The following is a 72,089-nucleotide window of genomic DNA, read 5'->3' as shown; positions in this document are numbered from 1 at the left end:
AAACGCTGAAGTACACACTCATATAATGTGTCCCCTCACACCGTCAAACCATCCCGGAAGTGGGACTTTCCTTTGTAATGTGACACAGCACAGCCGTCATTCCAACCCCCTTGGTGCCGGGCACCACCTCCTCAACGTTGTTTGGTTCTGTCACGGAGCCCGCACTGTAATGTTATCCCTTGGCCATGCACAGTTAGCGGTGCCCGTCTTCTGACATCATGTAGGTGTCAGGCTGGCAGTGCCTGTGCGTCCAAGCTGCCCGAGATCCAACCTTGCAGTGTCATCTAATGTAGTCCCACTGCGGGCCAGGGATCCATGGGCATGCGCAGTGCATATCATCGCCTCTCACTCACCTCCTTCCTGCTTCTTCAGACTGTGCGGCGTCACGGCCGTGGCATGCTATTAGGGATCAGCTGACGCCGCCTAGTCTGAAGAAGCGTGAAGAAGGGGAGTGAGAGGCTAGTATATGCACTGCGCATGGCCATGGATACCAGGCCCACTGTGGGATCACATTAGACGACACTGCGAGGTGTGATTTCGGGCAGCGTGGACGCACAGGCGCAGCCAGGACGACAACAAATGATGTCAGAGGACGGGCAGCGCAAACTGTGCATGGCCAAGGGATAACATAACAGCGCAGGGTCCATGACGGAATCAAACAACGCTAAGGAGGCAGCGCACGGTGCCAAGGGGGTAGCAATGACGGCTGTGCTGTGTCACATTACAAAGGAAAGTCCCACCTCCGGGACGGTTGGACGGTGTGAGGGGACACATTACATGAGTGTGTAGTTCAGCGTTTGCAAGGAGCATAATTTCAAGAGCGACCTTTCCCTTGTGCAGTATTAGTGCTGCACATGGTGGCTCTTTCAGTAACAAACGCCTAGGGGGGGGGGGGGACAGGTCCCCTTACATTTTAGTTGTGCCAGCGTGGCGGTCGCATGACACGTTGCCGGATACACAGCTGGGGATCAGCTGACGTTACTGAACCCCAATAACAGAGGAGCGACTGTTGACTGTGCACACAGCACTTCCAGGCACCAACTGGCGGTGTTAGAGCCCAGGGACAGCAGGAGGAGCAGATTGGAGGTATTGCCGCACACACAGCTGGGGATCAGCTGACGTTACTGAACCCCAATAACAGAGGAGCGACTGTTGACTGTGCACACAGCACTTCCAGGCACCAACTGGCGGTGTTAGAGCCCAGGGACAGCAGGAGGAGCAGAGGAACAGAGTGTAGGCCGAAGCCTGATTGGAGCAAGTTGAAAGGAAACCTTTAACCCCCCCCCCCCAAGACGTTTGTAGCTGAAAGAGCCATGTTGTGCAGCACTAAGGATGCAAAAGGAAAAGGTTGCTCTTTTAATTATGCTCCTTGCAAACACCGAAGTAAACACTAAAAATGTGTCCCTTTATACCGTTAAACCGTTCCGGAGGTGCGAATTTCCTTCGTAATGGGACACAGCACAGCTGTCATTCCTATCCCCTTGATGCCGTGCGCTGCCTCCTCAGCGTTGTTTTAAGCTGCCACGGAGCCTGCGCTGTTCTGTTAGCCCTTGGCCATGCCCAATTAGCGCTGCCTGTCTTCTGACATAATTTGGTGTCAGGCTGTCAGTGCCTGTGCGTCCACGCTGCTCCAGATCCCACCTCGCAGTCTCATCTAACGTAATCCCACTGCGGGCCTTGGAACCATGGGCATGCACAGTGCATAACCTCGACTCTCACTCCCCTCCTTCCCTCTTCTTCAGACTGTGCGGTGTCACGGCCGTGGCATGCTAGGGATCAGCTGACGGCGCACAGTCTAAAGAAGGCGGAGGGAAATGAGCGAGAGCCCGAGGGGAAGATATGCACTGCGCATGCCCATGGATCCCAGGCCCGCAGTGTGACTCAATCAGAAGACACTGCGAGGCGGGATCTCGGGCACCGCGGCCGCACAGGCGCAGCCAGCCTGACACCAAATTATGTCAGAAGACAGGCAGCGCAAATAGGGCATGCCCAAGGGATAACAGAACAGCGCAGGCTCCGTGACAGCTTAAAACAACGCTGAGGAGGCAGCGCATGGCACCAAGGGGGTAGGAATGACGGCTGTGCTGCGTCACATTACGAAGGAAAGTCCCAGCTCCGGGACGGTATAACGGTATCAGTGAACACATTTTATAAGTGTTAAGTTCTGCGTGTGCAAAGAGCTAAAAAAAAAGAGCTACCTTTTCCTTGTGCAGCATTACTGCTGCACAAGATGGCTCTTTCAGTAACAAACGACGGGGGGGGGGGGGGGACAGGTTCCCTTACATTTAGGTTGTTGTGCCAGCGTGGCGGTCGCAGGACACATTGCCGGCTACACAGCTGGGGATCAGCTGACGTTACTGAAACCCAATAACACTGGGTCGTATGTTTTTACTGTGCAGCCTGCACTTCTGAGCCGCAACTGGCGGTGTTGGAGCCCAGGAATAGCAGTTCAGGTGGTAGAAAGATGAACACAGCAGGAGACCTGGATGACACCCAATTACTTAATCAGGCAGAGGAGTGGCAAATTCCTGCGAGATCCAGGCCTGGTTCATTTTCAGGAAAGTAAGCCGGTCAACGTTATCGGAGGATAGTCGCATGCGACGGTCTGTTAGTACACCACCTGCGGCACTAAAGACACGTTCCGATAAGACACTAGCCGCAGGGCAAGCCAGCACCTCCAATGCATACTGGCTTAGCTCTGGCCATGTATCCAGCTTAGAGACCCAAAACTTGAACGGGGAAGAGCCGTCTGGGAGTACAGTAAGAGGGCAAGCCATGTAGTCTGTCACCATCTGACGGAACCGTTGCCTCCTGCTGACTGGAGCCGCCGGTGATGGTGTAGACATTTGGGGCGGGCACACAAAAGTGTGCCAGAGTTGTGCCATACTGGGCTTGCCTTGGGCAGAGGCACTGCTTCTGCTCCCTCTTTGGGCAGAGCCTCCCCCACTGCCTCGACGCACTGAGCTGCTTTGTAAAGCACTAGCAGCACTCCTCTCAGTTGGACAGGAGAAGATGATGGAATTCACCAGTGTGTCGTGGTACTCCCGCAATTTACGCTCCCGGGTCAACGCAGGGATGAGGTTTTGGACGTTGTCCCGGTAGCGAGGATCGAGGAGGGTGAACACCCAATAATCAGGCATGTTGAGAATGTGGTCGATGCGGCGGTCGTTTCTCAGGCACTGCAGCATGAAATCCACCATGTGCTGCAGAGTGCCAACCGGCCCAGAAACGCTGTCCCCTGCTTGAGACATGATCTCTGCCCGCTCGTCATCACCCCACCCTCGCTGTACACACTGACCACTGGACAATTGTGTCGCTCCCTCCTCTGGACGGAGCTCTTCCTCCTCCATTGACTCCTCCTCATCCTCCTCACAAATTGGCCCCTGCGTACCCCTTTGTGAGGAACCACGTGGCGCTGACTCTCCAGAAGCTGATGGAAAAGGTGACTCCTCATCCTCCACCTCTTCCACCACATCATCCCTTAACCCTTGCAAAGTTTGCTGAAGCAGGCAGATAAGGGGGACAGTCATGCTGACTAGTGCATCATCTGCACTTGCCATCCGCGTGGAATAATCAAAAGGACGCAAAACCTGGCAGACGTCCTTCATAGTGGCCCACTCTGTGGTTGTGAAGTCTGATCGGCGCTGACTGCGACTTCTTTGCGCCTGATGCAGCTGGTACTCCATAACTGCTTGCTGCTGCTCACACAACCGCTCCAACATATGTAACGTGGAATTCCACCGGGTAGGTAGGTCACATATGATGCGGTGTTCCGGAAGGCGGAATCGGCGCTGCAGAGCAGCAATGCGGGATCTGGCCAAGCTGGAACGCCGCAAGTGAGCACACTCTAGGCGGACCTTGTGCAGCAGGGCATCAAGATCCGGATAGTCCCTCAGAAAACTCTGCACAACCAAATTGAGCACATGTGCCAGACATGGGATGTGAGTGAGGTTGCCAAGGGCCAAAGCTGCCACCAGATTTCGGCCATTGTCACACACTACCATGCCTGGCTGGAGATTCGCTGGCAGTAACCACACATCGCTCTCCTGCTTGATGGCATTCCAGAGCTCCTGCGCTGTGTGGCTTCGATGCCCCAATGAAACTAGTTTCAAGACGGCCTGCTGACGTTTGGCCACGGCTGTGCTCATGTCGGTCATAGGTAAACGTTCACGGGTCCATGTGGGGGTGGACTGTGACGGATCCTGCAGAGAGGAATCAGAGGAACTGGTGTAAGAGGAGGAGTCGATGCGTACAGACTGGATTCCTGCAATCCTTGGAGTGGGCAGGACACGTCCTGCGCCACTCGCACGATCTGTACCTGGCTCAACAACATTAACCCAATGGGCAGTGAGGGAAACATATCGCCCCTGTCCATGCTGACTGGTCCACGCATCGGTGGTGAGGTGGACCTTGCTACTGACGGCGTTCAGTAGCGCATGTTTTATGTTTGCCTCAACATGCCTGTGCAGGGCAGGGACAGCCTGCCTGCTGAAGTAAAAGCGGCTGACAGCTTCCGTGACTTGATGGCATTGGCAGTCCCACAGTACAAGGTGCCCAGTCTCCACCAGCCTGAACGAGAGCATTTCCAGGGACAACAGTTTGGCAATGCCTGCATTCAGAGCCTGTGCTCGGGGGTGGTTGGCCGAGAATGCCCGCCTTTTCTCCCATGCCTGTACTACCGATGGCTGTAGAGTAGACTGGGAGTGTGAGGATGACTGGGAAGGTGGTGCTGTGGGTGGAATTACACAAGGTCTCTGGGAGGAAGCCAAACCAGCTGTGCGTGAGCTGGAGGAAGAGGCAACACGAGCTGAAGAGGTGGTAGCTGCCGCTGTTGGTTGGCCTACATCTTCAGTGTGTTTCTGTAACTCCACCGCGTGCCTGGTCCGCACATGTTTCCACATATTTGTGGTATTGAGGTTGCTGACATTTTTCCCTCTTTTTACTTTATGATGACACAGCTTGCATTTGACAAAACAAATGTCATCTGCAACTGTGTCAAAAAAGGACCAGGCACTGCAAGTCTTGGGAGCGCCCTTTTTGGCTTTGGAAAGAGACAGGCTCCTAACGGGTGCCAAAGTGGAGGCTACAGGCTCCGCAGTCTTCCCCCTCCCTCTCCCTCTTTGGCCCGTAAGAGGAAGCTCTTCCTCTGAGCTGCTCCCACCACCTTCCTGTTCCTCACGCCACGATGGGTCAAGGACCTCATCATCTCCACTACCCTCTGCCACCAACTGCTCCTCCTGGGTAGTCTCAGCAGCACAGTACGCACGAGAAAGCGGCACCTGAGTTTCATCATCAGATGCGTACTGCGCTGTGGTCACCGGAGGCACTGGCCCACCTGCCTCTTCAGAGTCAGAGAGAAAAAGGTGTTGGGCATCACTGCACACTGCCTCTTCTTCCATTTCTCCAATGCTGCTTGGCTGGCCCCCTGTTTCCAAGCCAAGAGATTCAGAGAACAGAAGTAGAGACGGCTCCTGTCCTGGGCTCTCTGACTGCCTGGCCAATTTGGCAGGTGGTGAAGAGACAGATGGCTGCTCTCCAGTGCTCTGTGCCAGAGAGGATGTGGCACTAACTGAAGTCGATGCCGAGGCGTTAGCTGCCATCCACCCGACAACGGCTTCAATTTGGTCTTCACGCAGCAGCGGTGCACGGCGCTCTCCGACAAAGCTGCGCATGGAGGACTGTTCCCTGCTGAAACTGAGTGACGACGAGTCACCGGCGCCCGCAGCAGGCACAGAATCACCACGTCCTCTCCCTGCTCCTCTCCCTGCTCCGCGCCCACGCCCACGTGCCTTACTCCCTGCCCTCTTCATCTTGGTTGACAGATAAAGATAAGCAGAAAAGTACTAAGGCCTTAGTGTGCTTATTCCTGTAATGCTCCTCCTAACAGGTGTAAGAAACACTAATGTTGTAAATTGTGGACTAAACTTTATTATTTTTCAAATGTGGCCTACACAAGTGTAAGTTGTGTTTGGTGAACTTAACCTTTTTTTTGGTGCAGATCGGGCTACAGAGCTAGTTTAAATCACACGGAGACCGTGCAGACAGCCGTAAACGGCGCTGCAAGGCCAAGAAACCCTCCTCTAGGTTATCCTATATAGTGTTTTTCCACTATTTAGCTGGATACAAGTGGAAAGACACTAATAGGAATTTTTTTTTTCAAATTTTAAACTGGCTGCACTATTTGAAAAAAAGGAAATTGTTTTTCAAGGTATGAGGCAGTAACGCACCCTGAGCTGAATCCAACCGGCTATGGCTGCACACAGACTACAGGGCGAGCTGGGCTCACACGGAGACCGTGCAGACAGCCGTAAACGGCGCTGCAAGGCCAAAAAACCCTCCTCTAGGTTATCCTATATAGTGTTTTTCCACTATTTAGCTGGATACGAGTGGAAAGACACTAATAGGAATTTTTTTTTTCAAATTTTAAACAGGCTGCACTATTTGAAAAAAAGGAAAATTTTTCTCAAGGTATGAGCCAGTAACGAACCCTGAGCTGAATCCAACCGGCTATGGCTGCACACAGACTACAGGGCGAGCTGGGCTCACACGGAGACCGTGCAGACAGCCGTAAACGGCGCTGCAAGGCCAAAAAACCCTCCTCTAGGTTATCCTATATAGTGTTTTTCCACTATTTAGCTGGATACGAGTGGAAAGACACTAATAGGAATTTTTTTTTTCAAATTTTAAACAGGCTGCACTATTTGAAAAAAAGGAAAATTTTTCTCAAGGTATGAGCCAGTAACGAACCCTGAGCTGAATCCAACCGGCTATGGCTGCACACAGACTACAGGGCGAGCTGGGCTCACACGGAGACCGTGCAGACAGCCGTAAACGGCGCTGCAAGGCCAAAAAACCCTCCTCTAGGTTATCCTATATAGTGTTTTTCCACTATTTAGCTGGATACGAGTGGAAAGACACTAATAGGAATTTTTTTTTTCAAATTTTAAACAGGCTGCACTATTTGAAAAAAAGGAAAATTTTTCTCAAGGTATGAGCCAGTAACGAACCCTGAGCTGAATCCAACCGGCTATGGCTGCACACAGACTACAGGGCGAGCTGGGCTCACACGGAGACCGTGCAGACAGCCGTAAACGGCGCTGCAAGGCCCAAAAACCCCCCTCTAGGTTATCCTATGTAGTGTTTTTCCACAATAGAGCTGGAGACTGGTGGAAAAACACTAATAGGAAATTTGAGAAAAAATGTGCAGCAGGCTGCACTAAGAGCAAAAAAGAACAACTGTGTGAGGCAGTGTGAACCCCCCCTGAGCTGAATACAACCGGGTATATGGCTGCACACAGACTACAGAGTGAGCTGCACACACACACACACAGAGACCTTGCAGAACGCTGTTAAAACAGCGCTGCAAGGCAAGAGCAAGGTGAACAGTGAAGAACACACAGCGTTTTGCTAAATTAGCCTTTGGAAAGGAAAATAAAGCAATTAGCTAGCTCAACTGGCCCTCAGTTAGAACACAGCGTCCTGTCCCTAACTGAAATCACAGCAGAGTGAGCGCAAAATGGCGGCAGCGCTTTTTTATAGTGCAGAGTGACATCATTTCAGCAGCCAATCCAAGCCTTGCCAGTACTTACATGCCCACCATGCTAAACAGGATGTGCCCACACTTTCATTCATTCCTCATTGGCTGCTGCGTTCAATTTGAATTCTGGGAACTTCCGATTCCGGTATCCGATACGCGGGAAGTATCGGAATTCAGTATCGGAATTCCGATACCGCAAATATCGGCCGATACCCGATACTTGCGGTATCGGAATGCTCAACACTAGTTGCACAACATTATCATCTGAGTCTAATTAAGGGTCACTTCCCGGATATCTACATATCTCTGGTCAAGTGTTCCCAGAAAATGTCAAGGGCATCTTTAGTTGTCCAAGAACACCCAAAAATGTGTAGTTTAAGCCAGTATCTCAAAACCGCAGACATGAGGACTACTCCCTACATTCTTTTACCGCATTCATCATCTTATCCCAGGATGTTATTGACATTGCATCGTGTAACAACTTATTTTATGCCAATCTATTATGTAACTTGTTTTTCCCCTTTTTGGGGTATAAAAGATGGTCCCACCGTGAATAAAGGCGGATACGCTATTATCTTGGAAAGAGAACACGTGTCTGTCTCTCTGATTTAGTTCTTCCCAATTCTAGGTGCCTATGAATAGAGAACACCTGAGTAGGTTGGAAATCCCTTCTCTAACAGCCTACTTGTTTTGTTGGCCCTACTAACGGTGTCTGCCGCTCCTTGCTGTTCTCCTCCACTGAACAAACTAGTGCCGCCTGTTTACTTCTGTTACCAATTTTGAACTGCATTTAGCCTACTTACTCATTTGGGCCTACTCAGTGTCAGCCTGTCATTACAGTTGTACTCCACTGAACAAAGCAATGCCCCCTGGTTAGTCCTGTTACCAATTTTGAACTGCATTTAGCCCACTTTATTATTTGGGTCTATATCTGTTTCCTCCTCATCCTGCCCATTGCCCAGCCAGTGATAGATGAGTCTGCTGGTACATTGACCCAGAACGCTACATTCCCCGTGCACGATACACAGCCAGAATGTGACCCTGCTGAAAGTCAGGTTCCCCTTCCCGCATACCATACCACCTTACACGGGGACAAACAGGAAGGTGCAGATGAAAGTGCAGGTTCCTTCATCAGGTGTGTGGGGGGGAATACTCGTTGGCGACGTCACTGGCACAGGGCCCCTCATAGTACGCAAAAGTGTCGCTGCCGGTGGGAGGCACCCCCGCTGTGCAAACACACCGCCGTTCTTTGAGGGGCCCTGTGCCAGTGCCAATGCCAAACAGTGGGCCCCCCCTGCTTGCTCAGGATCACAGCACTTGCAAAGTTGAAATACTTACCTCGCCCTGCTCCACTGCTGTGACGTGGTCCAGATTTCCTGGGCCCACAAAATACTTGAACCAGCCCTACCCCCAACAACTTTAGCCAAATGACCCCCAATTTCCAATGCCTAACTATTATTTTAAGGGAAATTAAGATTGACAAGCTTCATTAAGAAGAATGGATGGTTTTGCCATTAAAATGGGCACTCTAGGTTTCCTGGCCCCCACTCACTGCCGACTATACTGCCCCATTGACTTGCATTGGGTTTCATGTTTCGGTTGATCCCGATTTTACGACATAATCGGCCGATTTCACTCGACCCGACTTTTGAGATAGTCGGGTTTTGCGAAACCCAACTCTACTCTGAAAAAAAAGTCAAGGTCGCTCAACCCTAGTCTCGTGTATTTCTCCTAAATTTCAAAAGCCATTTAATTATTCCCACTTCATATATTTCACATTGACATGCTTTAACACAATTGAGTGCAATCATTTTCATATTTTTATATACAAGTTGCTTTTTAGAGGACATGGGGACTTATCCTGGTACAATTGACTAGTCAGAGAGCATAGTGTTTAGATCTCTAACATTTTAGGGATAAATCCCTTATATCTTCAATCAGAATACAAGTCACTTACTACTTGTGTCTGTGAAAACTGATCACATGAGGTGGAGATTTGTACATATTGCAAAATTAGATATTTATACCAACATTATTTTGTCCTATCACTGCTGCTTCTCTCCCCATGTGTGTGTTTATGTGGTTTGAGGCACCCCTGTTTTTATACTAAAGAATAAAACGATGCAAAAAGAATTCTTTTTTTCTATAAAATAGTTTTTATCGCATAAAAGCGCAAAGACATAAAAAAAATCTAAATGAGGTATCGCTGTAGTCGTACTGACCCGAAGAATGAAACTGCTTTATCCATTTTACCAAACGCGGAACGGTATAAATGCCCCCCCCCCCCCCCCAAAGAAATACATGAATAGGTGGTTTTTGGTCATACTGCCTCACAAAAATCGGATTAAAAAGCGATCAAAAAATGTCACTTGCCCGAAAATGTTAAAAATAAAAATATCAACTCGTCCCGCAAAAAATAAGACCTCACATGACTCTGTGGACCAAAATATGGAAAAATTATAGCTCTCAAAATGTGGTAAAATAAAATATTTTTGTGCCATAAAAAGCGTATTTTAGTGTGTGACGGCTGCCAGTCATGAAAATCCACTTAAAAAAACGCTATAAAATAAAATCAAACCCCCTTCATCACCCCCTTAGTTAGGGAAAAATACAAAAAAAATGTATTTCCATTTTCCCATTAGGGTAAGGGCTAGGCTTGGGGCAAGGGTTAGGGATAGGGTTGGGTTTGGGGTTAGGACTAGGGTTAGGGCTAGGGTTGGGATTAGGGTTAGGGTGAGGGCTAGGGTTAAGGTTGAGGCTAGGGTTAGGGTTTGGATTACATTTATGGTTGGGATTAGGGTTAGGGGTGTGTCAGGGTTATGGGTTTGGTTATGGTTATGGTTGGGATCAGGGTTAGGGGTGTGTTTGGGTTAGGGTTTCAGTTCGAATTGGGGGTTTCCACTGTTAAGGCACATCAGGGCTCTCCAAACGCGACACAGCATCAGATCTCAATTCCAGCCAATTCTGCGTTGAAAAAGTAAAACGGTGCTCTTTCCCTTCCGAGCTCTCCTGTGCGCCCAAACAGGGGTTACCTCAACTTATGGGGTATCAGCGTACTCAGGGCAAATTGTACAACTACTTCTGGGGTTCAATTTCTTCTGGTACCCTTGGGAAAATAAAAAAATGTTGGCAAAGTTCATTTTTGTGAAAAAAATATTATTTTTTATTTTTGCGGCTCTACATTAACTTCTGTAAAGCACTTGGTCAAAGTGCTCACCACACATCTAGATAAGTTCCGTGTAGGGGGTCTACTTTCCAAAATGGTTTCACGTGTGGGGGGTTCTATCATATAGACCCCTCAAAATAACACCAAATGTGATGTGGTCCCTAAAAAAAAAGATGTTGTAAAAATGAGAAATTGCTGGTCAAATTTTAACCCTTATAACTCCCTAACCAAAAAAAAGTGTTTCCAAAATTGGGCTGATGTAAAGTAGACATGTGGGAAATGTTACTTATTAAGTATTTTGTGTGACATATCTCTGAATTTTTCAAAATTTTTGCCAAATTTCTACTTTTTTCACAAACGCAGGCAATAGCCAAGAAATTTTACTACTATCATAAAGTACAATATGTCACGAGAAAACAATGTCCGAATCACCAGGATCTGTTGAAGCGTTCCAGAGTTATAACCTCATAAAGGGACAGTGGTCAGAAATATAAAAATTGGCCCGGTCATTAACATGCAAACCACCCTTGGGGGTAAAGGGGTTAACATGCCGGGTGCTTCAGGTGCAGAACTATAAATTAACCAAACTTATCCAGTACCACCATCACAAATAAATCCATTGGGCACTGTAAGAATGAAGGGGAAGACAGCTGAGAATGAAGATAAAATTCTAACTATATAAATAATCCAAGCAAGATATTGAACAATTTTCTAGGTGCCATTTCAGCGCATAAACAATAATGTAAAGTATGCGGGGGAGAAGACAGATCATGATTGATACAATTCTCCTCAACATGAAAAGTTTCACATACAGGATTATTGAAAAGTTCAAGTCAGTTGCCAAGTAAGAAGCTGCCAAAAATAGAAGTTTTAATCTTTTATTTTTATCAATTAATAAAGTTCAAAATATTAAACAAAACAAATCTAATTGACTTGAATATTTGGTGACCACTCTTTGCATTTATCAGTTCTAATTCCTTGTACTTGCACACAGTTATTGAAGGAACTCAGAAGGGAGGTTTTCCAAATATCTCTTAGAGAACTAATCACCTCTTCCCCAACTGCCATACTCAAAGACCTTTACTTTCCAGGGAAAATTAAAGTAATTGAAGATGGAAAGAACTGACTGCCGAGAAGAGGGACATTGAGAGAGGAGATTATTAAACATACAAATGGCTTCTCTGGACAACATCTTCCAACAAGCAGGTGGGGGAGTGCAGTCTGCACATTATCTCCAGTCGATGTATTCTTGGTACATGGAGTCATATACCGTTGCTTCTAGCCAGGGGAAATATCCAGTCAGGGCAACAAAGAGAAGAACACCAAAAGGCCAGGTATCTATAGTAGGGCTCAAGAGTAAGTATTCTCCGTCTTTCAAGTCACACAACTCTGGACACATGTACGGGACAATATGGGACATGGACGACACATAGTATCCTGCCGGTTGGGTCAAACCAAAGTCGCTCAGCTTGATTTGATTACAGTCTTCATCCATGAGCAGCACGTTGTCCGGCTTCAGGTCTCTGTGTACCAACCCTCTACTATGCATAAAGTCTAGAGCTGAAGAGATCTGTCTTGCACACCTCTTCACAGCAGCCTCAGGAATTCCAATCTGTAGAAAAAAGAAGTATCATGATATTTAGATTTATTTGTGCAGTTCTTTATCCAAATTGAAAATACCAAACATTGAAAATGTTGCTGCTGTTGGGACAGTGGATTCCATAGTGGATAAAACTGTTGCTGTGATGGCCATGTGACATCAAACAGTACATTATGGACTCCTGTTCCATCTATAGAAAGGTTTGATGTATTCCAAAATAACCCTTTACACATTTGTTTGCTAATTGACATGGGTATCTAGATTCTCCCGACTGTTGATGTTTATTAGCCTTTGGTGTTTCATAAATTAAGCATTGTTAGATTGTAGGAAATCATATGGAGCCGCCTTTACTTACCTCACTTCGGATGACATCATGCAAGGTGCCTGCTGTTGCCAACTCTTGACTCAATACAAAGTGGTCAATTGTGCCAATAAACACTGGATACGTAGTGATAATGTGAGGGTGCTCAGACAAGGTGATTGAAAAACAAAACTCTGTCAGAAAGGATTTCAGTAGAGTTCTGTCCTTCCTCACTAATTTTGCAGCCACTGCTTTTCCTAAAAAAAGAACAAACAAAAAACGGTTTATAATAACCTCCCAGATCTCACATAGAAGCATTATATTCAAACACATAATCATCACAGGCAATAAGATATTTTTGGTGACATCAATTCCTAATCCTCAATCTCATGTCTGAGGCAGTCTGACTTTGCTAAATTGGAGCCATTTTGGATTTACAAAAGTTTAATCCTAAATGTATTTATTTCACTGACTTAATGTATATACCACAATACAACTGATGTTAGATGTTTGGCAGCCAGTTATCTCCAATGAGAAAAAAGCTATTGGGATACTGAGCTTTAACCGCTTTATCTGACAGGAGATATCAGGTGGCAAAAAGATAATCAATGGACCAGCCTATAGATATTTTGGATTGACGTTTTACGATTTAAGAATGAAGTTGGCCACACAAATGAACATTTGTCTGTATATCAGTGGCAGAGCCAGCTGAATGCTTGAAATATCAAGATCAACAGCTAATGACCTAACGCTTATTTGCCCAACACCTATTTTTTCTGACTTCTTCTTTTTCATACAATCTTTCTATAACCCAACATGGTGTCTGGGATTAATAGTTGGTTGTCCCCCATACACATACCATACTGATCAATCCCCACCAAATTTGGGAGGTTTGTATGATTTTAGTCCAATATGTATGGGAATTTTACAGATGATTCTAGAATAAGCTGGATTTTCCAATGACCTACAGATAAATATCTCTTCTGTATGGTCAGTTAAAATCAATATCACATTTTTATATAGAATTTACCAATTTATTTAACCAATTTAGGTAAATGACCATCTTTGTTTTTGCCTTGTTCACATACCTGTTGATCTTTCCTGTGCCAGTACAACTTGTCCATAAGATCCCTGGCCCAACTCCTTGATGATGTCGAAGCATTCAGAAATATTCGGAATCTCGAAGATATGGAAGGTGGCCATTGCTGCCTGGAAGTCAATACTTTTTGCTAAACAAAGTCTGTGTGACTGTATAGGAAAATATAAGGAATATGATTATTAAAACATCATGTAATGAACATATTTTTGGTTTCTGTGGACATTTATGATAATTGGGCTCCATCATCATTTAGAAACCCATAATTAAGAAAGATGTTCCCATTCAGGAAAGATGGTTGACAACACTTGTAAAAGGTATCTTTGTGGGCATATTGGTTGTCATCAATCTTTCTATGAAGACATTGTAGTATTCAAAGAGTCAAAATTAAGGATAATTCTAAACAGTTCTACAGTAATACAAAGGTGTTTATATCTAGAGAGTTTATATATTTCATCATTAAAACACAAGAATATTATAATTTGTCACGTTCAAAGTTACTAGAAAGGGGAATAATGGTTTAATGGCCATATGGCAAGAAGACCCTGAACACAATAAATAACAACAATAGATATAATATTGAAGAGTAGTCTTACCTGGGTTGGGATTTTAATGATGTTGATGATTAGCTGGTTTCTGATCCAAAAAAGCTGAGCAATGTTGCTTTCTGGTTCACTCTGAGAGGTGATTTCTCCACAAAGATGTTCTCAGGAATAATTCAACAAGACACATGAACTTCTAACTTTTATAGGGAAGTAGCTGCTTGAAATTTCCACCCTTCCTCCTCATTTGCCAATTGGATGTCAAAAACCTCCATTGATTTACAGATTAAGGTGTCTCCTAGATGTTGGACATTCATATAGACCTAATTGTTCATTATTAGACTATTAAAGGAGCTGGTTGTGCCACAATGGTATCAGGGTGGTGCCCACCATAGTAGTGTTTATGTTGCTATTGAAATGCTAATTTTCTCAGTTCTGAATGTATTCTGCCACCTACAGTCCCATCTCACCTTCCCGACCTCCTGCTGCTTTCACTAAAAGAAAAACTGGTCCCATGTTTTTATATACATATACATTTGTCATGCTCAGGTCTTGTATCCAGTGTTTATAGCCATAAACTGACTCAACATATCTTGTAGGACAGTCTTGTCCCAACTGACATTATTATTATATGGAAATAACTGAATTGTCAATTAATTGGTTTTTTTTTTTCAAGCTTTAGAACTGATTATCTACCAAGAAAATCAGCCACGCTGTCCCGTTGTTTAAAACGAGTATAAACTTCCATAGGTCAAAATGTACAATCCCTTGTTTCCACCACACAGATAACGGTCACTCATTATGGTTGAGATCGGATATTTCATTCTAGATATATATCTGGTTATTAGTGTTGAGCGATACCTTCCGATATTCAAAGGTATCGGTATCGGATGGTATCGGCCGATATCCCAAAAATATCAGATATCGCCGATACCGATACCTGATACCAATGCAAGTCAATGGGACACAAATATCGGAAGCTATCCTGGATGGTTCCCAGGGTCTGAAGGACAGGAAACTTTCCTTCAGGCCCTGGGATCCATATTCACGTAAAAGATAAAGAATAAAAAAAAAATATGGATATACTCACCCCTCGGACGAACCCTGGCTGTCACCGCTGCGAGCGTCTGCCTCCGTTCCTAAGAATGCAGTGAGTGAAGGACCTTCGATGACGTTGCAGTCAGATAACCGGTCACCTGACCGCTCATGTGACCGTGACGTCATCGAAGGTTCTAAACTCTCTGCATTCTTAGGAACCGAGACAGATGCTAGCAGCGCTGTGAGCAGGGGCTGTCCGAGGGTGAGTATATCCATATTTTTTATTTTTATTCTTTATTTTTTACATGAATATGGATCCCAGGGCCTGAAGGAGTCTCCTCTCCTCCAGACCCTGGGAACCATATGCACCGCACCCGCCAAAGATGACTGGGAACACTTCCGATTCCGATTTCCGATATCGCAAAAATATCAGAACTCGGTATCAGAATTCCGATACAGCAGATATCAGCCGATACCCGATATTTGCAGTATCGGAATGCTCAACTCTACTGGTTATAGGTTAATGAAGTGCACATGCAGTCCGCAATTGGCAGATTTTTTAATGATTTTCATTCAGGACATCTGAAAAAATCTTCTGGAAAATTAGTAGATCAAATCGGCACTGAATTGCTTATAAATGAATGAGGCAAATAAATATTTCACTTTAAAATTCTTACAAAATTTTGCAAATTAAATATTTTTTTCAAATTTGATTTGAGATTATTTCTTCTTCATTTAAACTGAATTTTTGGATCAATGCTCACAGATTTGTTAGACTCTACATCAGATTCCATGCTGACAATGTGTTGCAAAATGTGACTCTATTATCTGCTGCAGTAATACACTGCGGATGGACATTGCCTGCACAAAGACAAATTATTTTCCTGGAAACACATTCAGATATTCTGTTTTAACATAATTAAAAATTGCATGTTTTTCATCAGAACACAATATGATTTTTATTCATTTTTGGTCCTTGTCATTTTTTTCCCATTGATGAGGCATCTGTTATTCTCATGCAACAAATTATTAAAAGCTTTTTGACCAATAAATAGTAAAAGTAGACTGCACTTATATCAATCGCATGGCTATCACATGTCGTCCATTTTTTATTATAGACCCTTTCTCTTGAATTAGGCTGGCGTCACACTTGCGAGTTTTACGGACGTAAGAGAGGTGCAGAAAATACGGATTGCACACGGTACAATGCATCTCTATGGCCAAGCTTCTACCTGCCGTATTTTATGGATCCGTATTATACGGGCTTCTACGGCCATAGAAAATCGCAGCATGCTGCGTTTGTCACCGTAGTGCGCAAAAAATTCGCCAATGAAAGTCTATGGGGGCGAGAAATATACGGATTACACACGGACCAACAGTGTGACTTGCGTTAAATACGCCAGACATCTCCAGACATCGCCAGGTGCAAGGAATTGAGCCAAGCCCTTAATCATGAAACTCAGACATGCTAATTAGCTCAGAAAGCCACACAGACATCCCAGAAGTCTGGTGCTCGCCTCCACAGAGTTCCAAGCAGCATGGCATCCATCATTAACGTGGATATGCTCCTCATCCTGGTCCAAGAAAGGCCTGAACTATGGGACCAGCGGGATCCCAACTACTCTAACCGGGCCAGGAAAGAGGCAGCTTGGAGGGCCATCTGTGGGCTATTATTCCCTGATTATGGCCAACGGCCACGTGCGGAGCAGACAAGTCTATGTAAGTACACTTATTTATTCACAAGATTTAACTTTAAAAGATGCTTTCCCTACATGATTACTTGAGCAATCATTTTTATCTTTATATGTCATTTATGGCCTTTTTTGGCATTTTCTAAAGCTGAGTAACATGCCAAAGTGTTTCCGGACATAGTTCATCTTGATCTTGCCCTGCTAAATATTTTATCATCCTCATACCCCGTCCAGAGGGTTGTTGTCCCTTGTCTTATTTTTACATAATTTCGCACATTAGTCTCATTATTGCACAAGTCATTTTCCTTTCCTATCCTATCTTACCTAATGTATGTTTGCAAGAACAGGGTTCTCTCCCCTCTCTACCAGTCTGTTACTGTCAAGTTATTAACTGTGGGCGATATATAGACCTCTGCATGTAACCCCTTTATCATCTGACTCACCATGGAAATTATTGTGCTCTACCAACTATTAAAAAAAAAAATTAAAAATATGACTGACAACTGGAATAAGCTATGTTCAGAATGATATAGAACATTATTTCTGCCCATGTAATTGCAGTGGATGATGTTATGACACGATGGCGCAGCATCCGGGACCAATACCGGCGGGAAAGACAGCAGCGGGCTAGGAGTGGGTCAGCAGCCCCACTCAAGAAGCGGAAGTACATATATTATGACCGTCTTTCCTTTTTGGATGCCAGTATGGATCTTAGGCTGTAAGTAAAAACCACTCAACACATTTGTAAGGAAAATAAATCATAGTATTTTTTGTGGATTAGGGTTATGACATTGCAAATTCCATGTAAGGATGTGTTAATATAGTGCACACAATAATGTAAACAAGCATAAATTTAAAAAGTGTCCTGGAGGAGAGAGGACCCTGGCCGCCAAGCATCCCAAGATTCAACAAGGGATGGGTGAGAATGTAGTATGCGAGTTTAGAGATGTTCAGGCAGTGTTTTGTGGGATGGGTTGTTACTGCATGTTATCTGATTGTTTGAAGAGGTGGTTCTTCCTGGTTTTGGTCTAGCTTGAAATGGTATGCCACATTATGATGTGTTGTGATAGTGTTGGGTACATTTGTGGGGCTAAACAAGACAAATCTTGTATATTCTTGTGTGAATGAGATAAGAGGGGAGTAGTGAATGAGATGTGCTGATCTGAGGTTGTGTTTTTTTGGGGGTAATATTGCACACAGATGTGTAATTAAACAATGTCACAAAAATAATTACCTTTTTATTGTTTTATTAACAGAGCAGTCAAACCTCACTGAGAGGGAAACCGGATCAGAATCTGACCCCATCATAGATCCTGTAAGTGTGGAGGAAGAGGTTGCAGGACCCTCTTTGGCTTAATCAGCCTCCATCCTTGAGGACCCATCAGCATCATCATCACTGCAGGCAGCAGCAAGTGAGGAAGATGCTGCACCACCACCCTCAGCAGCACATGAATCTGAAAGGCTTGTGGAACATGGCCACAGCAGCAGCCCTACAGGCCCACTGGTGTCCTCCCCACAGGCAGCTGGGCCTTTACGGAGATCCCGGCGAAGGAGAGAGCTTGAAGCCAGAAGAAGTGATGTTGATGCTGGGGTCCTCAATTATTTGGCCAGGGCAGCCACGGATGATGGCGAGGAGGCCTTTGCCCGCAGCCTTGCCCGTTACCTTAGACCCCTTCCCCGTGAGGTGAGGCTACGTGTGAGAGGGTGTATGCAAATCCTGATTGATTTAAGCACCCCTCCAAATAACCCCTATGAGGTTTTTGAATATCTGGAGCGAAGGCAGCTTGGCCAAACCAACCTCTTGCGCCTTCAATTCCCTTAACAGGAGCCAAATCAACCAGGATTTGCTGCATCTACTCCACGTATGCCTCCACTTCAACCCATCCCATCCCAAAATCTACAAAGGCCATCAGACTACCAAATGGCAGGCTACAGCCCCCAATCACAATATTGCCACTTCCTGGGCGTAATATCTCCAACAATCTGTCAAATGTTTGTATTGTCATGCGACAGTAGAGATAAAACTTTTCAGGATGTTCCCGCAGAGCTGTATATAGCCGATGAAAATGGCCTTTAGTGAGGCGTTTAGTCAGAAGAGGATGCACCCACATTCTTCTGCTCCTCCTTCGCAGATCCACAATCACAGGGTATGGGTGCCCAAATCGACGAGACAATAGCCAGTTGAACAAAACCCGCTGCGTTGGGGTGAACTGCAGGTGGTCAGACATGGTACAAATATTACCACAACACTCAACAGTTGACAAACCACAAAATGACCATATGGGAGTGAGCCACCTGTTGTACAGGCCTTAAATAGGGTTGATGAGGGTAATTTAAATCAATTTCAGCCGCCAAAACCGTTAAATGTCCATTTTGTCAGGTTGCGTGAAAAATACGCATTACGGTGGGCATACGGATTACATACGCAACATTACATGCGCAAAATACGCGACCACACCTTGCCTACGGAGTTCTTACGGATCACCGTATTTCTAATTTTTTGAGGCGTATTACGGCCGTAAAAAAATGGACCGTATTTTCATACGCTGAGTGTGAAGCCGGCCTAAGCGAGTTTTAACCTGGAAAAATGATCAAAAGTGGAGATGCCACAACATTAATGCAAAAAATGAACATGTGAAGAGGCCCATAGCCTGTAATGGTATGTGTTCTATCAATGACAATCCCAGTCATGTGAGTGATGCCTAAGGCTACGTTCACATTTGCGTCTTATGATGCAGCGTCGTCGACACATAACGACGCATGCGTCATGCGCCCCTATCTTTAACATTGGGGACGCATGCACATGCGTTGTCATGCGTTTTGGTGAAACGCATGACGCATGCGTCATTTTACCGCACCTGGCGGGGCGCCGGCGACGCTACATGTTGCAGTTTTGTAGCATCGTAAAAACGCGTGCGTCGCACTTGCGTCGCCCGTGCGTCGTAATTGCGTTACAATCCCCCATTGAAACCAATTGACAACGCACGGGACGCAAGTGCGTGCATCATGCATGCGTTGTGTGACGCATGCGTCGTTAAATAAAATTACACAAAAAGTGTCTAGACAGTGGAAAACATCCCCCTATATATAAAGAATATTTGAATTGTTTGTCCCTTCTGCTGCAGCATACCAAAGACACCAGACGTCATCATCTGCTGTCCAGAGATGTAAGTATAGAATGATTCTGCGCATTTTCTACATGTTTTATTTTTAAATTGTTTTATTGCAAGTTGGTGCAGAACACACTGTGGTTGTGTAAAGACATTGTTGTATTTTTCTCGTTGTGATGTATGGCGTTGTATGGCGTTTCATTGTCTCCGGCCTTGTTGATTACTGTAAAGTATGGTGGTCTTTCCAGGATTGACTTTTCTTTTCTATTATTTTGGGGGCGGGGTGATTGTGTTGTGATGTACATTTCTTGCGTTATATGATGGCGTTTCATTGTCTCCGGCCATGTTGGTTTTATTGTAAAGTATGGAGGTGTATCCAGGATTGACGTTTCTTTCCTTAATTTTTTTGGGTTGTAATTTTTTTTTTCAGAAATCTATTGTGCTGTTTGGGTTGTTCCGTGCATGCGGTTGTTCCATTTTTTTTTTTTTTTTTAAATAGAAATGTTTGCTTTTTTAATCAGGTTCTCAGGAATTTCAGGGCTTCATATGTAGCCGTACTCTTTTATATTTTTTTTTTCTATTGTAACGTATGGCGGTATGGTTTGCCTTTTCTTGTGCCTTTTGGAAATCAATGTTGTCAAAATGTTGTTCAAAAAAATCTGTGTCTTTTTGGATTACTACATAGGGTCTGTTGTGAATTTGTTTTAATATCTTTAGGCTTTTGTTTACTCTGGCATTGTCGTCTCTGCCATTGTTTTTTATTTCAATGGGGCAGTGTTTGCTCAGTGCTAGTTCAGTTGGTATTGTACAATGAGTGCACTGTTCGTTGTGGTTGTAATGTAAATGTATGGATTTTTTAAAAATTTTCCTATGTTCCTCTGTATTGTGCATAGTAAAATAATTCCATTTTTTTAATTTCAGAATTTAATCTACTTACAATGGCCAGCAACTCTAGCCACACCCCACCGCTGAGGAGTCCGGTGAGTACATGATCTACTGTTGCTTATATATTCGGTGTCATTTGTAGACGTGTCACTCAACTTTTTTTAAACTATTTTCCAGGCTTCTTCAAGTGAGGAGGAACAGAGCCAGGAGGAACAGAGCCAGCAGGAGCAGCGACCACAGAGCCAAGCTGTGGTGGCAGAACGGCGAGTAAGTTTTATTTCAAACAACCTAGTATTTTTTTTTCTTTACTACCTTTTTTTTTTTTTTTTGGTTTTGCGGGAGGTGGGGGAGGTAGGGAGACCAATTTTTATTTATCTTGCAAACATTAATGTTTTCCAATTATTTCCTATTATTTCACAACGGGACCAAGATGAGGCCATAGACATTGACATCATGGTCGCATCAATCCAGGAGAGAGGCCCGTTGTGGGACAGCCGTGACCCCCGACACGCGGACCAGGTGGTGTTGCGACGTTTGTGGGCCGAGGTGGCCAAATCGCTGTGGGATGGCTTCGACAGCGCTTCACCCGAGGACAAAGATAAATTTGGTAAGTATTGCAGAAATGCAGCTCTGACCCATCATGCCAGGATACACAACCGTCTGATGTGATCTACTTTCGTGGCATCGCACACGGTTGCGTTTTCAATTTAAAAATTTTCTCTCAACCTTAATTTTTTGTTTGACTTTTCCACAGTCAAAAAATTGAAGACCAGATGGCGCTCCATGAAGGACCGTTTCAAGAGGGTCATGAAAAAGGAGGGACAGAGTCGTGGTGGTGCTGCTGCGTCAAGGACCTTTACATACAAGTTCAGCCGTATTCTGCAGTTCCTGAGACCGGTCCTTGACTGCCGAGAGTAAGTATTTTATTCCCAGACATCGGTTATTGGAAAACATGCATATTCACGCAGCATATTTCCCAGCCACGTAGTTTATTGCCCAGTACGTACTATACAGCACACAGACACATAGTAGATTGGCCAGCCACGGGCAATATTTCATAGTGGCGTAGTATATTGCCCATCCAGGTTTATCACAGATTCCAAAAAAAATGAAAAATAATAGACACGGGAGACCTTCTAGTCCACGGCAGGTTATGTTCCCAGGGTTGCTCTGATCGCAGGACCTGTGATGACGTCTCGGTCACATGACTGTGACGTCATGGCAGTTCCGACAATAAGCATAAGCCATGTCAGCCGTTACAAACGCCAACCATGGGTGAGTATAGCATGGTAATTTTGTAAAAATTAAATGTATTCTATTTTTAATATTGATGCGGCATAGGCAGTGTCAATATTAAAAATTGGTTAACATCTTAACGGCGGCAACGGTTACCGCCGGTAAGTGTTTATCGATGACAGGGGAGTAAGCGGGCGATGGCCATTCACTACGAGGGGTAAGGAGCGGCCATTTTATTCAGGCCTGTGACCCGCGCTGATTGCTCGCATCAGCCATGTCAGGCAGCTGGCCGGTTCAAACAGCGAATTACTACCGTTACGACTGACAGACGGAACTAACCCTTTACAATTATGTAAAATTATAATTTTATAGTGTGTGATGCAATGTTAACTTTTACACAGGTGGTGGCGAATGTGAAATGTTATATTTTGTATACTAATGTTTTCCTTATGTTTTCACAGAACACACAGCAGCACCCACGAGCCTGTTCGGCCCTCTGGAGCGGTCCTTCGTGAATCGCCATCTGACCCATCACAGCCATCCCACAGCGAGAGCAGGTCTGCACCACCATCTGGAGAACCGGCAGCAGGTCTATCAGATGTTCCCCTGGCCGAGGCCTCTGGCGCTCCTTCCTTCGGGTCTTCCCGACAGCGTCAGCGGGCCTCGGACAGGCAGCTACTGCCCGAATTTTTGCATTTAAGCACGGTCTTCCAGAATTGTTTCAAGGCGCTGGGCGATAGAATGGACACAGCTCTGTCCAATATCGACCGGCGTCTTCAAACAATGGAATCCGAGCTCTCGAGGCCGGCAAAACATTTTTTTAGTGCCATTGAGAAGGGCATGATGGAAAATCTTACGCTGGAACTCCAGATTTTGGTTATGCAGGCCTGCAACAATGCATACGTGACTGCTCTGCAGCAGGCTCGGGTCATGCAGTCAGCGACTACAATGCCCGGAGTACCATCGCTGGCTGGCATGGCTCCGACTCCTGCTGCAGAGCACCCACACAGAGCTTCACGTGCCGAGGGCCACCGCCGCCGCCACAAACACCGTAGAACCGAGCCGCAAAGTTCTGCTCCTGCCAGGCCTTCAAGGGCACAAAGACGGAAAGCTGAACCACACCCAGAGGGAGCGAGGAGAAAACGCAAAAAAAAACAAAACAACGGCGGCTATGGCTGCTCCAATAAGCACACCAAGTACTCGGCCGGGGTCTAGCCGGAGCAGGAGTAGTCAGAGCCAGTCCACAGTGGCAAGGACACTGGTCGTGCCTCCTCCCTCACCTCCTGCGTTGGCAATATCGCCACCATCTACCACAGGGTGGACAGACGTAGGCATACCGTCAAGTGTATTGCAATATGGTGGTTCCTCCCCCTCGTCGTCCTCCTCGTCCTCCTCCTCCACGTTCTCCTCCACCCACTCCCAAACTGGAGGATATCAATCACCCTTAATAGCTGAAGTTCCTACCCCTTAGAACCTATACCCATTTTATTCGGTCGTCCATGACAGCACTACGGAGAGAGGGGATCCGCCCTTCAGGAACAGGAAACCTACAGATACATAAGGGCGGCACCTCTCCCACGCATCAGTTGGTTTCCTGTTCCTGGAGGACAGGATTCCCTTCAGATACGACGACTTCGTTCACCTATCAAGCACCCAGGCCGGCTGTCCGACCCAGGTAGCGAGGGGGTCTCCTACCTCGGGCAGTGCGGGTCCCTGGAAGCGCCACGGTGGGTCCGGGTAGGACTCCACGACAGTGAGCGGTGCAGGCTGGAGTGACATCGGGAGGAGGTCCATCCCCAGTGGCAGCAAGGTGAGTATATCCCCCCCCAGGGCGGTTCTCCCTCCTGGGCCTTGGTCTTCCCCGCCTCTGGCCCCCGTCGGTGCAGTGCGGGGCAAGCTTTCCGGGAGCACCCTGTGTGCTCCTTTCGGTTCGGGGGGGCGGGACCGGAGCCGGGGGTCGGGCGCTGGCTTCTGCCGCGATCGCCGCTGTGCTGCGGCCGTGAGCGGCGGTAGTGTAGCGGCGGGCGGCTGGGGGTCCGGCGGAGCCGTCCCCGGCTTCCGGGAGCGTCCCTGAGCTCTCTGCCCGAAACCGGAAGTGACGCACAGGGGGGCGGGGCCTAAACCGGAAGTGAAACGCCGGCCGGTTTTTTGCTTGCAGCGCCGCTGTCCTGCATGCGGCGGGGGAGGGGCGATTGGGGGTGGGGGAGTGTCCTGCACGTGGGGGAGTTGATTCGGCCACACAGCTGCACATGTTCCGGATCCGGGGGAAGGGCTATTTATAGCCGAACAGAACGCTGCAGGGCTGCTTGTGTGCCCATCTGTAGCTATGGATGAGCCGGAAGCTGCCGTCGGTCTGCTGGAGCAGGACAGATCCTCGGAGAAGTCCCATGCAAACCCCCAGCCGAAGACCCGCGGACGCAGTAATCAGCCCAGTCGCAGATCTAGACAGAAGGATCTGGACCGACCCCCCAGTGATCCGGTACCTACCGCTACTGCCTGGGTAAGAGATCTTCGTGAATGTACCCTGATGCAGTATTTTCCTATGTTTATTTCCGTAGGGGAAAAAAAGCGCTGGTAAATCGAAAAACAAGGAGTGCGCGCTATGCGCTTGCCCTTTGCCAGACGCCTACCCTAAAAGACTTTGTCAGTCGTGTGTGCGGCAGACGGTAGGAAATAGTTGAATAGGATACGGTATAGCGGTAGCACTGGATAAATTACATAGCCTTTTCTCCGCTCCCATAGGTGGCGGAGGAGTCTCCCGATTTCACTTCAAATCTTAGGGAGATTATCAGGAAGGAGGTGAAGGATTCCCTGAAATCCCTATCCTGGGCAGAGCCTTCCAAGAGAAGAAGGGAGCCTAGCGCCTCAAATTCAGATTCGTCCGCTGGCCCAAGTAGGGACATTGATTCAGACTCCTCTGTCTCCTCAGCGTCCTCTTCGGAAGAAGAGTCTAACCGGTTCTGTTTCCCGTTGGACCAAATGGACAAACTAATTAAATCAGTTAGATCCACCATGAGGGTGGCTGACGAAAGGCCAGATCTTTCAGCACAGGACCATGTTTGGCGGTCTATACCCTAAAAAACGTAGGACTTTTCCACTCAATGACAAGGTGCAGAACCTCATCAAAAGAGAATGGAAGAAGCCAGAGAAAAAAGGCTCTTTTCCACCGGCCTTTAAATGAAGATACCCCTTTGAGGACCCCATGGTGAACACCTGGGATAAGGCGCCAAAATTAGACGCGGCGGTGTCTAAGGCATCTAAGAAATCATCTATCCCCTTTGATTACATGGCTTCCCTAAAGGATCCTCTAGATAAAAAGGCTGATTCGTTCCTTAAAGGGACATGGGAGATGTCGGCCGGTGCCTTGAGACCTGCTGTGGCTGCGACATGCGCAGCCAGATCAATGATGGTCTGGCTGGATCAGCTAGGATCTAAATTGGAAGAAGGTGTTTCCAGAGATTCCATGTTGAAATTCCTGCCAACAATCCAAAATGCTGCTGCCTTTCTCGCAGACGCTTCTGCGGATTCGGCAAGAATGGCGGCTAGAGCGGCAGGATTATCGAACGCAGCGCGCAGGGCCCTATGGCTGAAATGTTGGCCGGGTGACCTTCAATCCAGATCTCGTCTGTGCTCTATCCCATGCGAAGGGGAATACCTGTTTGGGCCAGTCCTAGATGAGTTGCTAGAAAAGGCCGGAGATGAGAAGAAGTTTCCTAATCTACCAACCACTTCTTACAGGCGCCCCTTCGCAGGAAAAAGGTTCTTTCGGAAGAGACCAGCCAGAGACCAGAGCAGATGGGACGATAAAAAGAAGAGGTACTGGGTTCATGTTTGGTGGAGGACGTCAGGAGCCACCCCGTGAAATCAAAAAACCTCCCCAATGACTAGTCGCCCCGGTGGGAGGTAGACTATCTGCCTTCTACCCGGCCTGGTCCAAGATCTCCAGTAGTGATTGGATTTTGGGGTTGATAGCTACGGGTCTGCGGCTAGAATTCTCCTCTATCCCTCAGAACTTCTTCAGAATCACCCCTCTCAGATCCTCTCCAGCGGAACAGGCGCCCTGGAAGTGGAAGTTCACGATCTGCTCAATAAAAATGTCCTATCTGAGGTTCCGGAAGGAGAACAGGGTAGTGGTTTCTACTCTCCTCTATTCCTAATAAGTAAACCAGACGGCTCCTTCAGAACAATCATTAACCTTAGAGCGCTGAATAATTTTCTGACCGTTCAACCATTTAAAATGGAAACTATTAACACCGCAATAAAGCTGCTGTTTAAAAACTGCTTTATGGTAGTATTGGATTTGAAGGACGCCTATTACCATATCCCTATTTATGCAAGTCACCAACGATACCTAAGGGTGGCGGTACGGTTGGATGGGGTAATAAAACACTTCCAGTATAGGGCCCTTCCCTTTGGGATTTCAGTCGCCCCTCGGGTATTTACCAAAGTAATGGCGGAAGTTATGGCACACCTGCATGAGTCCAACATTCTAATAATCCCCTACCTGCACGATCTCCTTATCGTAGGGAAAACGGCGGATCACTGTCTAGAACAGTTACATAAAGTGATGTCGGCTCTAGAGCGTCTGGGGTGGTTACTAAACATTAAAAAATCACGGTTACAGCCCATGACGGTGCAGCGATTTTTGGGCCTGACCCTGGATTCCCAGGTTCAGGAATGCCGTTTGCCTCAAGAAAAAATCGATCGCCTGCACCTTCAAGTGCTGAATGCCTCTAAAAACCCCACCATGTCCCTACGAAAAGCCATGTCTCTACTAGGCTCTCTCTCGTCCTGTATTCCAGCGGTCCGATGGGCTCAGTATCATACGAGGATACTTCAGGGCGAGGTGCTGTTACATCAAAAAAGGTTGGGGGGGATGTCTGGAGAGCCTGCTGACCCTATCCCAAGACGCTATTGTATCCCTCGGGTGGTGGTTGGATCAAGAGAATCTGTCCACGGGGGTCCCCTGGGAATATAATATAACTCGTATTGTCACCTCGGACGCTAGCCTTTCTGGGTGGGGGGCTCACATGGGGGATACATTGGTCCAAGGGCTTTGGGATCATGATCAGATGGAAATGTCTTCCAATCTAAAGGAGTTAATGGCTGTGGAGCAGGCGGTTAAAACACTCCTTGTCTATCTACAGGGCCACCACGTGCGGGTATTCTCGGACAATCGAGTCACCGTGGCATAAATAAATCACCAAGGCGGGACTCGTTCCAGATCCCTGATGTGTGTAGCAGATCGTCTGTTTCATCTAGCAGAGCAACATCTTCTCTCGTTGACGGCTCTACACATAAGAGGGGCAGAAAACACTACAGCGGATTTCTTAAGTCGCAACACATTAAGGCAGGGAGAGTGGTCCCTGAACGGCACCATCTTCGACCTTATCGTGGAAAGGTGGGGACAACCAGAGGTAGACCTGTTTGCCACAAAAGAAAACAGGAAAGTGGCACAATTCTGCTCTCTGAACCCCAGAGAAAATACCCTGTCAGTAGACGCCCTCCTCATAGACTGGAACTTCAGGCTAGCCTACGCCTTTCCTCCCCTGTCTCTACTTCCTCTGGTGGTGAGGAAAATCAGGAAGGACAAAGCCACAGTAGTATTAATTACCCCCCTGCTGGCCCAGAAGGACGTGGTTTCCATGCCTGAGGGCTATGTCGATGTCCGATCCATGGGTCTTGCCAGACATTCCGGATCTCCTATCCCAGGGCCCAGTCTACCATCCTCGAGCGGTTGGCCTTCATCTGACGGCGTGGATTTTGAGCGGGCGCTGCTAAAAGATAGGGGGTTCTCGCCGGCCCTCATTAACACGCTGCTGAAAAGCAGGAAAGTGATAACCACAAAAATCTGTCAGAATCTGGAAGAGATTTCTTCAGAACTCGGGGGTAATAGCTGGTCAGTCAATACCAATAGACCAGATCTTAGAGTTCTTACAAAGGGGGTTAGATATGGGGTTATCCCCAAATACTCTTAAGGTGCAGGTATCAGCCTTGGGGGCCCTCTTTGGCTGCAGCATCGCTGAGAATCACTGGATCAGCAGATTCATCAGGGCAACAAAACGGTCTAGGCCAATTGTGAAGAATAGAGTCATGCCATGGGACCTGAACCTAGTCCTCTCAGCCATGACAGAGGCCCCATTTGAGCCAATTACTTCAGCCTCTATTAAAAGTAGCCTTCCTGGTGGCCATAACATCGGCGCGTAGGATAGGTGACATACAAGCATTATCCAGGGTTCCCCCTTACATGCAGCTTAGGGATGATAGAGTGATACTGTCCCCTGATCCAGCATATCTTCCTAAGGTAGTGTCCAGTTTCCACAGAACACAGGAAATAGTTTTTCCATCTTTCCTCCCCAATCCTACTAACGATAAGGAAAGGAAGTTACACACTTTAGATGTAAGAAGATGTATCCTGGAATATCTAGCGGTAACTGATCCCTGGAAGTTAGATAATGCCCTATTCGTGTCCTATCAGGGTAGTAGGAAAGGGCATAGAGCATCGAAATCTACTCTAGCTAGATGGATCAGGGAGGCTATCTCGCTGGCATACATCTCAAAGGGCAAGCCGGTGCCTGAAGGTCTTAAAGCACATTCCACTAGAGCTATGGCGGCTTCGTGGGCGGAAAGATTGGAGGTGTCGATCGACCAGATTTGTACGGCTGCTACTTGGTCTTCTCCAAACACTTTCTATAACCATTATAGATTGAACCTGGGTGCCTCTTCTGACCTCTCTTTTGGTATAAGGGTGCTGCAAGCTGTAGTCCCTCCCTAGTTAGTTACTCTCTGTAATTCTCTCCGTAGTGCTGTCATGGACGACCGAATAAAGTCTTAGTTACTCACCGGTTAACGGTGTTTTTCGGAGTCCATGACAGCACCTGTACATACCCTCCCGTCTTCTTAAGTTCTGGGTGTACACCTCTTCCTTTATTTATATATATAATTCACGGGTAGTGAATAGTTAGTTATTGTATTATTGTTTATTATGAATGCTATTAACCTTGGTGGTCCTCTTGTGCTCTGTAAACCAACTGATGCGTGGGGAGAGGTGCCGCCCTTATGTATCTGTAGGTTTCCTGTTCCTGAAGGGCGGATCCCCTCTCTCCGTAGTGCTGTCATGGACTCCGAAAAACACCGTTAACCGGTGAGTAACTAAGACTTTTTCTTTTTGTGTCCCCATTAATAAAACTGTTATTTTGCTGAAAAAAATTGAGTTTATTGGTCTAAAATAAAGTTTGCACCAACTCACACCGTGCGCCGTATACACAAATCTTGTGTTTGTAACACCTCATATCTGCAATGTCTGACACAATTTTATCAAGTTTCTGTTGTAAATTTTTTAGGGCTGTCTATTGCCCTATGAGATGTTACAAACACAGAGGAGTAAAAAAATATCAATTTTCAAACCTACTGTAAAGGCACTGTCACACAACGATTTCATTAACGATATAGTTGCTTTTTGTCACGTAGCAACGATATCGTTTAAGAAATCGTTATGCGTGACAGCGACCATCGATCATGCCCCTGCTGGGAGATCGTAGGTCTCTGCGAATGATCAGGACCTTTTTTGTGTCACTGATCACACGCTGTCATCGTTGGATCGGCGTGTGACACCGATCCAGCGATGTCTTCGCTGGTAACCAGGGTAAATATCGGGTTACTAGCGCAGTGTTTACCCAGGGAAAAAAGTGTAAAACACAAAAAAAAATACACTACATACATTCCGGTGTCTGCCACGTCCCTCGCCATCATCTTCCCACAGTGACTGACACTGTCATTCCTGGCCGTAAAGTAAAAGCAGAGCACACCGTTGACGTCAACGCTGTGCTGTGCTTTAGGGCTGGCACAGTGCGGAAAGCTGACGGCGATGGACGTGGCAGACACAGGAATGTAAGGATGTATTTTGTATTTTTTCACATTTACAATGGTAAACAGGGGAAACATCGTGAGTGCGGCCCTGCGCTTCATAACCCAATGTTTACCCAGGTTACACGGGGACTTGGTAATTTTTGGTCGCTGTAGAGCTGTCTGTGTGACAGCTCTCCATCAACCACACGACGACTTAACGATCACGGTCAGGTCGTATCGCTGGTCGTGATCGTTGGTTAATCGTTTTGTAATGGTTCCTTAAGGTTATTGGTCAGGTGAGGTGGTAGCAATGTTCACGTGGCCAAGTGTCGCCACTATTTGACTCTGGACGTATTCCAGCATCCTGAGTTCAATAGTGTTAACTCAGTAGACTTTAGCAAACATGATCGTCTCCCTCCTTGTCAAGCCAGGTTCCATATGCAAATAGTCTGCAAGATTAAAATTGCTTGACAAGGTGGGAGCCGATCATGTTCTCTTTTAAAACTATGGAACACACGGCTATGTGAACAATTTGGTTGTTTTGTCAGAGTCAATTTGGGAACTGGTGCTCACATTACTAAATTTTGTGGTACACACATTTGGTTCTAGAACATCGGATTTCTTAAAAATTTTGTTTAATTTGTAAAAACATATGGGACCATTTTTTTTTTTTTAAACGGAAAGTCACAATAAAGAACTTTATTAAAAAACACAACACAGTAGAAAATCAGGGGACTTTACAACATATAAAGAACATTACATAGGCTGGTAAAATGTCATGGACTCAATAGTGTTTACATGACAGTGTTTAGATTTTTATAAATCACAATAAATTTAGTAAAAGCAAGATGAAATACTGTTTCCAAATTAAACCATTTGATCTTGCCATGAAACACGGCCAACATCTGAAACAAAATATGCAGCAAATCGATCCCTCATCTGAGCAATTTCCAAAGTTGCCCTCAGAGGATGATCTTGGTAATCAGGCAATGGGTTTGGTATGGGTTCATCTAGTTCCATGTTGAGTCTCTCTTTTGCAATAATATAATTGTGGAGAACCACACAAGCCTTCACCACCTCATCCACTGTCTCAATTTTCAAATTTATTGTGGATCCTAAAATCTGCCATTTGGAGACAAGGATTCCAAAGGCGCACAAAGGCGGAACTAGAGAGAGTACAAAGGAGGGCAACAAAATTAATAAAGGGGATGGGAGAACTACAATACCCAGATAGATTAGCGAAATTAGGATTATTTAGTCTAGAAAAAAGACGACTGAGGGGCGATCTAATAACCATGTATAAGTATATAAGGGGACAATACAAATATCTCGCTGAGGATCTGTTTATACCAAGGAAGGTGACGGGCACAAGGGGGCATTCTTTGCGTCTGGAGGAGAGAAGGTTTTTCCACCAACATAGAAGAGGATTCTTTACTGTTAGGGCAGTGAGAATCTGGAATTGCTTGCCTGAGGAGGTGGTGATGGCGAACTCAGTCGAGGGGTTCAAGAGAGGCCTGGATGTCTTCCTGGAGCAGAACAATATTGTATCATACAATTATTAGGTTCTGTAAAAGGACGTAGATCTGGGGATTTATTATGACGGAATATAGGCTGAACTGGATGGACAAATGTCTTTTTTCGGCCTTACTAACTATGTTACTATGTTACTATGTTACTCCACAGTTCTTCTGGCCCTGGACAGTCTATAATTAAAAATACTTTTTGTGCGGTCCAAGCCCTGACTGGAGTACGGTTTCAGTAGGTTGGCACTCATTTGAAAAGCCTCATCCCCCAACCACAACAAATGGCATGGCCGGGCCTTCGGTGTTGGGAAGAGGTCGTGGCTGGGGGAAATTAAAATTGTTCTCATATAATCTTCTGCCCATGTCAGACTCCTTAAATGTCCGTGAATCATTTGCACGGCCAAACGCTCCAATGTCCACGGCGAGAAACCTGCAGTCCGCACCTGCAATTGCCATGAGCACGGTGGAAAAGTATTTTTTGTAATTGAAAAACAGAGATCCACTTCTTGCAGGCTTTGTAATCCTAATGTGCTTCCCATCCACTGCTCCAATACAGTTAGGGAAAGAACACAGTTGTTCAAATTTTTGGGCGTTGGCCTCCCATAACGCTGTCGTTGGGATTGGTAAAAATTCCTCCCGGAGATTGTCCCACAATGCGCTGCATGTGTCGGCAATAATACCCGAAAGTGTGGAGACTCCAATCCGAAACTGGAAATGCAGTGATCTCAAGGTCTCTCCGGTAGCCAGGAAACTGACAAGAAGAAAAATAAATAAATTTAATTTCATTACATTGTTATAAAATAAAATTTCATTTTCAATTCCTCACCCACACCCCCCCAAACCAAAAAAAGGTTATTTCAAAAATGGCCAGAACATATAAAGTCCTTCAAATTGCTACATTACGTACCGTAGAGTCACCAGCAGACTTTTCTCGGGGGAAATCGATTTCCGGAGCTGCGTGTCCTGCCTGGAAATGACTCCTTCCACCAGACGCAGCAGATAGTGGAATGTTGTGAATTCTGTGGCAGAGCTCCCTCCTGTGGTCACAAGTGGTACTTCGGCTGATTCTCTCTGGGAGCTTCCGTTTGTGGAGGAAACTGGTACTGCTGCTTCTGAGTTTCCTCCCTCAGGTGATCTGGTGAGGTCGTTAGGTGCTTCTCTACTTAACCCCACCTAATGCTTTGATTCATGCTTCCTGTCAATGTTCCAGTGTTGGACTTGCTTTTCCCTGGATCATTCCTGTGGCCTGCTGCTCTGCATAGCTAAGTGCTTCTTTGCTATTTGTTGCTATTTTTTCTGTCCAGCTTGTCTATTTGTTTTGCTGGAAGCTCTGGGACGCAAAGGGTGTACCTCCGTGCCGTTAGTTCGGTACGGAGGGTCTTTTTGCCCCTTTGCGTGGTTTTCTTTAGGGTTTTGTGTAGACTGCAAAGTTATCTTTCCTATCCTCGTTCTGTCTTGAATATCGGGCCTCACTTTGCTGAATCTATTTCATCCCTACGTTTGTCTTTTCATCTTACAGTCATTATATGTGGGGGGCTGCCTTTACCTTTGGGGTATTTCTCTGAGGCAAGGTAGGCTTATTTTTTCTATCTTCAGGCTAGTTAGTTTCTCAGGCTGTGCCGAGTTGCATAGGTAGCGTTAGGCGCAATCCACGGCTGCCTCTAGTTGTGTTTGGAGAGGATCAGGGATTGCGGTCTGCAGAGTTCCCACGTCTCAGAGCTTGTTCTATTATTTTGGGTTATTGTCAGATCACTGTATGTGCTCTGACCTCCATGTCCATTGTGATACTGAATTGCCTTTCATAACAGCGGAAGCGGTTTTGAGACATCCGGGTATACTCAAAATATTTATCCATGTTGTCATTTAACTCGCCAAACAAACAATGGTAGGCTCCACGGCTCTCTCGGACTTCCACTATAGGGTGTAGCCAAAAGCGCCGATGACTCCTTCTCCGTAGTTTCTCTTTTCCTTTGTTCATGACAGGCAATAGCGTAAGCAATATCAAGGGCAAAATCCAGCTCCATATTGAGGTAGATACTCTCCATGGGACGCTCCATCTTGATGCTATAAAAACACGCAATGGTAGGAAATTATCTATGCCGGGGTATATATACTACAATTCCATTATACCCACCCTCTTCTATCCATTGGTGGTATTATCTAGTGTCTAGACACTAAATTGGGTTGAAAAATGACATCATTGTTTGACAACGCATGCATCGAAAAACGCTGCGTTTTTCAGAAAAACGCAGCAAAACGCACATAAAAACGCTGCGTTTTACAACACATCCGTTGAACGCATGCGTCGAAAACGGTGCGTTTTTGTGTGCGTTGTCAATGCGTCATGCGTTGCGTCGACGACGCTGCGTCGTAAGATGCAAATGTGAACATAGCCTAAGTGTGAGCTGGACCAGCAGTCTTCTCTCCCGACCTCCTGACTAAGCTCCATTTTACATGAATCTGCTGCTGGGGAACAAGAGTCCAACCAATATTAATATGGCAGATATGAATAAGGCAGTAACTCTCTAAAGACTCATTGGCTCTTTCTAGCTAGCTGTCTCTCACTTGTCTCCTTTCTCTTATCTCAAATCATTGGGCTGACCATTACCCAATATGTATGGGCGGCTTCACTGCATTTGGCCTTGTCTCTAGTACAGTTGTTTTCCCAATTAGGATCCATTTATGGTCAATGATCTCGGTGCCAGACGACTTTCACCCAGACCAGATCACCTGTGGAGACCACCATAGTTCTACAGCTTCTATAATTACATGTGGATGTTCTCAGTCTTCACTTGCAACCTTTGGCATCACATTAACCCCTCTGTGCCGCTGCTATGTTTTTACTGGTTTTTGTGCGGCTAATTAATACAATCATGAGCTTACCATAGGAAAACCAGAGAATAACACACGGAGTATAAGTCCCATTTTGAAAAAGTAAAAATACACGTTTTTATTCATAGAACAATCTACTACAATATTTAGAAACAGTTAATCATAACAAACATAATGTAAACAGCAAGGGAACCTAAGGAAAGCACTGAAATAACCAAAACGGCGTCAGCCCCTGTGAATCACTGATAATTTATCAACCTAAAATGCTACTAGTGCATGTTAAGGTAAAGATACCACTCTGACTTCTAGTCACCCGATCTGTCTACATCAATCCCACAGTGGGGTACTGCTGCGGCGGTGACCCCTGTGTACCTGTGGAATGGGTAAGAGCTGTTGAACCGGGTTTAGCATGGTATATGCCAATTGGTTGAGCGGTACCCCACTGTGGTATTGATGTAGACTGACTTCTAGTCACCCGGTCTGAGTGGTATCTTTACCTTAACATGCACTAGTAGCACATTAGGATGAAAAATTATCAGTGATTCATAGGGGCTGCCACCGTTTTGACTATTTCAGTGTATTTTTACTTTTTCAAAACGGGACTCATACTCCGTGTGTTATTCTCTGGTTTTCCTAATGCAATTTTGGAGTACCCTTGATAGTTATAGGTGATCTCTTGTATGGTAACTTTTCTAACACTATATTCTAAAGGTACCTTCACACTGAACGATATCGCTAGCGATCCATGACTTTGCAGCGTCCTGACTAGCGATATTGTTCAGTTTGACGGGCAGCAGCGATCAGGAACCTGCTGTGCCATCGTTGGTCGGAGCAGAAAGTCCAGAACTTTGTTTCGTCGCTGGACCTCCCGCAGACATCGCTGAATCGGCGTGTGTGACGCCGATTCAGCGATGTCTTCACTGGTAACCAGGGTAAACATCGGGTAACTAAGTGCAGGGCCGCGCTTAGTAACCCGATGTTTACTCTGGTTACCAGCGTAAATGTAAAAAAAACCAAACAGTACATACTTACATTCCAGTGTCTGTCCTCCGGCGCTCTGCTTCTCTGCAATGTGAAAGCGCAGCGGCTGGAAAGCACAGCGGTGACGTCGTCGCTGTGCTCTGCTTTCCGGCCAGCGCTCAGTGCAGAGAAGCAGAGCGCCGGAGAGGACAGACGCCGGAATGTAAGTATGTAGTGTTTGTTTTTTTTACATTTACGCTGGTAACCAAGGTAAACATCGGGTTACTAAGTGCGGCCCTGCGCATAGTAACCCGATGTTTACCCTGGTTACCAGGGGACCGGCATCGTTGGTTCGCTGGAGAGCTGTCTGTGTGACAGCTCTCCAGCGACCACACAGCGACGCTGCAGCGATCGGGATCATTGTCTGGATCGCTGCAGCGTCGCTTAATGTGAAGGTACCTTTAGTATGTGTGAGAGATCAAGAGCATTTTTGTCCATTGTGGGATGTCTTTATTGCATGAGCTTACCATAGCCTCAGGTGTCTCCTTTTCACTGGAAGCCAAGTGTCCATTCAGTACATTTATATAATTCTTTCTTAGAAATAAAAAATTTTTTTAACAATATTTGTGATCTGATCACAGCTGCAATCTGTGGAGAGATCAGCAGTAAGTTCTCCTTTATGGCATTCCATAACTCACTACTTACAGAAATTAAAGAAATCAAAGTTTTAAAAACCAACACGATGACGGGGTGGATGAGAATTTGGCCATGGTCTTCATTAAACTTACAAATAATCCTAAAGAAACACTTCCTGGTCTTATCACAAAATTTAAGCTCAGCAGACTTTACCCAGACTGACCCAACAATTGTTTGAGCAGAAACTATTTTAACGCTGGGAAACAACCTCCTGACATCCAGCGAACTTCTCTTCATCAGAAACAGCAAATCTACTGCCCCCGTTTTCCAAATATGATTTCCTCCGAGATGTATGACGACATAAGGATTCAGGAACCTATCGCTCATCATGAAGGTTTGATTAATCAGGCCATCCCATCGCTTATCTCTGAACCCTGAGCCAGCAGACCCTTTCTCCATTGTCAGACTTCTTGTTTCATAATTTTGTGAATTGAACGGGTCTAAGTGATTTCCAAATCATTACATTCTTGTTTACTTTACACATCGTCCCAACTCTTCTGGAATTGGGGTTGAACATTATTTAAATATCTCACCCCACACATGGGACATCTTGTGCCATATTTAGATTAAAACTTGTCCTAATTGTGGAGCTGTCCGTGGGTCCAAAGTTATTGTGAAAACATTTTTGGGATGATAGAAAATACAGCAAATATCCTGCAATATAAGATTAGGACAGAAGTGAAGTTATTCTTCTGTGGTAGAAAATAATTATGCAGAACATTGTTTTATTTTTAAAGAAAAACATAAAATTACTAATAGGAAAAAATGTTTTAGCTGCTTATTGTAGGAAGAAATTATCTGTATTTTATCTCACGTCTATCTCATATCTGCTAGAACTTTCTTCCATCTAGATAAACACACTTATAATATATGTGTTATATAAATACTATTCTTAACATTGCAATTGTCTTTATTTAGTCTTTTTGCAAATAGGTAAAAGGATGGATGAATAAATAGGTACAGTGGGTGAAATAAGTATTGAACTGATCACCTAGTTGGGAAGTAAATATATTTCTAAAGGTGCTATTGACATGAAATTCTCAACATCTATTGATAACAACCCATCTAATACACACAGGGTGGGAAAGGAATTTGTGTAACCCTTCTGATGAAGACATGCAAAACAATGGTTTGTTAGGGAGTTCCCTTGGTCACATTCATGTGTTAACTTATGTATGTATATGTTCATATGTTACCTATCCTCCTGCATTGTTTACTGATGTAGCAAAACTGCTAATGAATATTATTTGTGCTTCTTGTTTGTTCTTTGTACCCATGGGTTTTTACTTGGTTGCATTGACTTTGTTCTCCCTTTGTGAGACTTAAAGAACTTAGCTTCTGATGGGAAGACAGGTCACAAGAACGATCCACGAGTGAACTAGACCAATACTGGAACATTGACAGGTGGCATAGAGCAAAGATCTAAGTGGAGTTAAATAGAGCAGCAGCTAACGAATTAACCTAGTCACCTGTGAAACTCAGAAACACCCACCAGAGGAAGTTAATGGACAGAACCAGCCGAAGTACCATTCATGACCACAGGAGGGAGCCCGACAACAGAATTCACAACAAGGGGCCTGATCGTTGGTCGCTGTCACACATAATGAGATCGTTAGCGGGATCGTTGCTACTTCACAAAAAGCGTGACGTTGCAATGATATTGTTAACGAAATCGTTGTGTGAATGTACCTTTACACCAGATAGTTTTATCATACAAAATAGTTCATAATTAACAACTGCCCAGTGTCTACTTCATAATAGCTTTTTTGTAAATCTTTTTTTTTTGTAGGTTATAAGGGTTAAAAGCTTGTCAGCAATTTCTCATTTTCCAACAAAACTTCCAAAAACTTTGATGAGAAAAAGGATTGTTTGACCCTTGGGAAACAAATTATTGCAGAAAACTTGTGGATTATATACAGATCCTCCAAGTACCAGAAAAGTAGAATTCCATCTCAAGTGACCCCAATTTTAGAACTTGTACATAAATTCCCAGAGGGTACAAGGCGTAGTGATGTTTAATTTTTCTACAGTTGTAGTGATTTTTCACTCCATGGATATTTTCCAGAAACTAAGTAAATAAGGTAGCACACTGCAGCGCTAAAACATGTAAACATGAAAACACGAAATTTGAACTGCATTACTGCACTAGAAACATGAAAAATGAGAGCTTTTAGCGCATAAAAATGGCCAATTTTATGTGTACCTGGTAGCCCCTTTACGGCATCTCTCTTATACCAGGTCCTACACTTGCCTTACCTCGCTGAGAATAAACGTCTCCATCTGAATGGGTGCATGTGAAACCTCTTCTTAGACTAAAATTCTCTCGCTCTGTGGAGGGGTATTGGACCTGCTGTAATTAAAACACCTGAAGCTAGGAGGCGGAGTGCACGATCAGAAATGTTTTCCAGAAACTAGCAGCAACGGATTTTGCTAAGTGAAAATTGCAAATCTCTCATTGTAGTTCTCATTAAATTATATTCACCAAAATGGTTTGGTACCTGTTAGTGATGAGTGAATAGAAACTATTTGTGCCAATTTTCCAAATATTTCACGGATAGCTGTAAAGTCGTACAGAATAATGGATCCAATGCAGGTCAATGGGAAAGCCAAATATTTTTTTGCTGGACCCAACAAACTGGTCTGGGGGCATGAAAAAAAAAAAGCTAAAATGGATGGAAAAATGCTAAAACTAAATGGGAACAGCATGGAGAAGATGCCTGCATGCCTTTCTGACTCATACCACACGATAGATGAAAAGCCGGCAATTCATCTGCCATGCACAAGAGCCAACAGGATAAAATACATTACATACAGTAAATATACATATATAGATGCGTCTGTAATTTACATCATAGGTAGACCTCAACTATGGGAGACAAACTGAGAAAATCCAGAAAATCATATTGTCTGTTTTTTTAACATTTTATTTGCATATTATGGTGGAAAATAAGTATTTGGTCAGAATCAAAATTTCATCTCAATACTTTGTAATATATCCTTTGTTGGCAATGACAGAGGTCAAACGTTTTCTGTATGTCTTCACAAGGTTGCCACACACTGTTGTTGGTATGTTGGCCCATTCCTCCATGCAGATCTCCTCTAGAGCAGTGATGTTTTTGGCTTTTCGCTTGGCAACACGGACTTTCAACTCCCTCCAAAGGTTTTCTATAGGGTTGAGATCTGGTGGCTCGGCCACTCCAGGACCTTGAAATGCTTCTTACGAAGCCACTCCTTCGTTGCCCTGGCGGTGTGCTTTGGATCATTGTCATGTTGAAAGACCCAGCCACATTTCATCTTCAATGCCCTTGCTGATGGAAGGAGGTTTGCACTCAAAATCTCACGATACATGGCCCCATTCATTCTTTCATGTACCCGGATCAGTTGTCCTGGTCCCTTTGCAGAGAAACAGCCCCAAAGCATGATGTTTTCACCACCATGCTTTACAGTAGGTATGGTGTTTGATGGATGCAACTCAATATTCTTTTTCCTCCAAACACGACAAGTTGTGTTTCTACCAAACAGTTCCAGTTTGGTTTCATCAGATCATAGGACATTCTCCCAAAACTCCTCTGGATCATCCAAATGCTCTCTAGCAAACTTCAGACGGGCCCGGACATGTACTGGCTTAAGCAGTGGGACACGTCTGGCACTGCAGGATCTGAGTTCATGGTGGCATAGTGTGTTACTTATGGTAGGCCTTGTTACATTTGTCCCAGCTCTCCGCAGTTCATTCACTAGGTCCCCCCGCGTGGTTCTGGGATTTTTGCTCACCGTTCTTGTGATCATTCTGACCCCACGGGGTGGGATTTTGCATGGAGCCCCAGATCGAGGGAGATTATCAGTGGTCTTGTATGTCTTCCATTTTCTAATTATTGCTCCCACTGTTGATTTCTTCACTCCAAGCTGGTTGGCTATTGCAGATTCAGTCTTCCCAGCCTGGTGCAGGGCTACAATTTTGTTTCTGGTGTCCTTTGACAGCTCTTTGGTCTTCACCATAGTGGAGTTTGGAGTCAGACTGTTTGAGGGTGTGCACAGGTGTCTTTTTATACTGATAACAAGTTTAAACAGGTGCCATTACTACAGGTAATGAGTGGAGGAAAGAGGAGACTCTTAAAGAAGAAGTTACAGGTCTGTGAGAGCCAGAAATCTTGATTGTTTGTTTCTGACCAAATACTTAATTTCCACCATAATATGCAAAAAAAAAAAATGATAAAAAAAACAGACAATGTGATTTTCTGGATTTTTTTTTTCTAAGTTTGTCTCCCATAGTGGAGGTCTACCTATGATGTAAATTACAGATGCCTCTCATCTTTTTAAGTGGTGGAACTTGCACTATTGCTGACTGACTAAATACTTTTTTGCCCCACTGTACATAGTCAGAAATCAGCCATAGGTATGTGTTCACATTGGGCAGTTAGGTCAGCGACTCATTAAGTTCATAAGATTACCTTGATGATGGTTGATGGGCTCACACTATACCATGTTCCAAAATATTATACAAATTATATTTTTCTCGGATTTTCCTAAATGGTCGGTGCAAATGACAGTCAGTTTAATAAAAGTCATCACCCGTTAGATTATACATGGAATTTTTTTGAAGAAACCTCCCAATGATAACAGTATAATCTCCAAAATGAACAAAAACTCAAAGTGCGCTGTTCCAAATTATTAGGCACAGTAGAATTTCTAAACATTTGATTTGTTTTAACCCCTTCCCGACCTTTGACGCATACGCTGCGTCATGAAAGTCGATGCCATTTTGACCCATGACGCAGCATATGCGTCATGGAAAGATCGCGTCCCTGCAGATCGGGTGAAAGGGTTAACTCCCATTTCACCCGATCTGCAGGGACAGGGGGAGTGGTAGTTTAGCCCAGGGGGGGTGGCTTCACCCCCTCGTGGCTACGATCGCTCTGATTGGCTGTTGAAAGTGAAACTGCCAATCAGAGCGATTTGTAATATTTCACCTAAAAAAATGGTGAAATATTACAATCCAGCCATGGCCGATGCTGCAATATCATCGGCCATGGCTGGACACACTAATGTGCACCCACCCCACCCCTCCGATCGCCCCCCCAGCCCCCCGATCTGTGGTCCGCTCCCCTCGGTCCTGTGCTCCGCTCCCCCGTCCTCCTGCCCGCTCCCCCCGTGCTCCAATCAAACCCCCCCGCACTCCGATCCCCCCCCGCACAGCGATCCCCCCCCTGCACAGCGATTTCCCCCCCCCGTGCTCCGATCCACCCGCCTGCACAGCGATCCCCCACTCCGTGCTCCAATCCACCCCCCCGTGTTCCGATCCACCCCCCCCGTGCTCCGACGCCCCCCCCCCCCGTGCCCTGATCTCCCCCCCTTATACTTACCCGGCCTCCCGGGGACCGTCCGTCTTCTTTCCTGGGCGCCGCCGGCAGATTCGTTCCAGATTGAATTTTGATCACTGAGATAGGTTTTATCTCAGTGATCAAAATAAAAAAAAAAAAAGTAAATGACCACCCCCCCCCACCTTTGTCACCCCCATAGGTAGGGACAATAAAAAAAATAATTTTTTTTTTTCCACTAAGGTTGGGGTAAGAACTAGGGGTAGGGTTAGGGGTAGGGTTAGGGGTAGGGCTAGGGTTAGGGTTTCGGTATGTGCACACGTATTCTGGTCCTCTGCGGATTTTTCCGCTGCGGATTTGATAAATCCGCAGTGCTAAACCGCTGCGGATTTATGGCGGATTTACCATGTTTTTTCTGCGCATTTCAATGCGGTTTTACAACAGCGATTTTCTATTTGAGCAGTTGTAAAACCGCTGCGGAATCCGCAGAAAGAAGTGACATGCTGCGGAATGTAAACCGCTGTGTTTCTGTGCAGTTTTTCTGCAGCATGTGTACAGCGATTTTTGTTTTCCATAGGTTTGCATTGAACTGTAAACTCATGGGAAACTGCTGCGGATCCGCAGCGTTTTCCGCAGCGTGTGCACATACCTTTAGAATTAGGCTATGTGCACACGGTGCGGATTTGCCGCTGCGGATTCGCAGCAGTGTTCCATCAGGTTTACAGTACCATGTAAACATATGGAAAGCCAAATCCGCTGTGCCTATGGTGCGGAAAATACCACGCGGGAACGCTGCGTTGTATTTTCCGCAGCATGTCAATTCTTTGTGCGGATTCCGCAGCGTTTTACACCTGTTCCTCAATAGGAATCCGCAGGTGAAATCCGGACAAAAAACACTAGAAATCCGCGGTAAATCCGCAGGTAAAACGCAGTGCCTTTTACCCGCGGATTTTTCAAAAATGGTGCTGAAAAATCTCATACGAATCCGCAACGTTGGCACATAGCCTTAGGGCTAGGGTTGGGTTGGAATTAGGGTTGTGGTTAGGGTTAGGGGTGTGTTGGGGTTACGGGTGTGTTGGGGTTAGGGTTGTGATTAGGGTTACGGCTACAGTTGGGATAAGGGTTAGGGGTGTGTTGGGGTTAGTGTTGGAGGTAGAATTGAGGGGTTTCCACTGTTTAGGCACATCAGGGGGTCTCCAAACGCAACATGGCGCCACCATTGATTCCAGCCAATCTTGTATTCAAAAAGTCACATGGTGCTCCCTCACTTCCGAGCCCCGACGTGCACCCAAACAGTGGTTTACCCCCACATATGGGGTACCAGCATACTCAGGACAAACTGCGCAACAATTACTGGGGTCCAATTTCTCCTGTTACCCTTGTGAAAATAAAGAAATGCTTGCTAAAACATCATTTTTGAGGAAAGAAAAATGATTTTTTATTTTCACGGCTCTGAGTTGTAAACGTCTGTGAAGCACTTGGGGGTTCAAAGTGCTCACCACATATCTAGATAAGTTCCTTGGGGGGGTCTAGTTTCCAAAATGTGGTCACTTGTGGGGGGTTTCTACTGTTTAGGCACACCAGGGGCTCTGCAAACGCAATGTGACGCCCTTAGACCATTCCATCAAAGTCTGCATTTCAAAAGTCACTACTTCCCTTCTGAGCCTCGACGTGTGCCCAAACAGTGGTTTACCCCCACACATGGGGTATTGGCGTACTCAGGAGAAACTGGACAACAACTTTTGGGATCCAATTTCTCCTGTTACCCTTGGGAAAATAAAAAATTCTGGGCTAAATAATTATTTTTGAGGAAAGAAAACTTATTTATTATTTTCACGGCTCTGCATTATAAACTTCTATGAAGCACTTGGGGGTTCAAAGTGCTCACCACACATCTAGATAAGTTCCTTTCGGGGTCTAGTTTCCAAAATGGGGTCACTTGTGGGGGGTTTCTACTGTTAAGCCACATCAAGGGCTCTGCAAACGCAACGTGACGCCCACAGAGCATTCCATCAAAGTCTGCATTTCAAAATGTCACTACTTCACTTCCGAGCCCCGGCATGTGCCCAAACAGTGATTTACCCCCACATATGGGGTATCAGCGTACTCAGGAGAAACTGGACAACAACTTTTGGGGTCAAATTTCTCCTGTTACCCTTTGTAAAATAAAAAATTGCAGGCTAAAAGATCATTTTTGAGAAAATAATTTTTTATTTTTTTTATTTTCATGGCTCTACGTTATAAACTTCTGTGAAGCACCTGGGGGTTTAAAGTGCTCAATATGCACCTACATAAGTTCCTTGGGGAGTCTAGTTTCCAAAATAGGGTCACTTGTGGGGGAGCTCCAATGCATAGGCACACAGGGGCTCTCCAAACGCGACATGGTGTCCGCTAACGATGGAAATAATTTTTCATTCAAAAAGTCAAATGGCGCTCCTTCCCTTCCGAGCCTTACCATGTGCCCAAACAGTGGTTTACCCCCACATATGAGGTATCGGCGTACTCAGGAGAAATTGCCCAACACATTTTAGGATCCATTTTATCCTGTTGCCCATGTGAAAATGAAAAAATTGAGGCTAAAAGATTTTTTTTGTGAAAAAAAAGTACTTTTTCATTTTTACAGATCAATTTGTGAAGCACCTGAGGGTTTAAAGTGCTCACTAGGCATCTAAATAAGTTCCTTGGGGGGTCTAGTTTCCAAAATGGGGTCACTTGTGGGGGAGCGCCAATGTTTAGGCACACAGGAGCTATCCAAACGCGACATGGTGTATGCTAAAGAGTGGAGCCAAATTTTGATTCAAAAAGTCAAATGGCGCTCCTTCCCTTCTAAGCCCTGCCGTGCGCCCAAACAGTGGTTTACCCCCACATATGAGGTATCAGCGTACCCAGGACAAATTGGACAACAACTTTCGTGGTTCAGTTTCTCCTTTTACCATTGGGAAAATAAAAAAATTGTTGCTAAAAGATAATTTTTGTGACTAAAAAGTTAAATGTTCATTTTTTCCTTCCATGTTGCTTCTGCTGCTGTGAAGCACCTGAGGGGTTAATAAACTTCTTGAATGTGGTTTTGAGTACCTTGAGGGGTGCAGTTTTTAGAATGGTGTCACTTTTGGGTATTTTCAGCCATATAGACCCCTCAAACTGACTTCAAATGTGAGGTAGTCCCTAAAAAAAATGGTTTTGTAAATTTCGTTGTAAAAATGACAAATCGCTGGTCAAATTTTAACCCTTATAACTTCCAAAATTGTGCTGATGTAAAGTAAACATGTGGGAAATGTTATTTATTAACTATTTTGTGTCACATATCTCTCTGGTTTAACAGAATAAAAATTCAAAATGTGAAAATTGCGAAATTTTTAAAATTTTTGCCAAATTTCTGTTTTTATCACAAATAAACGCAGAATTTATTGACCTAAATTTACCACTATCATGAAGCCCAATATGTCACGAAAAAACAATCTCGGAACCGCTAGGATCCGTTGAAGCGTTCCTGAGTTATTACCTCATAAAGGGACACTGGTCAGAATTGCAAAAAACGGCAAGGTCTTTAAGGTCAAAATAGGCTGGGTCATGAAGGGGTTAAAGAAGTGAAAATGCTCATTTGTGGAATTTGCAGCATTAGGAGGTCACATTCACTGAACAAAAAAGCTATTTAATTCCAAAACATCCTAACAGGCCAAGTTACATATTAATATAGGAACCCTTCTTTGATTTCACCTTCACAATTCTTGCATCCATTGAGCTTGTGAGTTTTTGGAGATTTTCTGCTTGTATTCCTTTGCATGAGACACACCAAATTATATCCCATATAGTGCTATGAAGGGAACAACCAATGAAAACCAAACAGAAAACCTTCACAAAAAAGCCAAATATGCATAAAAATATATATATCTTTATTGAAAAATTACACACAGAGAGCCAAACTGTGGGGCTCCCACGGCAGCGACCTTAACAGACAGTATATAACAATAGGAAAGATGTAAATAATTAACGGATTCATAATGTTTGGGTGTGGTGGGTCCCCCTGGTGCGTCCTTTCTGGTTACTATGTCTCGACTTTTATTCAAGTCTGTTTACTTGTCTTTCATTATGATTACTGTTTATGATTGTTCTTTCGCCTGCCCGATGCCAGTATGGACACAGTGTTAAGACACTAATCTATTTTCAATTATTTACGATATATCACTTTATTGATTACTTGTTTCATATGTGCCCTTGCTGGCGTACGGCGGTAAACATTATAAATCTGTTAATTATTTACATCTTGCCTATTGTTGTATACTCTGTTGTTAAGGTCGCTGCCGTGGCTGCCCCACAGTTTGGTTCTCTCGTGCCTGTGGGATTTTCCTGATTTTTATTGTAACTTTTCAATAAAGATATATATATTTTTATGTATATTTGGCTTTGTTGTGAAGGGTTTTTGTTTGGTTTTCTTTGCATGAGCGGTCAGAAAAGCCTCCCAGAGCTGCTGTTTTGATGTGAACTGCCTCCCACCCTCATAGAACTTTTGCTTGATGATACACCAAAGGTTCTCTCTAGGTTTGAGATCAGGGGAAGATGGTGGCCACACCATGAGTTTATCTCCATTTATGCCCATAGCAGCCATTGACTCAGAGGTATTCTTTGCAGCATGAGATGGTGCATTGTCATGCATGAAGATAATTTCTCCTGAAGGCACATTTCTGTTTTTTAGACCATGGAAAAAAGTTGTCAGTTAGAAACTCTATTTACTTTGTAGAGGTCATTTTCACACCTTCAGGAACCTTAAAGGGTCCTACCAGCTGTTTCCCCATGAGTCTGGCCCAAAACATGACTCCTCCACCTCCTTACTGACGTTGCAGCCTTGTTGGGACATGGTGGCTATCCACCCACCTTCCACTACTCCATCCATCTGGATCATCCAGGGTTGCTCGACACTCATCAGTAAACAAGACGGTTTAAAAATTAATCTTCTGTATGTCTACGCCCACTGCAACCATTTCTGCTCGTGAACACTGTTTAGGGGTGGCCGAATAGAAGGATTATGCACCACAGCAAGCCTTTGAAGGATCCTACACCTTGAGGTTCCAGGGAAACCAGAGGCACCAGCAGCTTCAAATAACTGTTTGTTGCTTTGTAATGGTACTGTGGCAGCTGCTCTCTTATTCTCTAATAAATTTGTCTGGTAGAAACCTTCCTCATTATGCCTTTATCTGCATGAACTGTGTCTGTACTCTGTTTCAGTCACAAATCTCTTCACACTATCATGATCACTCTTAAAGGGACTCTGTCACATGAATTTGGCGGGCTATGCAAATGCCCTATGTCCGGTCTGATGGGCGGTGTTTCCTCTTCTTTCATTCACCCCTTCCTTTCCCGCTGGCTGCAATATTTGTTTGAATTTCAGTAGGTATCCCCCATAGTTCACGCGTGCGCAATGCAATCTTGTGCACGTGTAGTATGCTTTGCCCAACTGCAGGCAAAGCTGAAAAGTATTAGTGCGCATGCGTCACCGCACTATGTCCTGGAACAAAGCAAAATACTTCCGGGACATAGTGAACTACGGAGGAAACCTACTGAAATACAAACTAATATTGCGGCCAGCTGGAAAAGAAGGGGTGAATGAAAGAAGAGGAAACACCGCCCATCGGACCGTACAGAGGGCATTTACATAGCTTGCCAAATTCAGGTGACAGAGTCCCTTTAAGTTAAAGTGAAATATCTAATTTTTTCATACTTTGTCAAAGGCATTGCACTATTTAACGCTTTTGAGTAGCAGAGAGATACTTTTTATTTCCCATATTGCTTGAACCCTTTGGCCTGCTTAACATCATTTTTAAGTAATTTTCCTTTAATTAGAATCGCCTGGAGAACTAATTATCGCATGTGTTTAAGATTGATTTCAGTGATCCATTGACCACTGAGACACAATACCATCCACGAGTTTATTTGAAAAACAAAACATTTAAATCTTTATGATACTTAAATCCAAATTGAATAATAATTTGGAGCACAGTGTATTTGTCCAAATTTTGTGCTGAACGTCTCGTGTTTTTTACCTAAATTTCAAAAGCCATTTAACTATTCCCACTTCATATATTTCACATTGACATGCTTTAACACAATTGAGTGCAATCATTTTCATATTTTGATATTCAAGTTGCTTTTTAGAGGACATGGGGACTTATCCCGGTAACATTGACTAGTCAGAGAGTTTAGTGTTTAGATATAAGGGATTTATTCCTAAAATGTTAATCAAAATACAAATCACTGACTACTTGTGTCTGTGAAAACTGATCACATAAGGTGGAGATTTGTACATATTACAAAATTAGATATTTATAACATTATTTTTGTCCTATCACTGCTGCTGCTCTCCCCATGTGTGTGTTTATGTGGTTTGAGGCACCCCTGTTTTTAAAATAAAGAATATAGCGATGCAAAAATAATTCTTTTTTCTATAAAATAGTTTTTATCATATAAAAGCACCAAAACATAAAAAAATAATCTAAATGAGGTATCGCTGTAATCGTACTGACCCGAAGGATAAAACTGCTTTATCCATTTTACCAAACACAGAACGGTATAAACGCCCCCCCAAAAGAAATTAATGAATAGGTGGTCATACTGTCTTACAAAAATCGGAATAAAAAGCGATAAAAAAAGTCACTTGCCCAAAAATGGTACGAATAAAAAATATCAACTCGTCCCGCAAAAAACAAGACCTCACGTGACTCTGTGGACCAAAATATGGAAAAATTATAGCTCTCAAAATGTGGTAAAATAAAATATTTTTGTGCCATAAAAAGTGTCTTTTAGTGTGTGACGGCTGCCAGTCATAAAAATCCACTAAAAAACCCGCTATCAAGTAAATGAAATCCCCTTCATCACGCCCTTAGTAAGCGAAAAATAAAAAATGTATTTATTTCCATTTTCCCATCATGGTAAGGGCTAGGGTTAGGGATAGGGTTTGGATTACATTTACGGTTGGGATTAGGGTTAGGGGTGTGTCAGGGTTAGGGGTGTGGTTAGGGTTATGGTTGGGGGTTAGGGGTGTGTTAGGTTTGGGGTGTGGTTGGGGTTAGGGTTAGGGGTGTGTTTCAGTTAGGGTTTCAGTTAGGCACTGTTTAGGCATATCAGGGCTCTCCAAACAAACACGGTGTCCGATTTCAATTCCAGTTGAAAAAGTAAAACAGTGCTCCTTCCGTGCGCCCAAACAGGGGTTTACCCCAACTAATGGGGTATCAACGTACTAAGGACAAATTGCACAACAACTGTTGGGTCAAATTTCTCCTGTTACCATTGGGAAAATACAAAACTGGGGGCTAAAAAATACATTTTGTGGAAAAAAAGAATTTTTCTTTTCACGGCTCTGCGTTATAAACGATAGTAAAACACTTGGGGGTTCAAAACTCTCAAAACACATCTAGATAAGATCCTTATGGGGTCTACTTTCCAAAATGTCACTTGTGGGGGGTTTCAATGTTTAGGCACATGAGGGGCTCTCCAAACGCGACATGGCGTCTCAGCTCAATTCCAGCCAATTTTGCATTGAAAAGTCAAATGTCGCTCCTTCCCTTCCGAGCTCTGCCATGCGCCCAATCAATGGTTTATCCCCACATATGGGGTATCTGGGTACTCAGGACAAATTGTACAACAACATTTGGGGTCCATTTTCTCCTGTTACCCATGGTAAAATAAAACAAATTAGAGCTGAAGTAAATTTTTGTGAAAAAAAATTAAATGTTCATTTTTTTTAAACATTCCAAAAATTCCTGTGAAACACCTGAAGGGTTAATAAACTTCTTGAATGTGGTTTTGAGCACCTTGAGGGGTGCAGTTTTTAGAATGGTGTCACACTTGGGTATTTTCTATCATGTAAACCCCTCAAAATGACTTCAAATGTGATGTGGTCCTTAAAAAAAATGGTGTTGTAAAAATGAGAAATTGCTGGTCAACTTTTAACCCTTATAACTCCCTAACACAAAAAAAATTGTTTCCAAAATTGAGCTGATGTAAAGTAGACATGTGGGAAATGTTACTTATTAAGTATTTTGTGTGACATATCTCTGAATTTTTCAAAATTTTTGCAAAATTTCCATTTTTTTCACAAATAAACGCAGGTAATATCTAAGAAATTTTACCACTATCATGAAGTACAATATGTCACGAGAAAACAATGTCAGAATCACCAGGTTCTTTTGACACGTTCCAGAGTTATAACCTCATAAAGGGACAGTGGTCAGAAATGTAAAAATTGGCCCGGTCATAAACCTGCAAACCACCCTTGGGGGTAAAGGGGTTAATTTGCCAGGTGCTACATGTGCAGAACTATAAATTAACCAAACTTATCCAGTACCACCATCACAAATAAATCCATTGGGCACTGAAATAATGAAGGGGAAGACAGCTGAGAATGAAGATTCAATTCTAACTATATAAATAATCCAAACAAGATATTGAACAATTTTCTAGGGGCCATTTCAGCGAATAAACAATAATGTAAAGTATGCGGGGGAGAAGACCGATCATGATTGATACAATTCTCCTCAACATGAAAAGTTTCATTTTTTCTATATTTGCACTTTAATACTAAAACTGGAGTCACACAACGATATCGTTAACGATATCGTTGCAACGTCACGCTTTTGGTGACGTAGCAACGATCCTGCTAACGATCTCCTTATGTGTGACAGCGACCAATGATCAGGCCCCTGCTGGGAGATCGTTGGTCGTTGGGGAATGATCAGGACCATTTTTTGGTCGCTGATCACCCGCTGTCATCGCTGGATCGGCGTGTGTGACGCCGATCCAGCGATGTGTTCACTTGTAACCAGGGTAAATATCGGATTACTAATTGCAGGGCTGCACTTAGTAACCCGATATTTACCCTGGTTACCATTGTAAAAGTAAAAAAAAAAAAAAACAGTACATACTCACATTCTGATGTCTGTCACGTCCCCCGGCGTCCACAGGGTTAAAACTGCTTTTTGCAGGAGAGCTGCTAATGCACGCACTCCAGCCGAGAGCTTCCCTGCACTGTCTGTCAGTGCCGGCCGTAAAACAGAGCACACGCTGTTACTGCCGGCACTGACACAGTCAGTGTAGGGAAGCTCTCGGCAGCAGCGCGTGCATTAGCAGCGCTCCTGCCGAAAGCAGTTTTAACCCTGTGGACACTGGCGGGGACGTGACAGACATCAGAATGTGAGTATGTAGTGTTTTTTTTTTTTTTTTTTACTTTTACAATGGTAACCATGGTAAATATCGGGTTACTAAGCGCGGCCCTGCACTTAGTAACCCGATGTTTACCCTGGTTACCCGGGTGCTGCAGGGGGACTTCGGCATCGTTGAAGACAGTTTCAATGATGCGGAAATAATTCCCCGTTGGTCGCTGGAGAGAGCTGTCTGTGTGACCGCTCCCCAGCGACAACACAACGACTTAGGCTTCTTTCCCACTAGCGTCGGAATCTCCCCGTCGCAATGCGTCGGGGAGAGATTCCGACGCTAGTGTTTGCTGCATTGCACAATGGGTGCAGCGGATGCATTTTTCCGGCGCATCCGCTGCCCCATTGTAAGGTGCGGGGAGGTGGGGGCGGAGTTCTGGCCGCACATGCGCGGTCGGAAAAAGCAGTCCGTCAGGAGAAAAAACTTTACATGTAGCGTTTTTTGCTCCAGTCGCAAATGCGTCGTCAATACAAGTCTATGGGGAAAAAACGCATCCTGCAAGCACTTTTGTAGGATGCGTTTTTTCTGCAAAACGACGCATTGTGACGGATTAAAAAAAAAGCTGGTGTGAAAGTACCCTTACCAACAATCACGGCCAGGTCGTATCACTGGTCGTGATCGTTGGTAAGTCGTTTAGTGTAACTAAAGCTTAACCTCTTTTTGTTACCATATACCATATATTTAACTTAATAATGTTTTCAATACAGGGTTTAAAATATCTGTATATTTATCTATAACACAATTTTTAACACAATTCCACAGCCACAACTTCTGTTAACCCATTCATGACCCAGCCTATTTTGACCTTAAAGACCTTGCCGTTTTTTGCAATTCTGACCAGTGTCCCTTTATGAGGTAATAACTCAGGAACGCTTCAACGGATCCTAGCGGTTCTGAGATTGTTTTTTCGTGACATATTGGGCTTCATGTTAGTGGTAAATTTAGGTCAATAAATTCTGCGTTTATTTGTGATAAAAACGGAAATTTGGTGAAAATTTTGAAAATTTTGCAATTTTCACATTTTGAATTTTTATTCTGTTAAACCAGAGAGATATGTGACACAAAATAGTTAATAAATAACATTTCCCACATGTTTACTTTACATCAGCACAATTTTGGAAACAAAGTTTTTTTTTGTCAGGAAGTTATAAGGGTTAAAATTTGACCAGCGATTTGTCATTTTTACAACGAAATTTACAAAACCATTTTTTTAGGGACCACCTCACATTTGAAGTCAGTTTGAGGGGTCTATATGGCTGAAAATACCCAAAAGTGACACCATTCTAAAAACTGCACCCCTCAAGGTACTCAAAACCACATTCAAGAAGTTTATTAACCCTTCAGGTGCTTCACAGCAGCAGAAGCAACATGGAAGGAAAATATGAACATTTAACTTTTTAGTCACAAAAATTATCTTTTAGCAACAATTTTTTTTATTTTCCCAATGGTAAAAGGAGAAACTGAACCACGAAAGTTGTTTTCCAATTTGTCCTGAGTACGCTGATACCTCATATGTGGGGGTAAACCACTGTTTGGGCGCACGGCAGGGCTTGGAAGGGAAGGAGCGCCATTTGACTTTTTGAATCAAAAATTGGCTCCACTCTTTAGCGGACACCATGTCACGTTTGGAAAGCCCCCGTGTGCCTAAAAATTGGAGCTCCCCCACAAGTGACCCCATTTTGGAAACTAGACATCCCAAGGAACTTATCTAGATGCATAGTGAGCACTTTGAACCCCCAGGTGCTTCACAAATTAATCCGTAAAAATGAAAAATTACTTTTTTTTCACAAAAAAATTCTTTTAGCCTCAATTTTTTCATTTTCACATGGGCAACAGGATAAAAAGGAGAAATTGCCCAACACATTTTAGGATCCAGAGTACACCAATACCTCACATGTGGGGGTAAACCACTGTTTGGGCACATGGTAAGGCTCGGAAGGGAAGGAGCGCCATTTGACTTTTTGAATGAAAAATTATTTCCATCGTTAGCGGACACCATGTCGCGTTTGGATAGCTCCTGTGTGCCTAAACATTGGCGCTCCCCCACAAGTGACCCCATTTTGGAAATTAGACCCCCCAAGGAACTTATTTAGATGCCTAGTGAGCACTTTAAACCCTCAGGTGCTTCACAAATTGATCTGTAAAAATGAAAAAGTACTTTTTTTTCACAAAAAAATTATTTTCGCCTCAATTTTTTCATTTTCACATGGGCAGTAGGATAAAATGGATCATAAAATTTGTTGGGCAATTTCTCCCGAGTACGCCGATACCTCATATGTGGGGGGGTAAACCACTGTTTGGGCACTCGGCAGGGCTCGGAAGGGAAGGCGCGCCATTTGACTTTTTGAATGGAAAATTAGCTCCAATTGTTAGCGGACACCATGTCGCGTTTGGAGAGCCCCTGTGTGCCTAAGCATTGGAGCTCCCCCACAAGTGACCCCATTTTGGAAACTAGACCCCCCAAGGAACTTATCTAGATGCATATTGAGCACTTTAAACCCCCAGGTGCTTCACAGAAGTTTATAACGCAGAGCCATGAAAATAAAAAATAATTTTTCTTTCCTCAAAAATGATTTTTTAGCCTGGAATTTCCTATTTTGCCAAGGATAATAGGAGAAATTGGACCCCAAATATTGTTGTCCAGTTTGTCCTGAGTACGCTGATACCCCATATGTGGGGGTAAATCACTGTTTGGGCACATGCCGGGGCTCGGAAGTGAAGTAGTGACGTTTTGAAATGCAGACTTTGATGGAATGCTCTGTGGGCGTCACGTTGCGTTTGCAGAGCCCCTGATGTGGCTTAACAGTAGAAACCCCCCACAAGTGACCCCATTTTGGAAACTAGACCCCGAAAGGAACTTATCTAGATGTGTGGTGAGCACTTTGAACCCCCAAGCGCTTCATAGAAGTTTATAATGCAGAGCCGTGAAAATAATAAATACGTTTTCTTTCCTCAAAAATAATTATTTAGCCCAGAATTTTTTATTTTCCCAAGGGTTGCAGGAGAAATTGGACCCCAAAAGTTGTTGTCCAGTTTCTCCTGAATACGCTGATACCCCATGAGTGGGGGTAAACCACTGTATGGGCACACGTCGGGGCTGAGAAGGGAAGTAGTGACTTTTGAAATGCAGACTTTGATGGAATGGTCTACGGGTGTCATGTTGCGTTTGCAGAGCCCCTGGTGTGCCTAAACAGTAGAAACCCCCACAAGTGACCCCATTTTAGAAACTAGACCCCCCAAGGAACTTATCTAGATATGTGGTGAGCACTTTGAACCCCCAAGTGCTTCACAGACGTTTACAACGCAGAGCCGTGAAAATAAAAAATCATTTTTCTTTCCTCAAAAATTGTTTTAGCAAGCATTTTTTTAGATTCACAAGGGTAACAGGACAAACTGCGCAACAATTACTGGGGTCCAATTTCTCCTGAGTATGCTGGTACCCCATATGTGGGGGTAAACTACTGTTTGGGCACACTTCAGGGCTCGGAAGTGAGGGAGCACCATTTGACTTTTTGAATACGAGATTGGCTGGAATCAATGGTGGCGCCATGTTGCGTTTGGAGACCCCTGATGTGCCTAAACAGTGGTAACCCCTCAATTCTACATCCAACACTAACCCCAACACACCCCTAACTCTAATCCCAACTGTAGCCATAACCCTAATCACAACCCTAACCGCAACACACCCCTAACCACAACCCTAACCCCAACACACCCCTAACCCTAACCACAACCTTAATTCCAACCCTAACCCTAAGGCTATGTGCCCACGTTGCGGATTCGTGTGAGATATTTCCGCACCATTTTTGAAAAATCCGCAGGTAAAAGGCACTGCGTTTTACCTGCGGATTTTCCGCGGATTTCCAGTGTTTTTTGTGCGGATTTCACCTGCAGATTCCTATTGAGGAACAGGTGTAAAACGCTGCGGAATCCGCACAAAGAATTGACATGCTGCGGAAAATACAACGCAGCGTTTCCGCGCGGTATTTTCCACACCATGGGCACAGTGGATTTGGTTTTTCATATGTTTACATGGTACTGTAAACCTGATGGAACACTGCTGCGAATCCGCAGCCAAATCCGCACCGTGTGCACATAGCCTAATTCTAAAGGTATGTGCACACGCTGCGGAAAACGCTGCGGATCCGCAGCAGTTACCCATGAGTTTACAGTTCAATGTAAACCTATGGGAAACAAAAATCGCTGTACACATGCTGCGGAAAAACTGCACGGAAACGCAGCGGTTTACATTCCGCAGCATGTCACTTCTTTTGTGCGGATTCCGCAGCGGTTTTACAACTGCTCCAATAGAAAATCGCAGTTGTAAAACCGCAGTGAAATGCGCAGAAAAAAACGAGGTAAATCCGCCATAAATCCGCAGCGGTTTAGCACTGTGGATTTAGCAAATCGGCAGCGGAAAAATCCGCAGAGGACCAGAATACGTGTGCACATACCGAAACCCTAACCCTAGCCCTAACCCTAACCCTACCCCTAACCCTAACCCTATTCTAACATTAGTGGAAAAAAAAAATTTCTTTATTTTTTTATTGTCCCTACCTATGGGGGTGACAAAGGGGGGGGGGTCATTTATTATTTTTTTTATTTTGATCACTGAGATAGATTATATCTCAGTGATCAAAATGCACTTTGGAACGAATCTGCCGGCCGGCAGATTCGGCGGGCGCACTGCACATGCGCCCGCCATTTTGGAAGATGGCGGCGCCCAGGGAGAAGACGGACGGGACCCCGGCTGAATCGGTAAGTATGATGGGGGGAGGGGATCGGAGCACGGGGGGTGGATCGGAGCACGGGGGGGGAATCGGAGCGCGGGAGGAGTGGAATGGAGCACGGGGGGCTGGAATGGAGCATGGGGGGGCTGGAATGGAGCACGGGGGGGTGGAACGGAGCACCGGGGGGGGGGGGTGATTGGAGCACGGGGGGGTGATTGGAGCACGGGGGGAGCGGACAAGAGCACGGGGGGAGCGGAGCACTGGACGGAGGGGAGCCGGAGCAGTGTACCGGCCAGATCGGAGGGCTGCGGGGGCGATCGGTGGGGTGGGGGCACATTAGTATTTCCAGCCATGGCCGATGATATTTCAGCATCGGCCATGGCTGGATTGTAATATTTCACCCGTTATAATAGGTGAAATATTACAAATCGCTCTGATTGGCAGTTTCACTTTCAACAGCCAATCAGAGCGATCGTAGCCACGAGGGGGTGAAGCCACCCCCCCTGGGCTAAACTACCACTCCCCCTGTCCCTGCAGATCGGGTGAAATGGGAGTTAACCCTTTCACCCGGCCTGCAGGGACGCGATCTTTCCATGACGCCGCATAGGCGTCATGGGTCGGATTGGCACCGACTTTCATGACGCCTACGTGGCGTCATGGGTCGGGAAGGGGTTAAAGGATGCTAAATGTTTCATCAATAATGCAAATAATGTGGATAAGGAGAAACCAAGGAATATAGGCCAATTTATATTTAAATGGTTGGATATAGAGTATTGTGGAAAAGTTTAAGGCAGTTGCCAAGTAAGAAGCTGCCAAAAATAGAAGTTTTAATCTTTTATTTTTATCAATTAATAAAATACAAAATTATTGAAGAAAACAAATCTAAATGACATGAATATTTGGTGACCACTCTTTGCATTCATCAGTTCTAATTCCTTGTACTTGCACACAGTTATTGAAGGAACTCAGAAGGGAGGTTTTCCAAATATCTCTTAGAGAACTAATCACCTCTTCCCCAACTGCCATACTCAAAGACCTTTTACTTTCCAGGGAAAATTAAAGTAATTGAGGATGGAGAGAACTGACTGCCGAGAAGAGGGACATTGAGAGAGGAGATTATTAAACATACAAATGGCCTCTCTGGACAACATCTTCCAACAAGCAGGTGGGGGAGTGCAGTCTGTACATTGTCTCCAGTCGACGTAGACTTGGTACATGGAGTCATATACCGTTGCTTCTAGCCAGGGGAAATATCCAGTCAGGGCAACAAAGAGAAGAACACCAAAAGCCCAGGTATCTATAGTAGGGCTCAAGAGTAAGTATTCTCCATCTTTCAAGTCACACAACTCTGGAGACATGTATGGGACAATATGTGACATGGATGACACGTAGTATCCTGCAGGTTGGGTCAAACCAAAGTCACTCAGCTTGATTTGATTACAGTCTTCATCCATGAGCAGCACGTTGTCCGGCTTCAGGTCTCTGTGGACCAACCCTCTACTATGCATAAAGTCTAGAGCTGAAGAGATCTGTCTTGCACACCTCTTCACAGCAGCCTCAGGAATTCCAATCTGTAGAAAAAGAGAGAAGTATCATGATATTTAGATTTATTTGTGCAGTTCTTTATCCAAATTGAAAACACCAAACATTGAAGATGTTGCTGTTGTTGGGACAGTGGATTCCATAGTGGATAAAACTGTTGCTGTGATGGCCATGTGACATCAAACAGTACATTATGGACTCCTGTTCCATCTATAGAAAGGTTTGATGTATTCCAAAATAACCCTTTACAAATTCATTTGCTAATTGACATGGGTATCTAGATTCTCCCGACTGTTGATGTTTACTATTAGTCTTTGGTGTTTCATAAATTAAGCATTGTTAGTTTGTAGGAAATCATATGAAGCCGCCTTTACTTACCTCACTTCGGATGACATCATGCAAGGTGCCTGCTGTTGCCAACTCTTGACTCAATACAAAGTGGTCAATTGTGCCAATAAACACTGGATACGTAGTGATAATGTGAGGGTGCTCAGACAAGGTGATTGAAAAACAAAACTCTGTCAGAAAGGATTTCAGTAGAGTTCTGTCCTTCCTCACTAATTTTGCAGCCACTGCTTTTCCTAAAGACAAAAAAACAAAAAATGGTTTATAATAACCTCCCATATCTTACATAGAACCATTATATTCTATTCATATTTATTATGATGGAATATAGGCTGAACTGGAGGGACAAATGTCTTTTTTTCGGCCTTACTAACTATGTATGTTACTATATATGTTACTATGTATTGATATATTCAAACACATAATCATCACAAGCAATGGGATATTTCTGGGGGGACATCAATTCCTAATCCTCAATCTCATGCCTGAGGCAGTCTGACTTTTGTAAATCCAAAATGGCGCCAATTTATCAAAGTTTAATCCTAAATGTATTTTACTGACTTAATGTATATACCACAATACAACTGATGTTAGATGTTTGGCAGCCAGTTATCTCCAATGAGAAAAAAAGCTATTGGGATACTGAACTTTAACCGCTTTATCTGACAGGAGATATCAGGTGGCAAAAGATAATCAATGGGCCAGCCTATAGATATTTTGGATTGACTTTTTTACGAATTAAGAGTGAAGTTGGCCACACAAATGAACATTTGTCTGTATATCAGTGGCAGAGCCAGCTGAATGCTTGAAATATCAAGATCAACAGCTAATGACCTAATGCTTATTTGCCCAACACCTATTTTTTCTGACCTCTTCATTTTCATACAATCTTTCTATAACCCAACATGGTGTCTGGGATTAATAGTTGGTTGTCCCCCATACACATGCCACACTGATCAATCCCCACCATATTTGGGATGTTTGTATGATTTTAGTCCTATATGTATGGGAATTTTACAGATGATGATTCTAGAATAAGCTGAATATTCCAATGACCTACAGATAAACATCTCTTCTGTATGGTCAGTTAAAATCAATGTCACATTTTTATATAGAATTTTCCAATTTATTTAACCAATTTAGGTAAATGACCATCTTTGTTTTTGCATTGTTCACATACCTGTTGATCTCTCCTGTGCCAGTACAACTTGTCCATAAGATCCCTGGCCCAACTCCTTGATGATGTCGAAGCATTCGGAAATATTCGGAATCTCCAAGATATGGAAGGTGGCCATTGCTGCCTGGAAGTCGATACTTTCTGCTAAACAAAGTCTGTGTGACTCTATAGGAAAATATAAGGGATATGATTATTAAAACATCATGTAATGAACATATTTTTGGTTTCTGTGGACATTTATGATAATTGGGCTCCATCATCATTTAGAAACCCATAATTAAGAAAGATGTTCCCATTCAGGAAAGATGGTTGACAACACTTGTAAAAGGTATCTTTGTGGGCATATTGGTTGTCATCAATCTTTCTATGAAGACATTGTAGTATTCAAAGAGTCAAAATTAAGGATAATTCTAAACAGTTCTACAGTAATACAAAGGTGTTTATATCTAGAGAGTTTATATATTTCATCATTAAAACACATGAAAATTATAATTTGTCACATTTAAAGTTACTAGAAAGGGAAATAATCGTTTAATGGTCATATGGCAAGAAGACTCCGAACACAGTAAATAACAACAATAGATATAATATTGAAGAGTAGTCTTACCTGGTTTGGGATTTTAATGATGTTGATGATTAGCTGGTTTCTGATCCAAAAAAGTTGAGTAAAGTTGCTTTCTGGTTCAGTCTGAGAGGTGCTTTCTCCACAAAGATGTTCTCAGGAATAATTCAACAAGACACATGAACTTCTAACTTTTATAGGGAAGTAGCGACTTGAAATTTCCGCCCTTCCTCCTCACTTGCCAATTGGATGTCGAAAACCTCCATTGATTTACAGATTAAGGTGTCTCCTAGAAGTTGGACATTCATGTAGACCTAATTGTTCATTATTAGACTATTAAAGGAGCTGGTTGTGCCACAATGGTATCAGGGTGGTGCCCACCATAGTAGTGTTTATGTTGCTATTAAAATGCTAATTTTCTCAGTTCTGAATTTATTCTGCCACCTACAGTCACATCTCACCTTCCCGACCTCCTGCTGCTTTCACTAAAAGAGAAACTGGTCCCATGTTTTTATATACATATACATTTGTCATGCTCAGGTCTTGTATCCAGTGTTTATAGCCATAAACTGACTCAACATATCTTGTAGGACAGTCTTGTCCCAACTGACATTATTATTATATGGAAATAACTGAATTGTCAATTAATTGTTTTTTTTCAAGCTTTAGAACTGATTATCTACCAAGAAAATCGGGCACGCTGTTCCGTTGTTTAAAACGAGTATAAATGTTCATAGGTCAAAATGTACAATCCCTTGTTTCCACCACACAGACAACGGTCTCTCATTATGTTTGAGATCGGATATTTCATTCTAGATATATATCTGGTTATAGGTTAATGAAGTGCACACAGTCCATAATTGGCAGATTTTTTTTTAATGATTTTCTTTCAGGACATCTGAAAAAATCTTCTGGAAAATTAGTAGATCAAATCGGCACTGAATTGCTTATAAATGAATGAGGCAAATAAATATTTCACTTTAAAATTCTTACAAAATTTTGCAAATTAAATATTTTTTTTCAAATTCGATTCGATATTATTTCTTCTTCATTTAAACTAATAAATCTGTGAGAATTGATCCAAAAATCCAGACTCTACATCAGATTCCATGCTGACAATGTGTTGTAAAATGTGACTCTATTATCTGCTGCAGTAATACACTGCGGACGGACATTGCCTGCACAAAGACAAACTATTTTCCTGGAAACACATTCAGATATTCTGTTTTAACATAATTAAAAATTGCATGTTTTTCATCAGAACACAATATGATTTTTATTAATTTTTGGTCCTTGTGTTATTTTTTTCCCATTGATGAAGCATCTGTTTTTTTCTCATGCAACAAATTATTCAAAGCTTTTTGACCATTAAATAGTAAAAGTAGACTGCACTTATATCAATCGCATGGCTATCACATGTCGTCCATTTTTTGTTATAGACCCTTTCTCTTGAATAAGCGAGTTTTATCCTGGAAAAATGATCAAAAATGGAGACGTCTCAACATAAATGCAAAAAATGAAGAACATGTGAAGAGGCCCATAGCCTGTAATGGTATGTGTTCTATCAATGACAATCCCCGTCATGTGAGTGATGCCTAAGTGTGAGCTGGACCAGCAGTCTTCTCTCCCGACCTCCTGACTAACCTCCATTTTACATGAATCTGCTGCTGGGGAACAAGAGTCCAACCAATATTAATATGGCAGATATGAATAAGGCAGTAACTCCATAAAAACTCATTGGCTCTTTCTAGCTAGCTGTCTCACTTGTCTCCTTTCTCTTATCTCAATTCATTGGGCTGACCATTGCCCAATATGTATGGGCGGCTTCACTGCATTTGGCCTTGTCTCTAGTACAGTTGTTTTCCCAATTAGGATCCATTTATGGTCAATGATCTCGGTGCCAGACGACTTTCACCCAGACCAGATCACCTGTGGAGACCACCATAGTTCTACAGCTTCTATAATTACATGTGGATGTTCTCAGTCTTCACTTGCAATATTTGGCATCACATTAACCCCTCAGTGCCACTGCTATGTTTTTACTGGTTATTGTGCGGCTAATTAATACAATCATGAGCTTACCCACTGTGAGATTGATGTAGACTGACTTCTAGTCACCCGGTCTGAGTGGTATCTTTACCTTAACATGCACTAGTAGCACATTAGGATGAAAAATTATCAGTGATTCACAGGGGCTGCCGCCATTTTGACTATTTCAGTGTTTTCCTTAGGTTCCCTTGCTGTTTACATTATGTTTATGATTAACTGTTTCTAAATATTCTAGTTGATTGTTCTATGAATAAAAACGTGTATTTTTACTTTTTCAAAATGGGACTCATACTCAATGTGTTATTCTCTGGTTTTCCTAATGCAATTTTGGAGTGTCCTTGATAGTTATAGGTGATCTCTTGTATGGTAACTTTTCTAACACTATACTATTAGTATGTGTGAGAGATCAAGAGCATTTTTGTCCATTGTGGGATGTCTTTATTGCATGAGCTTACCATAGCCTCAGGTGTCTCCTTTTCACTGGAAGCCAAGTGTCCATTCAGTACATTTATATAATTCTTTCTTAAATATTGTTAAAAAATTTTTTTATTTCTGTGATCTGATCACAGCTGCAATCTGTGGAGAGATCAGCAGTAAGTTCTCCTTTATGGCATTCCATAGCTCACTACTTACAGAAATTAAAGAAATCAAAATTTTAAAAACCAACACGATGATGGGGTAGATGAGAATTTGGCCATGGTCTTCATTAAACTTACAAATTATCCTAAAGAAACACTTCCTGGTCTTATCACAAAATTTAAACTCCGCAGACTTTACTCAAACTGATCCAACAATTGTTTGATCAGATAAATCCTACAGAAAAACTACGGAGTATCAAAGAACCCAACAAACGTAACAATCTAAAAAACGTAACAAATTTTATTGAATGTCATAATCACATAAAAATAACAGATATCACAAACAAGGGACACGTATAGTACATGTACGACAGACAACTACCACTGCAAGTAACACCTCGGGTATAGAAAGGGCGATAGCTCAACAATGGCTATAAGAAGCACATAAGTCCGTAATTAACTTGTTAATAAAGTGCATAGTGCTCCTAAAGTGCATACATATACCTCATATCGCCATATACGGCAAAATGAAATACAACCCCAGTTAAGCACACAAATACGACCCCCCGAGGAAGCTTACGTGAAACGCGTGTCGTGGCCGCCGGACACACACTGGCACCACCTGTTTTTGGGTAAGATGGGCAGAGCCTTGGTTACTTCTATATTCACCTATTCTAGGTTTGATTAATACTTATGTATATGGCAATATGAGGTATATGTATGCACCTTGTTTCTATATAAACTGTTTAGCTCATTATCTTATGCATTATCACACTATTCACTAATTTAATTCCATTTTTTCTTGTGTATATACATTTCCATCTTACAGCTAGTAATGTTGATGTACAATAACAAGTTGTATTGTGGTACCGTGTTAGCCAGAAAAATCGATGTGAATACTTTTCTGCCCAATGATGACAGAAGTATTCTGGGAGTGATACCTTTATTGGCTAACCAGAAAATAATGTTTGCAGCTTTCAGCGCACAGTGGCTCCTTCTTCAGGCAAGATTACAAATAGATTAATAAGAAAAAAGCACAATATTTAAAGAACAGTACAGCAGAACATTTGTTAGGGGTTGGGAAGTGTGATGAGTCCATACATAAGCCAAGGGAATCAAATTAGGCATTTTCTTACAAATGGAGAGGCAGTGGGAACAATGTTCTTAAGGCCCCTTCACATTTAGCGACGCTGCAGCGATACCGACAACGATTCGGATCGCTGCAGCGTCGCTGTTTGGTCGCTGGAGAGCTGTCACACAGACCGCTCTCCAGCGACCAACGATGCCGGTAACCAGGGTAAACATCGGGTAACTAAGCGCAGGGCCGCGCTTAGTAACCCGATGTTTACCCTGGTTACCATGCTAAAAGTAAAAAAAAACAAACAGTACATACTTACCTGCCGCTGTCTGTCCTCCAGCGCTGCGCTCTGCTTCTCTGCTCTCCTCTTGTACTGTCTGTGAGCCGGAAAGCAGAGCGGTGACGTCACCACTCTGCTTTCCGGCTCACAGCCAGTGCAGGAGGAGAGCAGAGCACAGCGCTGGAGGACAGACGGCTGTAGGTAAGTATCTAGTGTTTGTTTTTTTTTTACTTTTAGCATGGTAACCAGGGTAAACATCGGGTTACTAAGCGCGGCCCTGCGCTTAGTTACCCGATGTTTACCCTGGTTACCAGTGAAGACATCGCTGGATCGGTGTCACACACGCCGATCCAGCGATGTCAGCAGGAGATCCAGCGACGAAATAAAGTTCTGGACTTTCCTCAGCGACCAACGATCTCCCAGCAGGGGCCTGATCGTTGGTCGCTGTCACACATAACGATTTCATTAACGATATCGTTGCTACGTCACAAATAGCAATGATATCGTTAACAATATCGTTATGTGTGAAGGTACCTTTAGTTATCTGGAGTACTTCAGGTGGAGGTGTGAATTGTATCCATGTAGTGACTCATAAATCCTGGTGTTAAATTGAGTCCTAGTGTCAACAAATTAAACATATTCATTAGTTTGTATTCCCAAATTTTTCTTTCCCTGTGGTCCTTAAAATTACCTTTTAGTAATAAGAGTTTTAAATCTGTCATACTGTGTCCAGGTCCAGAGAAAGACTACAAACTAGGATGAATCTACACAGATACACAATCAGGAATGAAATGGACACACCGGTGGGAAAAGATTTCTCTGGACCAGGACACAGTATGACAGATTTAAAAGTCTTAATACTAAAAGGTAGTTCCACAGGCAAAGAAAAATTTGGGAAAAATCTAAAATGCCTTGTGCATGTGATCAAATTATCCATTTAGTTTCTCTAATAATATTTTTTTGGGATTACCTCCTTGCACAGGTTGATGAACCCTCTTGAGACCACCAAAACATACAACCTCCAGTTTAGAATAGTGTCTCATGGATATATTCAATAAGTCTGGTGGAGCCTTTGCGAGAAGGGAAAAAGTTAAAATGCTCTCTAAATCGTACATACAACGTTCTAATGGTTTTTCCTTTTTAATATCTTCCACAGGGACAGAAAATATTATACATGGCATACTGAGTTTTACAGGGTATAAATTCTTTCACACAGTGTGTGATACCACCTAATTTAATTGGATTCATGTTCAAGTGAAAACTACAAAAATTGCAGGAAACGTATCTGTGGTTACCCACAATATTGGAGATCTACAATCTATCACTATGGAACTTTTTAATCGGTTCCCGACTAAATTGTCTTTCTTGTTGAAACCGCACCTATATGTAATTGGCAGTTTTTGTGTAATCATTAGTGTTGAGCATTCCGATACCGCAAGTATCGGGTATCGGCTGATACTTGCGGTATCGGAATTCAGATACCGAGATCCGATACTTTTGTGGTATCGGGTATCGGTATCGGATCCATAGTGAGGTGTAAAATAAAGAATTAAAATAAAAAATATTGATATATTCACCTCTCCGGCGGCCCCTGGACATCACCGCGGGTAACCGGCAGGCTTCTTTGTTTAAAATGAGCGCGTTTAGGACCTGAGGAATGACGTCTCGGTTTCTGATTGGTCGCGTGCCGCCCATGTGACCGCCACGCGACCAATCAGAAGCCACGCTCATTTTAAACACGCTCATTTTAAACAAAGAAGCCTGCCGGTTACCTGCGGTGATGTCCAGGGGCCGCCGGAGAGGTGAATATATCAATATTTTTTATTTTAATTCTTTATTTTACACATTAATATGGATCCTAGGGCCTGAAGGGTCTCCTTCAGACCCTGGGAACCATCAGGATACCTTCCGATACTTGGTGTCTTATTGACTTGTATTGGTATCGGATATCGGTATCGGTATCGGCCGATACTATCCGATACCGATACTTTCAAGTATCGGACGGTATTGCTCAACACTAGTAATCATACCACCTAAATCCTTATCCAAGCTTGACATGCCAGTTTTTGTTAATTGCAGAGATAATAGCCTTGTTCATTGGACCAAATTTAAAATTAAAGATAAATCTTTTATGTTTTTCCTTTATTGACCTTCGGTGTATATCAACAAATCAGTTTATTTTAATTTGCGGCCTCTCTTCAGTGCCTCATCTGGGATGAAATCTGGGTATCTCCTTGACAGAAATGTATTTTTTAAATCACCGGCTTGTTATTTCTCAAACTGACTGTCAGTTATTCATTTTGAATTGACTGTATCGGTGGGGAAATTTTAGTGTGAGACGGAGTGAGTTTGTGGATATAGGTTTTCTGAAGACCTCGGTTACTAATTTTCCATTTTTAACATAAATCTTAACATCTGAAAAGTTCAGTTCTAAGCCTCCAAAAACCGATGTAAATGACATTCATATCATTCACCGCATTCAGATGCATAACATAATTATGGAACTCCTTTTCGCCACCTCCCCACATGAGTAATGTCATCCACATAGCGATTGCAGAGTATTATAAATTTGAGATAGTGATAATGTGGAGAGAAAACATTTTTCTTCAAAAACTGCCAAACAAATTTTCCCTAATACAAGCTGTCCGCGTACCCTTTGCTGTTCCTGTGCATTGAAGGTACCATTTGTCAAGGAATTTAAATGCGTTGTGTGACCGAATGAAATCAAAACAATCGAATAAAAAATTAATACAATCCCGGTTTTTGTATGTGAATGAATATTCCGCACTGCCTGATTACTGAGGCAGTCTGGAATTCTGGTATACAGACTCTACAGGTCCTCTGACACCAGTGAAAAGTCATCTTGCCACATAAATTCCTGTGTGGTCCTTAGGACCTCTCCAGTATCTTTCATATAGGAAGGGACAGCTTGAAGGAGGGTTGGTAAAATCCAGTCCATGTATTTGGATAAAGGCTCTGTTAGGGATTCCACCCCTGAGATAATTGATGACATGTGGTATAGACATGGATTTGTGGATTTTGGGTGCATAGTACCTGTAGGGTCTAAGTAGGATCTCCGCGAACAATTGTCAGTATTTTTTTTTTTATTGAACAAAATGCCCAAATTCACTTTGTTTCTCAGAAAAGGCTGAAATTTGTATTTAGTAGAGACATCATTAAGCAAGGTTTTTTTTTGTGGAACTGTATGAGAATTCTCATTGCTTCTTGCGTATAATTTTCTCTTGTCATGAGAACTCCTCATGTCTGCATCATGCAGAACTACGTCATTACAATTTTGCTATTGACATTAAATTCTCTAATGTCAGTACCAAGCCAATCAATCCACACAAGCAAAGAAATCAAATCACAGATTTCCAAAAACTACCGTATATCCTTGAGTATAAGCCGACCCGAGTATAAGCCGACCCCCCTAATTTTGCCACAAAAAACTGGGAAAACTTATTGACTCGAGTATAAGCCAAGGGTGGAAAATGCAGCAGCTACCGGTGAATTTCAAAAATAAAAATAGATGCTCCATACCATTCATTATTGCCCCATAGATGCTCCATATAAAGCTGTGCCCCATATACAATGCTCTGCACAGTTCATTATGGCCCCATAGATGCTCATAAAGCTGTGCCCTATATGCTCTGCACCATTCAGTTTGGCCCCATAGATGCTCATAAAGCTGTGCCATATATGCTCTGCACCGTTCAGTTTGGCCCCATAGATGCTCCACATAAATCTGTGCCCTATATGCTCTGCACCGTTCAGTTTGGCCCCATAGATGCTCCTTATAAAGCTGTGCCCTATATGCTCTGCACCGTTCAGTTTGGCCCCATAGATGCTCCACATAAATCTGTGCCATATATAACGCTGCTGCTGCAATAAAAAAAAAAAAAACACATACTCACCTTTCTTGCAGCTCCCCATCGTCCGGTCCCGGCGTCTCTCCGCACTGACTGTTCAGGCAGAGGGTGCCGCGCACACTATATGCGTCATCGCGCCCTCTGACCTGAACAGTCAGAGCGGAGAGACGCCGGGGAGATTGAGCAACGTCGGGAAGATGGAGCGGTGCCCGGCGTGTGGATCGTGGACAGGTAAATATGACATACTTGCCTAGTCCCGGCGATCCTGACGCTCCCCCTGCCCATCACACTGTCTTCGGGTCCCGCAGCTTCTAACTCTATCAGCGGTCACCGTTACCGCTGATTAGAGAAATGAATATGCGGCTCCACCCCTTTGGCAGTGGATCCATATTGATAAGTTTAATGAGCGGTCCCACGTGACCGCTGTACAGGGGAAGAGCTGCGGCACCCGAAGACAGTGTGACGGGCAGGGGGAGCGTCAGGACAGCCGGGACTAGGGTAAGTATGCCTCAGCCCTCTGTCCCCCTCAGCCCTCTGTCCCCCCACCCGCCGACCATGCCACAGACCGTGACTCGAGTATAAGCCGAGAGGGGCACTTTCAGCGCCAGAAATTTGGGCTGAAAACCTTGGCTTATACTCGAGTATATACGGTAAGTTGTGTAATAATGAGAAATGACACAGGAGGGTTTAAGGAACTTGTGAGGAAGTCTTTCAAACCAAGGGTATGTTTGGGAGTTTCATTGATGACCTTTATATGCTAACAACCCTCCTGCATCGTTTAATAATGTATCAAACCTACCGAGGGTTATATGTGCTTGTTTGATTTTGTACCCATGTCTGGTCACTTGGTTGCATTGACTTCCTTCTCCATTTGTGAGACTCTTAGGGTACCGTCACACTATACCATTTAGATCGCTACGACGGTACGATTCGTGACGTTCCAGCGATATCGTTACGATATCGCTGTGTCTGACACGCAGCAGCGATCAGGGATCCTGCTGAGAATCGTACGTCGTAGCAGATCGTATGGAACTTTCTTTCATCGCTGGGTCTCCCGCTGTCATCGCTAGATCGGTGTGTGTGACACCGATCTAGCGATGCGATCCAGCGATGCGTTCGCTTGTAACCAGGGTAAACATCGGGTAACTAAGCGCAGGGCCGCGCTTAGTAACCCGATGTTTACCATGGTTACAAGCGTAAAACTAAAAAAAACAAACAGCACATACTTACATTCTGGTGTCCGTCAGGTCCCTTGCCGTCTGCTTCCCGCACTGTGACTGCCGGCCGTAAAGTGAAAGCAGAGCACAGCGGTGACGTGCTTTCACTGTCACTTTACGGCCGGCAGTCACAGTGCGGGAAGCAGACGGCAAGGGACCTGACGGACACCAGAATGTAAGTATGTGCTGTTTGTTTTTTTTTAGTTTTACGCTTGTAACCAGGGTAAACATCGGGTTACTAAGCGCGGCCCTGCGCTTAGTTACCCGATATTTACCCTGGTTACCCAGGGACCTCGGCATCGTTGGTCGCTGGAGAGCTGTCTGTGTGACAGCTCCCCAGCGACCACACTACGATTTACCTACGATCACGGCCAGGTCATATCGCTGGTCGTGATCGTAGGTAAATCGTATAGTGTGACGGTACCCTTACAGTCACACCTTGGATCATTACTTCAGTCCTATCTGCAGGCACCTTGTTTCTATTTTCTGTTTGTATATACACGGTTTATTTCATTATCTTTTGCATAATAGTTCCATCTTATCTTGTGTATACCTTTCCATCTTACATATTTACAGCTAGCAATGTTGTGTTTTGAATCAGTCCTTCAGGTATATATGAAAGGTATTTAATTGTAAATTATATTTTCCTCTATAGCAATTTGTTTTACTTGGCATTAATATGTATATGTCTTTCAATTGACGTTCTAATAAAGGACTTTTACATTTATAAACATTGGAGACAAGTTTAATTTTTTTTCTTTTGGATTTGTAGATATGATAAATATACATAGAGATATGAGATGGATAAAATAGAGATTCTTTATATCTTACTATCTGCAGATAAAACATTTTATCCCATTAGTTATTATAGTTTGTTCTTTAACCCCTTCATCTGATCCAGTTTTCACCTTCCTGACCAGGTTATATTTTACAATTCTGACCGCTGTCACTTTATGTGGTAATAACTGTGGGACGGTTCAGTGGTTCTGAATTTTTTTATTGTAACACATTGTATTTTGATACGTTTATGAGTAAATAAAAAGACAACATTTCCACTAACAGAATTCTGACAAAAAATGAAATTTTCAAACTTGTAATTGCTATGAACTTACACCAGATAGTTTTATCATACAAAATAGTTCATAATCAACAACTGCCCAATGTCTACTTCATATAAGTTTTTTTTAATTTTTTTGTAGGTTATAAGGGTTAAAAGCTTGTCAGCAATTTCTCATTTACCAACAAAACTTCCAAAACTTTGATGAGAAAAAGCATTATTTGACCCTTGGGGAAGAAATTCTTGCAGAATACTTGTGGACTATATACAGATCCTCCAAGTGCCAGAAAAGTAGAATTCCATCTCAAGTAACCCCAATTTTAGAACGTGTACCCTCTGGAAATTTATGTACAGGTGTAGTAATGATGTTTAATTTTTCTACAGTTGTAGTGATTTTTCACTCCATGGATGCTTTCCAGAAACGAGCAGCAATGGATTTTGCTAAGTGAAAATTGCAAATCTGTCATTGTAGTACCCAGTAAATTGTATTCCCCAAAATGATTTGGTACCTATTAGTGATGAGTGAATAGAAACTATTTGTGCCAATTTTCCAAATATTTCACTGATAGCCGTGAATTCGTACAGAATAATGGATCCAATACAGGTCAAAGAGAAAGCCAAATACTTTTTAGCTGGACCCAACAAACTGGTCTGGGGGCATTAAAAAAAGCTAAAATGGATGGAAAGATGCTAAAACTAAATGGGAACAACATGGAGAAGATGCCTGCATGCCTTTGACTCATACCACACGATAGATGAAAAGCCGGCAATTCATCTGCCACGCACAAGAGCCAAGAGGATAAAATACATTACATACAGTAAATACACATACAGTTAGGTCCATATATATTTGGACAGAGACAACATTTTTCTAATTTTGGTTATAGACATTACCACAATGAATTCTAGACAAAACAATTCAGATGCAGTTGAAGTTCAGACTTTCAGCCTTCAATTGAGTGTATCCACATTAAAATTGGATGAAGGGTTTAGGAGTTTCAGCTCCTTAACATGTGCCACCCTGTTTTTAAAGGGACCAAAAGTAATTGGACAATTGACTCCAAGGCAATTTCATAGACAGGTGTGGGCAATCCCTTCATTATGTCATTCTCAATTAAGCAGATAAAAGGCCTGGAGTTGATTTGAGGTGTGGTACTTGCATTTGGAAGGTTTTGCTGTGAAGTAAACATGCGGTCAAAGGAGCTCTCCATGCAGGTGAAACAAGCCATCCTTAGGCTGCGAAAACAGAAAAAACCCACCCGAGAAATTGCTACAATATTAGGAGTGGCAAAATCTACAGTTTGGTACATCTGGAGAAATAAAGAAAGCACTGGTGAACTCATCAATGCAAAAAGACCTTGGCGCCCACGGAAGACAACAGTGGTGGATGATCGCAGAATAATCTCCATGGTGAAGAGAAACCCCTTCACAACAGCCAACCAAGTGACCAACACTCTCCAGGAGGTCGTCGTATCAACATCCAAATCTACCATAAAGAGAAGACTGCATGAAAGTAAATACAGAGGGTTCACTGCACGGTGCAAGCCACTCATAAGCTCCAAGAATAAAAAGGCTAGACTGGACTTTGCTAAAAGACATCTAGAAAAGCCAGCACAATTCTGGAAGAACATTCTTTGGACAGATTAAACCAAGATCAACCTCTACCAGAATGATGGAAAGAGAAAAGTATGGTGAAGGCATGGTACAGCTCATGATCCAAAGCATACCACATCATCTGTAAAACACGGCGGAGGCAGTGTGATGGCTTGGGCATGCATGGCTGCCAGTGGCACTGGGTCACTAGTGTTTATTGATGATGTGACACAGGACAGAAGCAGCCGAATGAATTCTGAGGTATTCAGAGCCGCTATACTGTGTGCTCAGATTCAGCCAAATGCAGCCAAACTGATTGGTCGTCATTTCATACTACAGATGGACAATGACCCAAAACATAAAGCCAAAGCAACCCAGGAGTTTATTAAATCAAAGAAGTGGAATATTCTTGAATGGCCAAGTCAGTCACCTGATCTCAACCCAATTGAGCATGCATTTCACTTGTTAAAGACTAAACTTCAGAACAGAAAGGCCACAAACAAACAGCAACTGAAAACCACCTCAGTGAAGGCCTGACAGAGCATCAAAAAGGAGGAAACACAGCGTCTGGTGATGTCTATGAGTTCAAGACTTCAGGCAGTCATTGCCAACAAAGGGTTTTCAACCAAGTACTAAAAATGGACGTTTTATTTAAAATGATTGAATCTGTCCAATTACTTTTGGTCCCTTTAAAAACAGGGTGGCATATGTTAAGGAGCTGAAACTCCTAAACCCTTCATCCAATTTTAATGTGGATACCCTCAAATGAAAGCTGAAAGTCTGAACTTCAACTGCATCTGAATTGTATTGTTTAAAATTCATTGTGGTAATGTTTATAACCAAAATTAGAAAAATGTTGTCTCTGTCCAAATATATATGGACCTAACTGTATAATATGTACATATATATATGTCAGTGACACACATATTTATGTATATATATTACATAGTCAGAAATCAGCCATAGGTATGTGTTAACACTGGGCAGTTAGGTCAGCGACTCATCAAGTTCATAAGATTACCTTGATGATGGTTGATGGGCTCACACTACACCATGTTCCAAAATATTATACAAATTATATTTTTCTCGGATTTTCCTAAATGGTTGGTGCAAATGACAGTCAGTTTAATAAAAGTCATCACCCGTTAGATTATACATGGAATTTTTTAGAAGAAACCTCCCAATGATAACAGTATAATCTCCAAAATGAACAAAAACTCAAAATGCACTGTTCCAAATTATTAGGCACAGTAAAACAAATCAAATGTTTAGAAATTCTAAAGAAGTGAAAATGCTCATTTGTGGAATTTGCAGCATTCAATTAACAAAAAAGCTATTTAATTCCAAAACATCCTAACAGACCAAGTTACATGTTAACATAGGAACCCTTCTGTGATATCACCTTCACAATTCTTGCATCCATTGAACTTGT

General features: G+C 43.6%; 2 protein-coding genes across 2 annotated transcripts; both read right to left on the bottom strand.

Moving 5' to 3' along the window:
• Positions 1–11,931: 11,931 nt before the first annotated feature.
• LOC138637906 (serine/threonine-protein kinase SBK1-like) lies at positions 11,932–45,982 on the bottom strand. The gene is made up of 6 exons (XM_069726834.1): positions 45,871–45,982; positions 23,483–23,626; positions 14,297–14,406; positions 13,693–13,852; positions 12,659–12,861; positions 11,932–12,315 (listed from the first exon to the last, which is right to left on the bottom strand). The coding sequence occupies exons 1-6, from the start codon at positions 45,980–45,982 to the stop codon at positions 11,932–11,934; spliced, it is 1,113 nt and encodes a 370-aa protein (XP_069582935.1).
• Positions 45,983–56,338: 10,356 nt separating this feature from the next.
• On the bottom strand, positions 56,339–59,244 carry LOC138637905 (serine/threonine-protein kinase SBK1-like). Its single transcript, XM_069726833.1, has 4 exons — positions 59,175–59,244; positions 58,378–58,539; positions 57,231–57,433; positions 56,339–56,881 (listed from the first exon to the last, which is right to left on the bottom strand). Exons 1-4 carry the CDS (start codon positions 59,242–59,244, stop codon positions 56,339–56,341), a joined length of 978 nt encoding a protein of 325 aa, XP_069582934.1.
• Positions 59,245–72,089: the final 12,845 nt, after the last annotated feature.

This window comes from Ranitomeya imitator, chromosome 5, assembly GCF_032444005.1.
Source record: "Ranitomeya imitator isolate aRanImi1 chromosome 5, aRanImi1.pri, whole genome shotgun sequence".
In the NCBI taxonomy this organism is placed as follows: Eukaryota; Metazoa; Chordata; class Amphibia; order Anura; family Dendrobatidae; genus Ranitomeya; species Ranitomeya imitator.
This window is presented reverse-complemented; position numbering and strand designations above follow the sequence as displayed.

Coding starts and splice junctions, on each gene's coding strand:
- LOC138637906 (XM_069726834.1), bottom strand. CDS start 45,982: ATGGCTGCTATGGGCATAAATGGAGATAAACTCATGGTGTGGCCACCA. Junction 14,407..23,482: donor CGATATTGCCAACGCAGGAG/GTGAGGGAGGAG, acceptor ATTATTCCTGAG/AACATCTTTGTGGAGAAATC. Junction 12,316..12,658: donor ATGATGTCATCCGAAGTGAG/GTAAGTAAAGGC, acceptor TTTTTTCTACAG/ATTGGAATTCCTGAGGCTGC.
- LOC138637905 (XM_069726833.1), bottom strand. CDS start 59,244: ATGAATGTCCAACTTCTAGGAGACACCTTAATCTGTAAATCAATGGAG. Junction 57,434..58,377: donor GGCACAGGAGAGATCAACAG/GTATGTGAACAA, acceptor TTTTGTCTTTAG/GAAAAGCAGTGGCTGCAAAA. Junction 56,882..57,230: donor ATGATGTCATCCGAAGTGAG/GTAAGTAAAGGC, acceptor CTTTTTCTACAG/ATTGGAATTCCTGAGGCTGC.